General features: G+C 43.9%; 1 pseudogene; it reads right to left on the bottom strand.

Moving 5' to 3' along the window:
* Positions 1-27,302: 27,302 nt before the first annotated feature.
* On the bottom strand, positions 27,303-40,104 carry LOC148112444 (uncharacterized; annotated as a pseudogene).
* Between the last annotated feature and the right edge of the window lie 31,985 nt (positions 40,105-72,089).

The following is a 72,089-nucleotide window of genomic DNA, read 5'->3' as shown; positions in this document are numbered from 1 at the left end:
CTGTGTCAACAGATATTTTACAACCTATGGCGCCAAAGAATCCTGAGATCCCCTTTACCTGCAGGAATTTTATGATAGCCATGTGGGTTGTTTTAAAGGATAGTGGTGAGAATGCATGTTTGTTCGGGTTCTCAGAGAAACTACTAAAGAAAACATCTTCACACTTGTGTATTGGCTAAAATCTGCATTCTGACTTAAAGGGAGGGGTCTCTATCACTTTAATCCTACTGCCTTGCCCAAGGATATTCAGATCTTGCTTTACCTGGATGGCTGTCACTTCTACTTAATAAAAGAAATCCTTTTGAACAACCACGTTTCAAGAGTTCTCACTTTCATAAATTAGAAGGAGAGGCAATCCTTACAGAATATGATTAAATATGAAGAAGTTATTGAATATGTGGTTAATAATAATAAAAAGGAGGTTTTTAGAGGTTAAGATGATTATGCTGGGATTAACAGTGGAATGATAAAAGAAAAAGTTTGGAAAATATAGGAATAACAAAAAGGAGGTTTTTAGAGATTACACTGGGATTAACAGTGAAAAAGATGATTACACTTTGTTTAACAGTGGAATCATAAAAGAAAAGGTTGGAAAATACTAGGGAATATAGAGTAAAATAGAAGAGTCCAGGACTTTGATTTAATGTTTATATTGAGATTAATAATGGTAAAATGAGAGAAAGAGAAAAGAAAAGGGAAACAACGGGACAGATAGGGCAAAATAGGGGAGAGAGAAAGGAAGATAGAAATGAGAGAAGAATATGTCATAGATATCTAGAATTGAAATATGGATTGAAGTTAAAATATATGAACAATGGACATAATGAATTAATTTTTATTGAGATGTTCCATGGTACTATTTGAGAAAATTTTTACAGATTACACTGGGATTAACAGTGAAAAAAATAAAGATGATTACACTGACATTAACAGTGTAACATTTCATTAACAGTGAAAAAGATGATTACATTGGGAGTAACAGTGGGTAAAATAGGAGATAGAAAAAGGAAGATAGAAATGAGAAAAGAATAAGAGATTACACTGGGATTAACAGTGAGAAAAATAAAAATGATAACACTGGGATTAACAGTGAAAAAGATAATTACACTGGGATTAACAGTGAAAAAAATAAAAATGATAACACTGGGATTAACAGTGAAAAAGATAATTACACTGGGATTAACAGTGGGTAAAATAGGGGATAGAAAAAGGAAGATAGAAATGAGAGAAGAATATGCTATAGATACCTAGACTTGAAATACAGATTGAGAGTTACTAATATTTTTGATGGATCCTGCCTGGCATTTCATTTCCATTGAAATTTTTTCAGTGTGTCCTTTGATATCACTTTGGCAAATAAACAATGATGGGATAGAAAAAAAGACAAAAATTCAGCTTCTGCCCAACATAGAATGTCCCCTCACGTCTCTCTCTCCAGCATCAGGAGGGGACAGAGCATTGTTCCATTATTTGAGGGGCTGCCACAAAGAAGAGGGGTCAATTTATTTTTCAAGGCACCAGAAGGCAAGACAAGAAACAATGGGTGGAACTAATGAAGGAGAGAAGCAACCTAGAAACAAGGAAAAATATTCTGACAGTGAGAACAATTAATTAATGGAATGGCTTGCCTTCAGAAGTTGTGGGTATTCCATCACTGGAGACACCGGACAGCCATTTGTCTGCAACTGTATAAGATCTCTTACTTGAGGAGGGAATTGGATTAGAAGATCTCAAAGATCCCTTCCAACTCTTTTATTCTGTTCTAACTCTTTGGCATGCCTTCATTCATACCTTGTTTCTCAGAGACACACTTAAATTCATGGCTAAGTTTCCCCCTTCAACTGTGGAACACATTTAAGATAGCTTTAGACACATGGAGCTAGACTGAAACCCTTGGTAATCTAGGAGCTTTACTAGAAAACCCAACTTTGTGGGACCTTATTCTTGTAGATCTTTTGAGGCTGCAATCCTCAAATGATTGAATGAATCAAATGAATTACTTTTGATGCATTCCTTGGAGTGACCTAATCTGTCTTCTGCTCAATTTGGTGACTTCTAAATCCACAGGTTGGCACTACACTCTGTATTGTTTTTCAGGCAATTGCTGGCTCCTTCCTCTTCGTGGCAATATCCTAGCTGAGCTTATATCGAGTACCAAGGTGCTTCAGGTTGGTCAGTTCTGTGATTAATGACCTCTCATTCTTTTCCCAATTTTCCTGACTTTAAAAAAAAGGATCATTCATGCCTAAAAATAAACTGCCTCCTCGCTGGCCTTTGATCTTCATGAGAGAATCTTCATGAGAGAATCATTTTCAATTCAGAAAATTATGGTTTTCTTGGATCAGAACATTCTGATCCCAGAAAACCATAATACTTTCTGTAAAATTAGAATACTGAGAAGATATACTTCCCTTGGAGGAACTATTTTGGCTTGCCTTCAGCTATTCTTCCATCTAAGGGCCATACGGGATCTCTTTCCATACTGCAGCAATTTTCTTGGGCTGAGAGACAGACTGGCCCAAAATCCATAAGGGAGTTTTGTGGCCGAAGATGCGCTTGGCTCTCCACCCCATCCAGCATCTTCATCTCTATATAGAACATAGAATAATAGCATTGGATGGGACCTTGGAGACCTTCTAGTTCAACCCACTTCCCATGGCAGGAGATCCTATATCATTCTGGACAAATGGTTGCCCAATTTCTTCTTGAAAACGTCCAGTGGTGGAGCACCCACCTCTGGAGGTGAGCCATTCCACTGATGATGATGATGATGATGATGATGATGATGATGATGATGATAATAATAATAATAATAATAATAATAATAATAATAATAATAATAATAATAATAATAATAATTTTATTTCTATACCGCCCTTCTCCCGAAGGACTCAGGGTGGTGTACAGTCTATTTAAAAACAGAATAGACATCAATTTAAAATAATTTAAAAGTATTAAATAAATTTGGCTTAATTTAAAACCCCAAAAGTTTAAAACATCCAATATAAAATTGTTGTCACTGTCAGGACTTTTTCCTTAGTTCTAGGCTGGGTGTCTCTTTAATAAGCTTCTACCCATTACTTCTTCTCCTGCCTTTTTGGCTTTTTTGGCAGCTGAGGCACACTGCTAGCTCATACTTAAGTGGTGATAGTCATTAGGATCATTATATAGGATCATCATCATTATTGTTTTTATCTTGGTTCACCCTAACACTCTAATGATATGTTCTTTTGATAAAGTCTGCACACATTACAGAATAATGTCACTTCTCTTTTTAATATATTAGAGTATGTAAAATTTAAAATTACTATATGAATAAATACCACACGATCTATGTAAGGTCCAATCATTCATGTAGAATTTTAATCTTATAGTTTTCAATGTGGATTTTATTATTATTGTTTTTTATTTCTCTGCAAAAACTTCCTGTTTTTATAGTATTTTTAAATTATAGTTGAAAAGATAAAAATACAAATTAAAAATAAAAGAAAAATAGAAAAGAAAAAAGGAAATAGTAAAGGAAAAATAATACTGTATTATAATTCATCACAATTATAAATCTTCTCTTAGAACACAATAAGAAAACATTGGACTCTATCCAAAAGGTACAGTTCAGTGGTGAGAAAGGAAGGTCCTGCACTTGGGCAGGAATAACCAAATGCCCAAGTATAGCATAGGTGGTCCCTGGCTACACAGTGCTGCCTGTGAGAGGGATCTTGGTATTCTAGTGGACAACCATGTAAAAATGAACCAACAGTCTGCTGCAGCTGTGGAAAAAACCAACACAGTCCTAGGCTGCATCAAAAGAGGGATAGCATCAGACTTCCGGTTGATGTCGAGGCACTATCAGATGTGAAAAGCAGGGCTTAGCAAATTTGCGCTGAATCCCTTCATTGGAGGGACCCATAAGGGGCTAAAGTCACCCTGTAGAGGTGACAAAGAGTGGAGGGGTGCCCTGCAAGTCATGGAGAGTGGTGGCTCTCCTGTTTGATCCAGAGCTAATTCCCTCTCAGCTGACAATGAAGAGGAGTGGCTGCCATGAAATTAGGGCAGTTGAAGAAACAAAGACTGTGCTCGAGCGGTGTGTGAACAGTGACTGGAACTGGATGAGGTGACTTTATTTCTATTTAAAACCCACCCCAAAGAAAATTAACTCTGGAAAAGGATGTCAACTTGCAAAGTTTTCAAGTTGCCATGAGCAGGAGGGAGGGAGAACTGATAGAGCTAACTGATTTCCCTAACAGAAGCTACATTCCATACATGCTTTCTTCCGCAATCAAAAGAAGGGTGTTGGATTTCACAGCCAGCCAAAGTGGGTAATTGGAGAATGTGATTTATGACATGGCCAGGGAGGAGGGGAGAGACAGGGTCATAGGGGAACGTAAATCTACATGGGATTAGTTCTAACTGCATCCGAATATTGCCGAAATGGTGCTCCTAATAAATGACTGTATTTCTTTTGAAGTTTGGCTCATGGCTCATGAATTAATTAGGGCATCTTTCAGAAACTTCACAAAGGAATTCTGTGAAGTGTTTGTTTGAGCGGTGAACAATTACAGTGAGAAAAATCATAGACCTGAAGGGAAAGAAAAGAAAAGGATATTAAGAAGAAAGCATAAAATCTTTAAAAACACAGAAAGATTGGATCTCTAATTTTTATTGGTAATAAGGCATTTTAAAATGCTGGAATTACTTGTCAGAATTTTGATTATTTGTTTGAATAAATACAAATGGAACTTGTCAGAATTTATGCGGTGAAGAGGGGGTTGAGGGGTCTTTTATGTAAATTTTTGGTTAAATTTTTAAGGGGTCCCGGGGGGGGGAGGGTAAAATTGGAACTAGGGTCATGGGTTTGGGGGATAACCCACGAAGGGGAGGGTTGGGCCTGGCCACTATGCGCGGCGGGGGGGATCCGGAGGTAATGGGGGGGTCGAGCTTGTCCAGATTGTGTTTTTACCATCGGTACTGTGAGTGGGAGGGGTAGATATGGCGGGAGCAGGGGGCCATATCATGTTAAGGGAGTGCGCACTCGCTGTCTTCAAGCGGTAGCGTGCTCCGGCCCCCAAGGCTCCACTCGTTCTCCAGGTTGCACAGACCCTCAGGGCCCGGGCCTTCGACTGATGTTGTTCAATGCCAGGTCCGTAGTAAATAAAGCCCCCCTCATTTGTGATCTTGTTCAGGAGGGGGGAGCGGACCTGGCGGGTATTACGGAAACCTGGTTGGGCCCAGAGGGAGGGGTCCCTCTGGTAGAAATGTGCCCACCAGGCTTCCAGGCATTCCATCAGCTGAGGTCACAGGGGAGGGGTGGGGAAGTAGCGGTTATTATTACAGAAGGCCTTAGGCCGAGGGAGGCCACTGTTCCTCAGACAGCCGGCTGTGAGACCCTCCTTGTGAAGTGGGGTCAAGGGGTTCAGATGGGTTTGCTGATCATGTACCTGGCTCCCTGCCATGTGGCAGCAGCCCTGCCCAAGCTACTCAACGTTATCGCTGCGGTGGCGGTTAATACCCCCAGACTTATGGTCATGGGGGATTTTAACCTGCCATCCATGGGTGAGGCGTCTGAGGTGGCTCGGGAGTTCATGGCTTCCATGTTGGCTATGGACCTGACCCAGCTAATTCATGGCCCTACGCACATGGGGGAAAACACACTGGACTTGGTTTTTGTCTATGTACAGTGGCTGAGTGATCTCGAGATAGGGGATATAGTCATCGAGCCCTTGTCATGGTCAGATCACTCTCTCCTTTGCCTTGACCTTCGAACCGCTGCACCCCGCCACAGGGAGGCAGAACCGATAAGATGGTACTGCCCCAGGCGCCTGATGGAACCTGATAGGTTCCAGATGGAGCTTGGGCCAATCCCTGAGGTTCTGGCTCATGCCTCTACTGGAGACCTAGTGGCCGCCTGGGATAGGGCGGCCGCTGGAGCTCTGGATCGAGTTGTGCCTTTGCGGCCTCTGACCCGGTGCCAATCTCACCTGGCTCCTTGGTTTACCGAGGAGCTGAGGGAGATGAAGTGCCAGAAAAGACGCCTAGAGAGTAGTTGGAGGGCCAGTCGTGCTGAATCTGACCGGACACTGGTAAGATCTCATATTAAGAATTACCTAGTGGCGATAAAAGCAGCAAAATGCACCCATTTCGCTGCTCTTATTGCATCATCAGATAATCCTCCGGCCGCCCTGTTTAGGGTGACCAGCTCCCTGCTCCACCAGGAAGCGAGGGAGGACCCGTTGGAGGGAAGAGCTGAGGATTTTGTTCAGTATCTGTCTGACAAAATCACTCAGATTTGGGAAGATCTGGACTCCAACTGGGTAGATCCAGCAGGGATGACGGAGGCAGGTTCTGAGAATGTTATCTGGGATGAGTTTGATCCTGTGACCCCTGAGGACATGGACAGGATTCTGGGTAGACTGAACGCAACCACATGTTTGTTGGACCTGTGCCCCTCCTGGTTAGTGCTGGCTTCCCGGGAGGTGACGCGAGGCGGGCTCCAGGGGATTATAAATGCGTCATTGGGCGAGGGTGTCTTTCCCGCCACCTTGAAAGAGGAGGTGGTGAGACCTCTCCTCAAGAAGCCTTCCCTGGACCCGGCAGTATTGGCTAATTATCGTCCAGTCTCCAACCTTCGCTTTGTGGTGAAGGTTGTTGAGAGCGTGGTTGCACGACAGCTCCCCCAGTACGTATCGAGATCCGATGTATCTAGATCCATTCCAGTTGGGCTTCAGGCCTGGGTACGGCACGGAAACGGCATTGGTCGCGTTGGTGGATGATCTCTGGAGGGCTCGGGACAGGGGGTGCTCCTCTGTCCTGGTCCTGTTAGATCTCTCAGCGGCTTTTGATACCATCGACCATGGTATCATGCTGCACCAGTTAGAAGAGTTGGGAGTGGGAGGCACTGTACTACAGTGGTTCTTCTCCTTTCTCTCCGACCGGTCGCAGTCTGTGTTGACAGGGGGGCAGAGGTCGACCCCGAGGCCCCTTATATGTGGGGTGCCACAAGGATCAGTCCTCTTGCCCCTTTTGTTCAACATTTATGTAAAGCCACTGGGCGAGGTCATCTGTGGTTTCGGGGTGAAGTACCACCAGTACGCTGACGACACCCAGCTGTACATCTCCACCCCAGACCACCCCAACGATGCCCTTGAAGTGATGTCCCGGTGCCTGGAGGCACACAGATCTGGATGGGGAGAAACAGGCTCAGCTCAACCCATCCAAGACCGAGTGGCTGTGGTTTCCGACGTCCCGATATAGTCAGCTGGTGCCATCGCTGACTATTGGGGGTGAATCATTGGCCTCCACAGAAAGGGCTCACAACTTGGGTGTCCTCCTGGATTCACAGCTGTCTTTAGAAGAGCACTTGATGGCCGTGACCGGGAGGATTTTTCATCAGGTTTGCCTGATCCGCCAGTTGCGTCCCTTTCTAGATCGGGACTCCTTATGCATGGTCAGTCATGCCCTCGTCACCTCCCATCTGGACTATTGTAACGGTCTCTACATGGGGCTCCCCTTGAGGAGACCTCGGAGGCTCCAACTGGCACAGAGTGCAGCCACGCGGGTGATAACGGGAGTGATGTGGCGCTCCCATGTAACACCTCTCCTGCGCGAGCTGCACTGGCTCCCGGTGGTCTTCTGAGTGTGCTTCAAGGTCTTGGTTATCACCTTTAGAGCGCTCCATGGCTTAGGACCTGGTTATTTACGGGACCGCCTGCTACCACCAATAGCCTCCCACCGACTGGTACGCTCCCATAGAGAGGGGCTCCTCCGGGTGCTGTCGGCCAAACAATGTTGACTGGCGGCCCCCAGGGGGAGACCCTTCTCTGTGGGGGCACCTACAATCTGGAACGAGCTCCCCCCAGAGATACGGAGGATCCCGGATCTGCGTACCTTCCATCGCACGCTCAAGACGTTCTTATTTCATCAAGCTGGCCTGATCTAAGTCTTTCCCCTTTTTAAATGGAAATTTTAAATTTGGTTTTAAATTATTGGGGTTTTAAATTTGTCCAGCCAAATTATTTAATTCATTTTATTTTATTTTAAATTTTGTATTTATATGTTTTACTCTATGGTTGTTCACCGCCCTGAGTCCTTCGGGAGTAGGGCGGTATACAAATTCAATAAAATAAATAAATAAATAAATAAAATGTAACATTGAAGTAAAATGGAAGATGCCATCTACTAGTGAATGGAATACATTACATCTCTACAACCCTGAGAAAAATACTGATAAGACAGAGGAGAAAGTGGTAATAACATTTGGAGGACTGCTGTGCTATCTACTGCTTTATTTTTATCTATTCCATGACTACTGGAGCTCTAATGTTGAAAATACGGAAAACATCTAAGTAAAGTGACTTTTAAATATCAGGAGTTATGATTGAACTTATAGTGGGGACATAAGGAAACATCTGGGAATTTGCTTGGATTACCTAAAAAGAGCTAAATTGACTAACTGTGGGACATAAAGAACCATATTACTCTATTTCCAGAGGAGCAAAATCAGGACTGGAAACATCAGAATGGTTTCCAGATTGACTTTCTGAGGGCAAAAATAATTGAGACTCTGGGGCAGTGATAGGGGCAGTGATAGTTTTTGGCATCTTTATCCTGGTTTCTTTCTGAATGGCTGAGACTCCTTTTTCACTGCTGTGAGAGGGCAGTGGACTCCAGATGACCCATACCCAAGGGCTCTGTATTGTCTCTCCGGGACCATTTTACTGTCAATCATGATCAAATCCCCAGCCATATATCATCTTTATCCCAGGCTGTTTTCGGATGTATTCAGTGGCTGAACTTTTGGTGCTGCGAGATTCCCCCCTCTCACAGGTCTGGCCCTCCACACTATCGAGGGCCTATCTTGATGACGGGCTTTGGAACCCCGAGAGGTGGCATGCAGCGAAAAGGAGGCTGAGGAGTTTTCTCTCTAAATTTTTAACTAAATTTTTAAGGGGTTCTGCAGGGGGGAGGGTTGGATTGGAACTAGGGTCATGGGTTTGGGGGATAACCCACTGAGAGAGGAACTAGGCCCGGTTGGGGGGCATGGCACGGGAGGCGCAGGGTTCCGGGTTGATGAGGGGGTTAGAGCTTGTAACGAGGGCCAGTACATCAGTACTATGAGTGGGAGGGGCAGATATGGCGCGAGTGGGGGCCAAACCTGGTTCTGGGAGTGTGCGCCCACTGTCTTCAAGCGGTGGCGCGCTCCGGCCCCCAAGGCTCCTCTCGTTCCCCAGGTAGTCCAGATTCTCAGGGCCCAGATCTTCGGCTGAAGTTATGCAATGCCAGATCCATAGTAAATAAAGCCCCACTCATTTGTGATCTAGTTCAGGAGGGAACACTACCATCATGTTCTGGTCCTTCTCTTCACTAGACTAGCCATGCCCAGTTCCTGTAACCGTTCTTCATATATTTTAGTCTCCAGTCCCCTAATCATCCTGGTTGCTCTTCTCTGCACTTTTTCTAGAGTCTCAACATCTTTTTTATAGTGTGGTGACCAAAACTGGATGCAGTACTCTAGGTGTGGTCTTACTAAGGCTTTATAGAGTGGTATTAGTACCTCCCTTGATCTTGATTGTATCCCTCTGTTAATGCAATTTAGATTACATTGGCTTTCTGGGCTGCCGCCACACACTGCTGGCTCATATTTAACTGGTTGTCCACTAAGACTCCAAGTTCCCTCTCACAGTTGCTGCTAATACCCTATAAAACATCAAGACAACAGGTTGGAGAAGAGAATGGAAACACTGACCCAGAAGAGGGAGAGATAAGATGACTGTGGTCTATATTGCACTTTTGTCTTATATATGCACATGCACTTTTATAAAAAAGAAAACAAAGAATCAAAAGAATGGAGGAAGAAGAAGGTGGAAAACAGGTTTGTCAAGCAGCTGGCTTCCTGTATTCTTCAACTCCATCCTGTCATTTCCCAGAATGCTTTGCCAGCAACCATTTGGAACAGAGAGTCTTGATCTTGCAGAGTGTACTCCATGATCGATGAGGTCCCGCTGGCCTAGGTGCACTGGAGCCAGGGAACTAACAGTCAAATCTGTCAGTTAAGAACGTTTCCGTTGCTCTGATTTATAAATATATTGCTTCTCTTCCTTGCCTTCACTTCTTTCCAGCAAATACTGAGAATGATGGTGTCAGCCTCTGACTTTCTGGAGGAAGGGAATTCTCCTCTGCCACATTTTGCACCACTAAGCCTGCCACAACAAAAGGTTTCTGTCCTCGTGTTTGTCCCATGTGACAATGGTGCATTTTCACAGGCTGAAGTCATAAAGAGTTTTCCCTGCAGAAAGGAGGGGCTCATACTCCCCCTTACCACATGCCCTCCATGGGGGATGCTTCCTTGATCCCAAGAATGTGCTGCTGGCTGCACCTGCTACTTCAGCCGTCCAGCAGGCTTGATGGTCCCCAGTTCTGACTTGGGGTCCAGGGACAGTGAACTCCAAGAGGTTTTGTTACAAAGCTCCAAGGGTGAGCAGCTAGAAGGGCTCGCCATATAGAATCCAGCTAATAGCAGTAAAATCATATGATGAACAGTTGAGGGAACTATTATGTAGGTCTAGCTTAATGAAAAGAAGGGTTGGGTGCGACATGATAGCTATCTACCAGTATTTGAGGGGCTACCACAGAATAAGGACAAGAAGCAATGGGTAGAAGAGAAATCCAATCTGGAACTAAGGAGAAATTTCTTGGAAGTAAGAATAATAAAATCAATAAAACAGCTTTCTTCCCAGAGTTGTGGATGCTCCATCATTGGAGATCTTCAAGAAAAGATTGGGCAGCCATTTGTCTGGGATGAAATAAGTCTCCTGCCTTGGGCAAGGGGTTGGACTAGAAGACCTCCAAGATCCCTTCTAGCCCTATGAGTGTATGAACTTCTATGAGTTTCTATCCCTTCTTCCCACATCCCATTTGTTTATAATTTATCTATAAACAAATCCATAAACACTTCCTGATCAGTAAAATTCCATTAAAGGCTAACAAAGACAACAACCTATATTAACCTTGATCAAATAAGTCAATTTTATATTCCTTCCTTTTACTTTTTCCAATCTTGATTTTTAGTTCCTTCAAGTATTGTCCTAAAACTGTTTGCTATTACATCTTTTTCCATATCACTCTTCTAGCTTGTCTTTTTAAAATCTACTTTTAAAATTAGATAGAGGTAGACACTCTTAAAAATAGCTTCTGAGTCCATTGTTCAAAAATACCTTTCAGTATGTTTAATGTTTAAATATTTTGCTCCATTCTGTTTTAGTAAATCAGATTTAAGTATTTTTCTCCTTTAATTGTAACCTTTAGTTCCTTTTGGTTCCCTCTACTGTCTGACCTTCAAAGTATCATCCTGACATTTTTAAAATGCATAATTCAAAACAAAAACATTTTCCCTTGGAAAGGAATTTTATCATTAATTCAAAAATCTTATTTCAAATCTATTTGAAATTTATAACTTTCTAGGATCAAAGCTTTAGCCACTCTTTTGCTGTTTTCTATACTTTTATTTTTATAGTAACAGAGTTCCGTGCATCTTTGGCATTTAGTCATGCCAGCCACATGACCACGAAGACGTCTTTGGACAGCGCTGGCTCTTTGGCTTTGAAATGGAGCTGAGCATCGCCCCCTAGAGTCGGGAACGACTACACATATGAGCCAAGGTGGCGCAGTGGTTAGAATGCAGTACTGCAGCTACTTCAGCTGACTGCTAGTTCAGCAGATCAGCAGATCAAATCTCACCGGCTCAAGGTTGACTCAGCCTTCCATCCTTCCAAGGTGGGTAAAATGAGGACCCAGATTGTTGGGGGCAATATGTTATTTAGTATACTGTCTTTGGTGTAAGCCACCCAGAGTCCTCGGAGAGTGGGCAGCATAGAAATATGACTAATAAATAAATAAATAAATAAATGTGCAAGGGAACCTTTACCTTTACCTTATACTTTTATTTAAAACTTCTTTCACTAAGGATTGGAGAAAACTCACTCAGTGTTGCAAATCTTGTTGATCCAAAGGTTCCTAAAAGATGAAAACCAGTTAATGAGAAATTTCTGACAGCAATTAGAAAAGGAAATATGTGAACTCAGTATTCTTTTGAAGGTGCTGATTACCATATAAACAAAATGGCTATTCCCCAATCTCCTCCAGTGAGCAAATGTCTAGAGCACTTGTAGGCAATCTCAAGTCCTGTCCTTTTCCAGAGAGGAATTTCAAAGAGTCAGTCTATGGATTGACTATGCATTCTACTGTGGTTAATAGTTCCATTTTTATGGATCTGAGTTCACTCTGCCATTTCTTCCCTGGAAGTCCTCTGCTGAAATCTTCTCAAGTTCAACAAATACTGTGGTAAGGTTTGTTTGTTTGATTGACTGACTGACAATGCTATAGATTCAAATAGCATCATCTCTAGAGCGAGAGCTACATAATCAAGCATGTTACAGAAAAGATACAGCCTTTTGTGCAGTGAATGATGGAGGTCTGTTCTGCTCAGAAGAAATGGGTTTCTTGGCTTTCCTTCTCAGTGAGGAACAACACTCGGTGCAATTAGTTCACCCCAGTGCTGAGCCCTCTCATTGGAAAGAGTTCTGGGATGAAAGCCAGCTCAAATTATGAAATTCTAAGAAGAGATTTCTCTTTTAAAGGACAGAAATGCAATTAATTCAATATCCAATTTCTCTTCTTTTGTACAGGAAGCCCCGAAAGTCAGAGAATTAGAAGCACTCCAGTATGCAGCAGGACTTTAATGCAAAGTAGTAATTACTGCTTATTAAGAAAAAGGGCTGATTATGTGAATCTGGGGCAGTCAGACTGTTCTGAGAGGGATTACCCACAAGGGCTTTGAATCCAAGTGCCCAGTTTTCTAGACCAGCTTTCTCATTTCCTTTTGCAGAACTTTCTGACTCAAGCCTTCCTTGGATCTGTGATTTTGGTTCACACAACCTCATTTTATATCTTCTGTCCTGTGAATGTTTTATGTTTTTGGTTACAATTTTCTCCCTTTCTCTGCTGCTTTCATTTCCTTTCAAGCAAGACAGAGGAACTTGGTGTGGAGAGCAGAGCAGAGGAGAAGAAATCTCCTCCATGGGACTACTCTCTCTGCCTTCCTGGAAAGAAGGCCAATGTGGGGGGACCCCTGGCCCCTATGGAATTACTCTCTGGAGCTTGACGCAGGGTGGCTCAAGTGCAATGGGACCCTCTGTCTTCCGCTCTGGGGGGTCTGCAATGATGTATTTGGTGAGAGAAATAGTGAACACATTGTAAATAAGTCAGAAGCAAAACTATGACAATACAGAGTATTTACAAAGCTACTAATGAATGAATTCAATATATTTGTATTTATTTTATTTTTTATTTTATTATTTAGATTTATATACCACCCTACTCCCGAAGGACTCAGGGCAGTGAACAGCCAAGATAAAACACAAAGAGTTAAGCCAGCCCAGCTTGTTGAAATAAAAAAGTCTTGAGGGCGTGGCGGAAGATGCGTAAATCCGAGATCCTCCGTATCTCCGGGGGGAGTTCGTTCCAAAGGGCAGGTGCCCCCACAGAGAAGGCTCTCCCCTGGGGGCCGCCAGTCAACACTGTTTGGCTGATGGCACCCTGAGGAGCCCCTCTCTGTGGGAGCATACTGGCTGGTGAGAGGCTACCGGTGGCAGAAGGTGGTCTCATAGATATCCAGGTCCTGAGCCATGGAGCGCTCTAAAGGTGGTAACCAATACCTTGAAGCGCACCCAGAAGACCACCGGGAGCCAGTGCAGCTCGCGCAAGAGAGGTGTTACATGGGAACACCATGTTGCTCCCATAACCACCCACGCAGCTGCATTCTGGACCAGCTGGAGCCTCCGGGTGCTTCTCAAGTGGAGCCCCATGTAGAGAGCATTGCAGTAGTCCAGGCGGGAAGTGACGAGGGGGTGAGTGACCGTGCATAAGGAGTCCTGATCCAGAAAGGGATGCAACTGGCGAATCAGGCGAACCTGATAAAAAGTCCCCCTAGCCACAGCCATCAGATGTTCTTCTAAAGACAGCCATGTGTCCAGGAGGACACCCAAGTTGCGAGCCCTTTCCATGGGGGCCAACAATTCACCCCAAATAGTCAGTGATGGCACCAACTGGCTATATCGGGATGTCAGAAACCACAGCCACTCGGTCTTGGATGGGTTGAGCCTGAGTCTGTTTCTCCCCATACAGATCCGCACAGCCTCCAGGCACCGGGACATCACTTCAAGGGCATCATTGGGGTGGCCCGGGGTAGAGATGTACAGCTGAGTGTCATCAGCGTGGTACTTCACCCTGAAGCCACGGATGGTGGTACTTCACCCTGAAGCCACGGATGATCTCACCCAGTGGCTTCACATAAATGTTGAACAGGAGGGGCGAGAGGACCGGCCCTTGTGGACCCCACACACAAGGCACCTCGGGGTCGATCTCTGCCCCCCTGCCAACACAGACTGTGACTGGTCAGAGAGAAAGGAGGAGAACCACCACAACACAGTGCCCCCCACCCCCAACTCTTCCAACCGGCGCAGCATGATACCATGGTCGATGGTATCAAAAGCTGCTGAGACCCTGTCCCGAGCCCTCCAGAGATCATCAACCAATGTGACCAATGCCATTTCTGTGCTGTATCCAGGCCTGAAACTGACTGGAACAGATCTAGATAAACCATTTCATCCATGTACTGGGGAAGCTGTCGTGCCACCACACTCTCAATATAATAGGATGATTAAAACCTAAATGCATGGATCTTAGCAGTTCTTAGTCAGATGGCTGCCTTGGAGAGACCTTTACCGAGAAAGCATCTATACACACAAATGTAGCTCATGGGACAACTCCGCAGGTCAAGCAGCAGGTTCACTGGGAGCAAAAAGTTTCTTGTGGAGTGGAAAAATATTGGAAGGGGATACCAGTCTCCCAAACTATGAAGTATTATAAAGAGGTCAGGTGGTCTAGTTCTTTGCGAGTTGAACAGTGAGGTGAACAGCAGCCATATTCACACAGTTTACACCACTGTCCTGATCCAGGAAGGCTTGCCTCTGGAAATTGAGGGTGTTCCATCACTGATTTTAAGAAGAGATTGGACAGTCATCTTTCCAGAATGGTATAGGGTCACCTGCTTGAGCAGGGGGTTGCACTAGAACTGCAGTCCCCAACCACTTGGACCAGCAGGGGGGAGGGGAATGGTTCTGTGCAAGCGGCTGGCCTGTGTGTGAGGAATCAAGCACAAGCACCTGTGGGGGAGAAAAAAAGGGGGGAAAATTTGTATTTGAAAACTTTTTCAATAAAAAAAAAGCACAAGCACCTGCCACTCATGCACACGTGTGCACGCTCACCCACTGCTTGTGTGACCCGGTTCTGAATGAGCCGCAGCACAGGTGTTAGAGACCCCTGAACTATAAGATTTGCAAGATCCCTTCCAACTCTGTTATTCTGCATTCTGCATTCCAACTTCTCATCTCGCCCCCCCCCCCAAATCCTGGCACTCTTTCATTTGCTTCTCTCTACCGGGTCTGCCTTGAGGAGTTTCTCTGGTTGGAGGTCAGAAGGGCAAGGTGAGGTTGCACCTGGCCTGATGCAGAGCACATCGCTGAGGAAGACTCCTTGCCTTGCTTGCTGCTTCATCTACACTGCCACTCGGCATCCTCCATTATGTTTTGCTTTCTGCAGCAGAAAGAGGGTAATTTTCTCTCAGTACTAAAAGATGCCATTATGCCACTTGGACAAAAAAGCTTTTCTTGAGGAAAAGACTGTGGCCAGATTGCAAAAGAAGCATGTGAAAATGAGTCAGGATCCTTCAGCAAGACCCCGGCAGCATCTCTAATGGTTGCCTGGCACCCTCAAAACTAACTAGTAGTGCTTCATCCTCAGTGTAGCATCCCTTCTTGTCTGCTGACAATCAGAGTAACAGAGTTGGAAGGGACTTTGGAGGTCTTCTAGTCCAACCCCCTGCTCAAGCAGGAGATGCCGGCGCATGCATGCGCCCCAGAGCTGAGCTGGTGTGCCCACTAATATGGCTCCACATGCCACCTGTGGCACGCGTGCCATAGGTTCGCCATCACGGCCCTATACCATGCCAGACAAGTGGCTGTCCAGTCTCTTCTTAAAAGAGATTGGACAAAAATCTGAAATCCTGAAATGGGAGAAATGTTTGGGTAGGAAGAGCCCATGGAGGACACTGGCCAGCCCTGGGATGGTTAGGGCTGGCCAGTGTCGAGCCTTGGCAATCCTGGAACTACAGCCAAGCAGGGGTTGCCCTTTCCAGGCAGTTTTCCTTCAACCTCAAAGGAGCATTTTAATAGGAGAGCGAAAAGAAAGAGACAAGTTCTGTGTTGGAATCTAGAAATGGACATCTATTGTGACAAGAAGTACCTGATTTCTGAAGAAGTCTGTTCTTTAAAAGAATTGGTTGCAAAATATGTCATAATAAAGTATCACCTTTGGTCAAATTATTTCTACCCATCTGCAACAATCCTGATGACCTCCAGAAACCAGAGGAGTTGCCTGAATGTTTGAGGCCCAACCTCTACATTTCTTCCCCCTCCCAATTGCATATATTGGAGAGTTGAAGGGAGGCAAAGAAAAAAGACCAAATGAAGAACAGAAAAGAGACATGGCAAATACATTAAAAAATCTAGCAAGCAAAGTAGAGTCTAGCAAGACCTGGCAATGGCTAAGAGCAGAAAAATTGAAGAAAGAGGCAGAGGGACTAATTCTGGCTGCAGAAGACCAAGCCTTTAGAACAAATGCACACAAAGCCAGAATTGAGAAGACAGCAACAGACAGCAAGTACTGCCTCTGCAAAGAAGGTGAAGAAACAGTGGATCACCTGTTTAGCTGCTGCAAGAAGATCACACAGACTGTCTACAAACAACAGCACAACAAATTAACAACAATGATGCATTGGAAGAACTGCAAGAAATACAATTTGCCTGCAAGCAAGAGCTGGTAGGTCCATAGAATAGACAAAGTCATGGAAAACGAAGAGACTAAAATCCTCTGTAAGTAGAATTCAACAGACAAGCACGTACCGCAGATTTAACAATTGTCAATAAGAAAGAAAAAAACCTGGATAGTGGATGTGGCCAGTACACGGGGAGAAAAGAATAGAAGATAAAGAAGAATCGGTTAGAATGCAGTATTGCAGGTTACTTCTGCTGACTGCCAATTCCCTGCAATTTGGCAGTCTGAATCTCACCAGGCTTCAAGGTTGACTCAGCCTTCCATCCTTCCAAGGTCGGTAAAATGAGGACCCAGATTGTTGGGGGCAATATGCTGACTCTCTCTTAGAGAGAGCTGTAAAGCACTATGAAGTGGCATAAAAGTCTAAGTGTTATTGCTATTGCTAACTGGAGAAAAATCACAAAATACAAAGACCTGCAAATAGAAAGAAAACAGCAGTTGCAAAAGAAAGCCAAGACAGTACCAACAGTAATAGGTGCCTTGGGTGCAATTCCAAAACAATTGGAGCACCACTTAAACACCATCATCATTGACAAAATCCCCATCAGTCAATTGCAAAAGGCAGCTAACTCAGAACAGACTACATCCTGTGACGGTACCTTTAACACCATCAAACAACAACATCTGTCTATCCCTTGGGAAGGTCTTGATAGGTGGATAACAATGCCAAATCCACTTTAAACATCAAATATCAAGGAAATGAGAATTAGTGTAATACAGTGATTAAGAAGTTGGATTTGGACTGTGAGGACCTGGGTTCAAATCTGTTCTCAGCTATATTATGCCAAATGAATACATATCAGATTAAAAATATTTCTATTGCTATTAGAGATGTGAATCCCATGAATTAGACTAACTTCTCCTGTTCCTATGAATCAGGTGAGACACTAAATCTCTAAGAAAATTAGCTCAATGATGCCTACTGAGAAGAATCTTCTAAGATTCTTTTGGCCTTAACACTGGGAACATTTTATAAGTCCTTGAAGCTCTGGATGGGGCTGCAGGTTTGGTAAGTTTTTCAATGCGAGTTATTTCCTTAACAATGATTGTGATTGTATGGCTTGAGATAGCTTGTCCTCTGGTCTCATTAAGCTATCATTGTTGCTGTTCTTTATATTCATTCATGTTATTGTTGGCTTTAATCCTTGGTTTACCACCAAGAGTAGCAACTGAGAGATGGGTGGTTATATAAATCAACAAAATACATGCAGAACATGGATTTAATTTGATATATGCTGTTGCCATATGAAGTCCTCAAAAACTATTACCTGAACTGGCTAAGATCCTAACCATGGCAAAAACAGCTTGGTCCCATGTCTTTAAGATGCTCAGATCCAGATCTCTTTCAGTCTGAATGCCTTGCTTGATCATGCAGAACATCTCTTTGCCAAGTCCTTGGGACAGAACCATTTTTTTCATCTAACCCTTCCTTCAATGGGTTGGACCCTCAGGAAGTGGTCTCCTGCCTCTGGATCGCTCTGTCTCAGAGAGAATGAGCAGTTAACATCTTTCTGAACAGTTGACAACTGCAGTGAAACCATTCTTATTTTTTATTTATTTATTAAATTTATTTGTCACCCATCACCTAACAAAATGATGCTGGGCAGCTTACTTGTTGCACAAGAGCCTCCATTCATGTATGCAGAAAGGATCCATGAATATAAAGTCCAGGACATGCAAGGGCCTTTTCCCCACTCAGAGTCACTGCAGAATCTCCAGCCTTTCTTCTCTTGCATGGAGCTGCCACGCCAACTTTTCTCAGCAACCTCTGTGTTCCTCAGATGCTGCATTTATTTCATCCCTAACTCATCCCAAGGCATCAGGCTGAATTGTCCTTAGCAGTTTTCTGCTCAAATTTTCTCCATATTCATGGGAATGCAGATGATGCTGATTTAAGATGAGTGGGCCGGGCAATGTGACTGCAGAGGCCATTCATTTCTTATGCTACCAAATCTTTGCAGGCTTATGGCAGTTTACAACAAGAGACTAAATACCCAAGGTAAAGAGCAAATAGTTGTCAAGATGGGAAAACCAGGACCTCCAGGCAGTTCAAATGAATATAAAGGTTTATTGCAAGCTTATACTCTCTCTACAAAAATCTGACAGATTAGGGTCAAGGGAAATGCATGGGATAAGAAAGGTATTCAGGGTGGGCTGGACTTATCTCTTGTGGATGCAAAGAGACTCAAGACTGATTCTATACTTGACTCCTCCCTTGGGCTCAGCCTGGTCATCTCCTACAATAATGTAATACATTTGTTCATCAACAAAAAGAAAAAAAAAACTATTTTACCTGTTTATCATAAATAAGTAAACATCCAAATGTCAGCAGTGAGCATAATTCTGCAAAGCCCTTCCAGAAAAGTTTGGTCTTTAGGAACCTCTGAAAGAAAGTAACTACAGAGGCTAATTGCATTTTCAGAGAGAGGCTTCTAAAAAGTTGGTTCTATTTTATATATTTTTCCATTGTACCTTCTCTCCTTTCTTAATTGTTTCTTCTGCACTTTTTACTTTTTCTTTTTTATATTTTCTAAGTTTGTATTAATTTATTATCTTTGTATTCTTAAACTTCAATCAAAATTATTATATAAAAAAAGAAAATTGATTCTATGACAGAAGCAAAACTTTCTAGCCTTAGTTAAAAATATTAAACCCTGCATTAAATCCCCGATGTATTTCACTGGCAAAACTGTCCAGGGTTGCCCTGTAGCTGGGACCCAGTGAAATATAGTCTCTCCTGGAAGCTGATCACTTCCTTGTATTGGGTGAAGGTCGTGCCCTCGGTCAGGGTCCTGGTTTCATTTTGGTGATAATGCTTGCTTTCACCATTAACGACACCCTACAGGAAAATAAGTTTTGTAAAAAGGAAAAAAAAAAGAGTTTTTAACCAGCTGGTTATGCTGGTATTTGATGAAGAGGTTTTTATGTTGTTATTTTTGACCAGTTGTATGTGCTGGTTTTTGTGATTACAGTTGTATTATTGATTATTGTTGTTGATCTCATTGTCGTGATTATCATCCTGTGTGTGACGGATGCAACACTGGATGGGACATAGTGGTAGTAGATTTCCAGTAGATATCTATGTTTTGACTGCACATGTTGGTGTAACTATTGTTATTGTTATCACTGCCTATGCTTTCAATTATTCAGTGTATTCCCCCACCTTCTGCTTCAATGCTTTCTATTTTTGTTCTGTGTGTGGGTTAGTTCTGTTCCTATTCTTTGTGGACACCACCTTCCCTGTAAATAAGGGTCACCTTGTTTGCTGAGGTGGCCTGTCTTTTACTATTGTTGTTTGACAGGGAATGGGCTTTTCATGGTCTGTCTTGTTGTTGTTGACAGGGCTCATTATCCCTATTACCCCTTGGTGGTCATTCTCTGGTACATAACGGGAGCACACTGTTAGAAAGGTGTCTGCTTTTATTGGCGTTTGTGATAAAAGTAATAAAGTTTGCCTTCCACAACTTTGATTGCTTGAGTGATTGAGACATACTACCAGTACGGAGCAAGTGTGGGGTCCCTATCTGCGGTACTGTCCTCCTGGGAGGGAAACAGCCAAAGATGGACTAAGTGACTGGTTTGTAACATGCAGGACTGGTTGTGGGATGTTAATGTAAACACAAGCGTCTGAACCTGACCACTTTTTCTTTTTTTTTAATAAAGTTTTTTTTTTAAACACATAAACAAACAAACATACAATGTATCTTTTCTGAACAGAATATTGTCCTGGTTTTAGATTTATACAGATTTTTGTTCGTCTTTAACACAATTTTGACACAATTTTATATATAAATTTTCTCATATCATTTATTCTCTCTAATTCTAAAAAACCAATATTACCCTTCATCTTAACTTCTCATCCTAATATAGTTCATTTTTTCTTTTCCCTCCTTAAAATTTGAACCCCTAAATTTAAATTCATATAACATAATACCATCCCCCATTATTATCTTAAATTCTCTTATTCCAATCACCAATGACGCTTGTATCAATTATTCCAAATAATAGATTGCAACAACTAAACATATTCAATAAAAAATCAAATAAATATCAATCTTACTCCAATACCTCTACATTTACATTCATAAAGCATACTACAATTCCCAATTATTTTCTTAAATTTATAACATAATAACATTCCCAATTATTTTCTTAAATTCTTTAGTTCCAATCTCAAATATTTTTTCTTTGTCAACTGTTCCAACTAATAGGCTTCAACATTTTAATAACATTTTTATAACATTTTTATATCTATAAAGACCAGTTAAATATATCTAATTAATTCATAATCCAATATATAATTAAGGGCATTTCATTTATTACAATCCCCTTCATTAATTAAAAATATTCCAATTATTCATATACCCATATAGTTTTAAAATCACTTCATTAGGAATGCAATTTCATCTTTTATTCATTTTCTTTACCCCATATTCTCCTTCCATTTCTTTCTTCTTTTCTATCTTTATATTTTACTTTCTTTTTCTTGCCCCTTCTTCTTTTTTGTATTTTAAAATCCTGATCTCTCTTTTCCCTAATCCCAATATAGTCATTTTGTTTTTTAAGATCATAAACTCTTCTATTTTGCTGTATCTTTCCCATTATTTTCCATCCCTTTTCCCTTTTTCTTATTTTCTCACTGATAACCCCAATGTAATCATTTAAGTTTTTTATATTCTTTCTATTTCATCCTCTTTTCTTTTTTTTCTTTCCCCCTTTTCCATTTTTCCATTGTTGAACCCAATGTAATAATTATTTAATTTTCCATAATCAATCTCCTAGTCTTTGTCTTCTGCTTTATTTTCAGTCTCTTTTCCTTGCTTCTCGTTAGTTGTTTCTTTGTCGGCTTGAATGTATCCTAAATCAATTTTTTTGTCATCAAATTTCAGTTTTCCATGCAATATTGTAGTCATTTCCCTTATTTCCATTTTCAGTAATAGGTACATCGTTATCATCATTTCCTTCAGTTCCTGCGCTATTTTATTCTTTTTTTAAAAGTTCAGGGCTATAATGATTTTTTTCCCTCCTGAAGATGGCTCTCTACAGTCCATGTTTACAATTGACAAGCTTAAATGGCATCCATTTTAGTTGCAGTCCGTTTTAACAGTTTTTACTTACACCAAGTCAATTTAAAATTCAGTCCAGATTTATATCGTCCAAATTCCACGTTACAATCCAATTAGGTTCCAATTTAGAGTCATTAACCAGTCCTCTCTATTAGAGGCTTTTCTTCATTTTTTTTTAAACTCCCTTTAAAGTTTCCAAATTGAAAAAGAATCTTTTCGGGTTCTTGGTTTTTCTTTTTCTTTTTTTATAGGTTCTCCAAGTATTTTAAATCCAAAACAAACAAATTTCTAGTTAGGTTCTGTTACTTTGTAACTTCCGCCTTACTCTTCTTCTTCCGTCCTTTCCCACGCCTATTAGTCGCTATTATGACGCTGGACATTTGCAATTGTTTTATAAATCCTTCCTATTTTCCCCCCTTTCTGCCTATGAGTTAAATATCACTCACCCGGCAGCAATATTCCGTTCAATTCTCTGTTCCTGCACATTGCTTAATCCAGTTGTCCCAGTTTACTGGCGGTTGTAATGACCACTGCCCCCTGCTGCAGAATCAGAGAGAATTTCCTCTGACGTCCGAGGAATTTGCCTGTTCCTCTTGGTCTTCCGAGGTGCCTCTCTTTCTTCTCTGTCCCTACAGGAGAGATCTGGTCCGAAGACCCCTCTGCAGCGGTTCATCAGCCCGGGATTTCGCAGGGCTCATCAGAGCCCACTAATCCCCGACTGTCTCGCCATGATGCTTCTGGTCAAATCCCAGCCTGACCACTTTTTCGTAGATAAGGAAGGCCCTTTTCCTTTGGCCTTTGGTCCAGAATTACAAACATTATTCATATTGTTAATGTGTGTTTCCTTTCTCCCATCTCCCTTCCTCTGCTCATTTACTGTTGGATGTTCTTGCTTTGTGATGGGGGGCTCCTGGTCCAGGATTGGTTATGTCTATGATTTGGTAAAGACATTCTAGATGCCACCATGCAAACTTTTGCCAAACCTGTGGAATTTTCAGTGCAAAATTTGTAGACACTGAAGATTTAACTGCTTTTTAATTTTTTGCAAGCTGCGAGCCCACAATCTTTGTCAGGAAACTTATTCCATTGTGAACTCTACAAATAGACTTTGAAATATGATTCATTCAAAGAGGAAGTCTTGTGTGTGTGTGTGTGTAGGGGGTATTTGGATAACGTTAGTCAAGCCACCTAATCATGGGTTCAATGAAGACTTTATGCATAAAGAAATTATGCGGACTTTTTTGCCCATTGGGATTATAGAATTCATTAGGCTTGTTCAGTGATGAGGAATAGATGGGAGAAACAATTTAGCAATGTAATCATTACTCTGATTTCTTTCCCTCCCCCAGTTATAACTTTACCTTGGCTTTTCACTTCACAACAACAAAATAGTTGTCTCTATTTCTCTCATCAGTAAAACACTGCATTTTCACACTCTCACACATCTTCCATGGAACCTTTCTCATTTCTTTTCCTTGAAAAACACTTGCTATTGCCTTTCCACTGATTGTATTAAACATATTACATCTTTGCCTTGGGGATTTGGGCAGAAATGATTAGAACCATTTTAAGTAGTGTTAAGGAGGACCTAAACCAAATAATATCAGTGCCCTTTGTTCCAGATACTATTATGCTTCTGTTACATGAGAACATTGTGCATTTTAATCAGAGGATAATAGAATATGGTATACATAAAATGCAGTTGATGAAAAAAAATGCATAGCAAATGTTTGCAAATGTGGGACCTGGATGAAAATTAAAGCAAGGTCTCCCAATAAGAGCACACCAGCCTGAACCATTGCATCCCTACAAAAGTGTTCCAATGGAAAAATTACCTGACTCTTCGTTGGAAGGGTCTGTTCCAGATCTTCCTGACCACCAATGCAGCTGTGAAGTATCAGGATTTGGCTTTCTGGGTGCATGTTTCACACTGTAAGAAAATACCAACTCCAGACAAGGAAGTTGCTCAGCCTCAGTCATCTGGCTGCATCAAGGCAAAGATTGAAGCTTTGCCCAACAAGGAAGCAAGTGCTAGTAACCTCTGCTTCCCCTCCCTCCATGCAATCTTTGACCAAGACAACAGTTAGTGTCAAATCAACTCATCTCTGCTTGCAATTGCAAGTGATAAAAGAACTGCTTTATGGAAGCCCAGCAATGACTGCAAGAAACAGCCTGCATTAGGATGCCTGCAGCCTGGACCAGCACTGCATTGCTCCTCTTTGGTTCCATGCTGTTTGTAGGGTTGCATGTCCCACCATTCAAATGGTTCGGCCTGTCTGTCCCCTTTTATGTATTTGCTTTGCTGAAATGCCTTTTTATCAAAGTAGCTGTCCTCCTTCATCTTAAATGAATGATGTTTTGGTTTATTAATTAATTGATACTCAAAATTTAAACAGCTGATGTGCTGGGTACTATATGATCACTTGTTTGTGTTGTCCTCAAGGACAAAGAGGTGGAACTGTGAGAAATGGACAAATAGCACATTGGACTATTTGACCAGAGTCTATAGGTCTCAGAAGGATAGCAGGCCCTAAAAAAGCTACATGAACCAAAGTTTAGATAGAAAGATTTCAAAGTGTATCAGAACTATTTGTAATCCTGCTGAGCTGTTGCTCTGAAATGTGATTTTGCAAAGTATGTAGTTTTGAAATATATTTGGAATCAGAATGTTGAAACTGTGAAAAATAAGGAACTGAAAATAGCCGATGGATAGAGGTTTCAGATGTACATGATATATTTTATTTATTTATTTTATTTATTTGTCAAGAACATATTAGGTAATATATATAAGTATAAGCATGAATTGAATACATAAAATAGATACAAATAGAGGAAACATTAGGACAGGGACGTTAGGCACACTAGTCCTCTTATGCACACCCCTTACAGACCTCTTAGGAATGGGGTGAGGTCAACAGTAGACAGTCTTAGGTTAAAATTTTGGGGGTTTTGGGATGAAACCACAGAGTCAGGTAGTGGATTCCAGGCATTGACCACTCTGTGGCTGAAGTCATATTTTCTGCAATCGAGTTTGGATCAGTTCACTTTACATTTGTATCCCTTGTGTGCTCATGTATTGTTGTGGTTGAAGTTGAGGTAGTCATTGACAGGTACAACATTGTAGCAGATAATTTTATGAGCTACGTTTAGGTCATACAGAAGACGGCATAGTTCTAAGTTTTCTAGGCCCAGAATTTCAAGTCTGGTGGCATAAGGTATTTTATTGCGAGCAGAGGAGTGGAGGACTCTTCTTGTGAAATATTTCTGGACATGTTCGATTGTATTAATGTCCAATATGCAGTGAGGGTTCCAGACAGATGAGCTGTATTCAAGAATTGGTCTAGCAAATGTTTTGTATGCTCTGGTTAGTAGTGTGATATTACCGGAGAAGAAGCTACATAAGATTAGGTTTACAACTCTTAATGCCTTTTTGGCTATGTTTTTACAGTGGGCTTTGGCACTTAGATCATTAGATATGAGTACTCCAAGGTCCTTGACAGAGTGAGGGTCATCTACAAGGTCGTGTCCACTCAGCTTGTATTTTGTGTTCTGATTCTTTTTACCAATATGTAAGACAGAGCATTTGTTGGTTGAGATTTGGAGTTGCCAATTTATTTATTGGTTCATTTTATATGCCGCCCTTTTTCAGAGATTCAGGGCGGCTTACAATGCATTAAGCAATAGCCTTCATACTTTTTGCATATACCTGCTTAGTAGGGCTTTCGCCCCCCCCCAAGCGGTGTTCTTTTTTTAAATACAAAGTCAGCTTATTGCCCCCACAAACTGGGTTCCCATTTTACCTACCTCGAAAGGATGGAAGGCTGAGTCAACCTTGAGCCTGGTGAGATTTGAACTTGCAGTAACTGCAGGCAGCTGGTGTTACTTAACAGTGCTTTAGTCTGCTGCGCCACCAAAGTTCTTTGTTTGACCATTCTGACACAAAGTCAAGGTCTTTTTGAAGGGTAGCAACATTGTCTGTGGTGTTAAATATTTTTACATCATCGGCAAAGAGAACGCAGTTGCTTTTAATATGATTGCAAAGGTCATATAGTATAGGTATGGTATGAAGAGTGTTGATCCTAGAACACTGCCTTGGGGGACATCACTATTAACAGGTGCAGGATTTGATAGGGTGCTCCCTATTTTGACTTGTTGTCTGTTTAACAGGAACGCAGCTATCAAATTATGTAGGAGATGCCATAGGATTTTAGTTTTAGAAGTAGTTTGTCATGTCCCACTGAATCAAATGCTTTATAGAAGTCTATGTAAATTGCGTCTATTGCTTTGCCCTGATCGAGATTTGTAGTCCATATGTTTTTGCAGTGTAGAAGTTGTAGATTACAAGATAATTTTTTTCTGAAACCAAATTGTTTATTAGAGAGTAGGTTGTTTGTTTCTAGGTGGAGTAATGGATTGGTTAACGATTGATCCCATGACTTTGCAGGTGATGCAGCATAAAGAGATTGGTCTGTAATTTTCAACTAGGCTGGGGTCTCCTTTTTTGAAGATAGGGATGACCGTGGCTAGTGACCATAGAATGGGTAGGGAGCTGGTTCTGAAGGATTTTTCAAATATTATGCTTAGGGGCTCTGCTATGGCAGTGGAAAGCTTTTTTAGGAAGTATGCACATAGATATATTTTTTTTTCAGAATGCTGTGACAATTTGGGGATGGGTAGAAGCTTCTGTATTCAAAGTCCTGGTCAGTGGATGATGTCTCCATCACAGCTAGAAGAATTCTGTTTCTGTACTTCACTGCATCCATGATTCTGCAGCTGAGGCTGCTGGGGTCCCAAGGGTCCCTTCATCAGCCCCTACAGAGGTCAAAGGCAGGACTCTCTATTTTTTTTTTTACCAACTAGCTTTTTAAAGAAGTATGCACATAGTCCATCAGGTCCAATAGATAGAGGTGGTTTTAGTCTGTGTAGTGCCTTTTCTACATTATCTTCTGTGGAATCTATTTGTGTTAGATCGTTGTAGTTATTTGTGGTACGACTAGGGAATGTTGGACATGAACCATTGCTGTTTACAAAGACTGAGCCAAAGAATCTGTTGAACAGGTTTGCGTTAACTGCTTCATCATTGCATTCTTTACCGTTAGGTCCTTTTAGGGGTGGGACAGATCTCGAGTCTTTAAGTTTGTTGTTTACAAAATTATAGAAGGAGCTGTTGGATCTCGTGCACAGGAGGTTCTCTTCTTGTTTGGTGTGGTAATTGGTGCTTTCAGTCTTTATTTGGTGGCATATATTTTTGTAGCAGCTTTTAAAGTTAGCTACATAGCCAGCTTTTTTTTTTCACCAGAGGGATTTTTGGGGGGGGGATTGGAGCTTTCTTATTGATATGGCTAATTTGTTTTTCCTGGTTTTGCTGGTGATTAGTGGTACATATAGTTTAATAACTCTATTGATTTCGAGCAAGAAAATGTTATAATGGTCTTCAGCAGTGTTACAGCCAGAGAATAAAATTTGCCAATCAAGAGATGAGAGGTTGGAGTCTATGAGATCATAGTTGGCTTTTTTGAAGTTATAGTTGGGTATCCCATTATTTTGGTGATTTTTGCAAGGGCATATATTGAGACAAAAGTCAATCATGCTGTGGTCACTGTTGGAAAAGGGTTCTTTTATTTGTAGTCCATAAATTGAATTCAAGCTGTTGTAGAAGATGAGATTGAGGCAGTTGTTGAGTCTAGTGTTGTTAATTACTAGTTGATGTAGATCTAGATTTGTAACAGCATTGTATAGGGTTGTATGGATGGGTTCAGTTGTACATTTGTTTATTATTCAATTAATAAGAGGTAAGTTGAGGTCACCAAGAAAGGAGAGGATATGGGCAGGCGGCTGCCCACGTTAGTAGTGAAGTTAGCTTGTTTGCATATGCGATATCATAGTCAGGGACTCTGTAACATAGTAAGAAGCGAAGAGTGGTGTTTAAGGACAGTTCACAGACAATAGTTTCTGGAAGAGTGAGTTCATTTGCAATTTAAATATTTGTTTAGGTTTAATGACTTTTTGTAGAAGATAGCTACTCCACCCCCTCTGCGGATTTCACGGTCAGACCGGTAAATGTGATAGTCTCTTACTGTGATAATGGAGTCAGGAAGGGATGCGTTTAGCCATGTTTTACAGACAAATATAATGTCAAATGTAGCAGTATTTTTTTTAAAAAAAGTTTTTTATTTTAAACACATTAAAACAAACACAAAACAAACAACACATATATACATATCATTTTTCTGTTGTTAACAGCTCATTTAAACTGATCCTTTCTTATTATTTACATATATTCTAACTTTATCTATTTAAATAATCTAATTTCCTTTATGTCAACTTCTCTTTACTTTGATCTTCAGCACATTCAAGCAATATTATCACAAAAATAAACAATAAAGTATTATTTCAGTTCCCCCTTTTTTCCTTTATTCCTTTTTTTCATTTTTCCTTTTCTCCCACCAATCATACCATCTGTACCATCTCTATAGTAATCTGTGCCCTCTCTTTCCTTAAGTTCCTTTGTAAGCTTGTCCATCTCTGCGCATTCGAGGATTTTTTTAATTAAATCCTCTTCTGTTGGTGGACATTCCTTCTTCCAGTTTTGCGCATATATTATGTGAGCTGCTGTTAATATATGTAGTGTTAAATATTGTATTTCTTTTGTATAATTTTCTAGAATTCCAGAAATTGCTCTGGCTCTCCCTTTACTGGTTTCTGTATTATCTCCTCTAAAAGTTTTTTAACTTTGGCCCAAAATTGTTTTGCCACTGGACAAGTCCACCAGAGGTGATAGTATGTTCCATAGTTATTCTTGCATTTCCAACATTTTGGTGACTTACCAGGGAACATCTTTGCTTTGCTGGCGGAAGATGCCATCTATGAAACATTTTCCTCTGGTTTTCCTTGTATGCCGTTGATACTGTCAATTTCATGTTTATTTTCCACATCCTTTCCCACTTTTCTAATTCTATCGTGTGATTAAAATTTCTTTCTTCTTGACTTCCGGTTTGCTGGCCTCTGGTGAAGATGGTCTCTTCTTAAGGACCGCCAGCCCCGCCGTCTGTAGAGCCGCTTCGATATCGAGAAGCGGCTTGAAAACTCTGAAATCCGTAGGATCGTAGGAGGAGAGTAGGCAAGGTACAGGTTGAGCCCCTGTGAGCCCCCAGAAAATTGCTACTGGGGAGGAAACAGGTGCGGCTCCCTTTCAACTTGCTAGACTCCGGACGGCGTGGGACGATTCTGCTTCCTGCAGAACAAGCCGGCTGCAGCAAACGTTTAAATCGAATGAAACCAACCTTAACAAACAGCAGAAATATCAACTTGAACCCTCAAACTTGGAAATCGCAAGTATTAATGCTTTGGTGACTTTTTGATTAAAGAGAAAGTATGAGCGAGTGAAAGTGATTTGAAAAAAAAATGGCGCCCAGCAGCAGAGTTAACGAGCTAGCGAGAGTGGATTTGTGAAGCTACTTTGATCTGCTACAAAATTGCGCTGCCTGTAATAAAGAGGAACAGGAGAAGAGGAAAAAATTCTTTCTTTAAAATCTGAGTCTGCTTCAGTCTAGTTTCTATTTGATTAAACCTGGGGGACTTTTTCAGAGGTCTCTGTGGAGGTGGCAAAGGAAAAAGGATTTCCCTTTTCAGAAAATCTAATTTACGTGGCAGGATGGCTTCAAAGAAGCAGGAAGGAAAGGCAGCGGGGGGGGGGATCCCCCACACACAAACATGAACAGCAGCTTCCTTCCTCTCAACAGACTCAGAAAAAAGATTTTGATTTTGAAAATTTAAAAGAATTTATCTCTCAGGCTTTGGATGATAAATTTCAAAAATCTCAACAGGAAATAGATGATAAACTTCAAAAATCTCAACAGGAAATTATGCAGGAAATTAATGAAATTAAAAATATGGTGAAACAGGATTATGGCAAGGTGTCTAAAAAAATATTGGATGTGGCGTCTGGCCTCTCAGAATTTATTATTAAAGTGGATTCCAAAGTGGAAGAATTTAAATCAGAAGTCAATGTTAAGATTAAGGATACTGATTATAAAATTTCTGATGTTGATGATAAAATTCAGAGAGTTGAAAATGAAATTACAATGATGCAATTCAGGGCCATGGAATTCGCTATAAGGCTCAGAGGAATCAGAGAGAATGACAGACAGGATTTGAGACAGATTTGTGCTGATGCCCTGGCTGTGTTACTAAAAATTAATCCTGAAGTGGTTTTTTATAAAATAGACAAAATTTACAGAGTGAACTCCTGGATGGCCAGACAAAGACAATTGCCTAGAGATGTGGTGATATATTTTACAGACAGAACAATAAGAAATGATATCCTGCAAAAATCTTTTCTTTCCTCTGTGCAAGTGGAGGGGGCTCAAATTGGAGTTTATAAAGAATTGCCACCCAAAATGTTGAAAGATAGAAAAGATTTTGGTTTTCTAGTGAATGAATTGAAAAAACAACAGATACCATTCCGGTGGGCTGCCCCAACTGGTATAATTTTGAAATACAATGGAGAAAGATATCGATTGAACACTGTTGAGAAGGCGGAACATTTTTATTCTACTATTCTTAAAGAGAGAACACCATCTCCACGTACATCCACAGTGTTGGAGATTAAGGAGAGTAATAAGAAGCAATTCCAGCAAGAGGTGCAAGAACAGTCTAAGCAGGCGGAGCTAGAGGAAATGCAGGGTGCTGCAGGAGGTTTTCTGGAGGAGCACCTGTTAGAATCTTCTCCAATCTTGGACCCGGCTCGGATGGTTGAAGTCAAAGACCAGCGTATAACTCGTGCAAAATCTAAGCAACTTAAAGAAAAGCAACAACAGGAAAGACAATACAAAAAGGGAGCTAAGAGTACTACACAAGAGATTGAAGCCATGGGGGGAGCAAAACCGAAGATTTCAGAAGATCTTCGGCTATTCTGCTTGTCGCTTCAAAAAGATAAAGATGATAATTAAGTGCTTATCTTGGAATGTGAATGGGTTGAATTCATTACAGAAAAGGAAGAAGTTATTTACATATTTGAGACAATTTAATAATGATATAATTTGTTTACAAGAAACTCATATTAGAACTCAAGATCAAAAATACTTGATAAACTCTAAATTAGGAACACATTTTATAGCTTCAACATTGCAAAAAAAGAATGGTGTGGTTATTTATGTAAACAAAAGATTGACAGCTAAAATTATAGAAGCAGATGAAGATGGTAGGTTTATAGCAATTGAATTGCTTACAGTAAACGGCCAAATTCTTTTGATTGGAATTTATGCTCCCAATCAACAACAGGATCACTTCTATAAAATGTTACACACTAAAATACGGCAATGGGATTATAGAACTATTCTAATTATGGGAGATTGGAATGGAGTAATTGATTCTAAATTAGATAAAAAGAGTTTGGCGAAATCAAGGATCAGACTACCACAGACTTTTTTTTGATATGAAAGAAGATTTGGAATTAAAAGATATTTGGAGAATACATAACCCAAAAGAATTGGACTATACTTTTTTTTCCGATAGACATAGATCCTTCTCTAGGATTGATTTTATCTTGTTGTCAGATGATCTACTTGTTAAGACAAAAAGAACAAAGATTTTTCCAAGAACTTTGACCGACCATAGCCCAGTATGGATAGAAATTGAGATGGGTAAAATTGAGAGACGATCATGGAGATTAAATGAAAACCTGTTCAGATATGAAAAAAATATAACAGAACTTAAAAAGCAGCTGAAAGAATTTTTTGAAATGAACTTGAATAAGGGTACCCCAATTGAAATTGTGTGGGATGCGAGCAAAGCTTACATGAGAGGGGTACTCATTAATATGAATTCTAAACATAGACTGAATCGACAAAAGAAAAGATCTGAACTGGAAGCAGAAATAAAGAATAAAGAACAGCTACTTACTAAAAATCCAACAGATGAAAGAATACGTGGGGCTATAAAACTTTTGAAAGATCAATTCCAAATGCTTATGGCGGAACAAGTTGCAACAAATCTACAATATGCGAGGCACAATACATTTTGTAACGCCAATAAACCGGGCAGATGGTTGGCCTATACATTAAGGAAGAAGCAGAGTATATGGACTATTGATAGTGTTGATATTGGAGGGAAAGAAATTTTTCAACAAAAATTAATTAAAGAAGCTTTTGTAGACTATTATACTAAACTATATGCTAAAGATGATATGCAGAATGGACTTATAGAAAAATATTTAGATAATAAAAGAGTCACAAAAATTACTAATCAACAAAAGGAAAGAATGAATTATCCTATAACAGAGGAGGAGATAATAGTAGCAATTAAACAATTAAAAACAGCTAAAGCTCCTGGAACGGATGGTTTGACTGCAGTGTATTATAAAACTTTGCAAGCAGAAATGGTGGAACAATTTAGAGATTTATTTTGCAATATTCAACAAGGGGGTAAAATACCCCCATCATGGACAACAGCTTATATTTCTTTGAAAGCAAAAGAGCAAGTAGGTCCTAAAAAACCGGAGAATTATCGACCAATATCTCTTTTGAATAATGATTATAAAATTTATGCAAAAGTACTAGCCAACAGGTTGATGCCAGTAATCCAAGAGGTGATTCATGATGATCAAGCGGGATTTATCGAGGGCAGATACATGAAGGATAATGTAAGGCAAGTAATAGACTTATTGGAATATCTTGAGAGGAATAAACAGGTACCTGCAGTGCTGGTCTTTTTGGATGCAGAAAAGGCCTTTGATAGAGTGGATTGGAATTTTCTATTAAAGACTTTTAAAAAGATGGAATTTGGGGACCAATTTATACAGGCGGTTTCAGCAATTTACCAAGAGCAAAAGGCACAGATTATTATTAATGGAAGTTTGACAACAGATTTTAAAATTGAAAAAGGAACAAGACAGGGATGTCCATTATCCCCATTGCTTTATTTTAACACTAGAAGTCTTGTTAAATACAATACGGGACGCTAATATCTTGAAAGGTACAATGATAAGGCAAGAGGACTATAGAATAAAGGCATTTGCAGATGATCTGGTTGTTACCCTAACACAGCCAATGGAATCAATAATCCAGATGAAAGACATTATACAAGACTATGGTAAAGTTTCAGGTTTTCGATTGAACCAGAAAAAAACTAAGATGATAGTTAAAAATATGACACAAGATCGTAAACACGAGCTTGAAAGGAGGGCAGGTTTTGAGATTGTACCAAAGGTAAAATATCTAGGAGTTCAGGTTGCAGAATCAAATATGAAACTGTTTCAAAATAATTATGAGGTGTTGTGGCGAGATGTGCAGAAAGATATGGTGACTTGGAAAAAACTGCAGCTGTCTCTACTTGGAAGAATAGCAGCAGTTAAGATGAATATTTTGCCAAGATTTCTTTTTTTGTTTCAAATGATTCCGGTGCTTAAAAGTGATAAACAATTGAAAGAGTGGCAAAGTGGAGTGAATAAGTTTGTTTGGAACGAGAAAAAACCGAGAGTGAAATTAAAAATTATGCAAGATGTTCCAGAACGGGGAGGTCTTAAACTTCCAAACCTACAGTTATATTATGAAGCAGCAACTTTATCTCAAGCAAGTGATTGGTTTGGAAGGAAAAAGACTGGAATATTGAATATAGAAAGTTTTGATCTTGAATTTGGATGGCATGCTTACTTATTTTATGAAAATAAAGTGGATAAAGTATTTAAAAGTCATATACTTAGAGACTCCCTGATGAGAGTTTGGAAGAAGCACCGACTCAAATGGGATTATAAAATACCACTATGGCTGGATCTTGGTCATATTATTTGGAATACAAATATAATGTCACTCGGAGGGTTTTTATACAAAGAGGTTCTTTTTACAGATGCGGGCAGATGGCAGTTGAAGACATTAGAGACACTGTTGGATGAAGGGATTAACTTAACTTGGTTACAGTACAATCAACTTCAACTGAGATGGAAAGAGGACCAAAAAACTGGTATTATGTTGCATGAGGAAGAATTGGTTAGACATATAAAAGAGAAAGGTCCAATGCATATTAAAAGGCTTTACAATGTTTTGTTAGAAAGGGATTCAGAAACTGAATTGGTTAAAGATTGTATGATTAAGTGGGCACAAAATTTTGAAGAACCAGTGATGTTGGAAACATGGGAAAAAATTTGGGTTCAGAATGTTAAATTTACACAGTCACAGAATTTGAGGGAAAATTTCTATAAAATGTTTTATAGATGGCATTTAGATCCTAAGAAATTGTCATGCATGTACCCTAATGTTCAGCCAAAATGTTGGAGATGTGATTGTTTAGATGCTACATATTATCATGTCTGGTGGACTTGCAAGGAAGTTAAAGCTTTTTGGATAAAAATTTGGTGGGTTATGCAGAATGTTTTGAAGAAAAAAATTCAATTTTCTCCACAATTGTTCTTACTGGGTTTTACCAGTAAGTTACTATAAAGTAACCAGTAAGGTTACTATAAAGTAACCCTTTATAGTTAAGGGTTTTACATTGGGTGAAACAAAGTTGATATTGTACATGATAACAGCAGCGAGATTATTGATAGGTAAATATTGGAAAAATGAAGCTTTGCCCACTATCGAGGAATGGACTTTGAAAATGGCCAGTTTTGCAGAGATGGCGAAGATTTCAGCATACCTAAAAGATTGTTCACAAGAGACTTATGAATGGGAATGGAAAAAGTGGATAGATTATGTGCAGAACAAATATCAAACTAGGAAGTATCAAATAGCTTTTATTTGAAAATGTTATATTAAGATAGAAATATTTTAATTTAGTGAAGATGAAAAATTATAAGGGGGATGGAGGGGTTCAAGTGTTATATAAAGGGTTTTTTTTTCTGATGTGAGTATATTGTGGGGAAGTCCGGGGGGAGGGGAGGGTTAGGGAGGGTTAGGGAGGATGAGGTTGGGAAGTTTGGGGTGGGTTGAGGGGGGGGAAAGGGGGTGAAAATGTAGTTGTAAAACTTTTGCAATAAAAAAAAATTCTTTCTTCTTTAATCATAGTGTCTTTCACAATTTCCTCTTCCATTTTATACTGCAATAAAAATTTATATATTTACTAATTAATTTTTGGTCTTTTCCAAATTTTGTCTAGTTCATTTTGTTCCAATTGTATCTGATTAGTCTTTGTATCCTCTGTATATTTTGATCTGATTTGCAAATACGTCCACCATTCTACTTCCCTATTCAAATCATGCTCTAATTCTTATTTCATTTTTAGATTTTCCAATTCATTTAATATATCCCTATACCTAATTATTTTAGTCCAATCTAATAAATTTGGGTAGGTTAATATTTCATTGGGCGAAATCCAATTTGGCATTCTCGTATAATGTTGCTTTTTAATTTTGTTCCAAATTATTAATAGTGAGTTCCTAATTATATGTCTTTTGAAATATCCATGTGATTTATATTTTTCGCCCCTTAAAAATGTATGCCATCCAACCTGTAAGTTGTGACCCTCGATTATTAAAGTTCTTTTATTTCCCAACTCAATTCATTCTTTTATCCAGGTCAGGCATGCAGCTTGATAATAAATCTCCCAATCCAGAAGGGCTACTACTCCTCTATCTCTAGTATCTTGTAGAATTTTTAATCTAATTCTGGGTTTTCTCCCTTGCCAAATGAACTTTTCAATCAATCTGTTTAATAGGTCAAAGAAACTTTTTTCTATTTTTATCGGTATAACCTGGAAGAGGAACAGTATTTTGGGCAAGATATTTATTTTTATTGCCGCCACTCTTCCCATCCATGAAATTTAAAGGTTCCTCCAATTTTCTAAATCTTTCCCAATTTGCAGCATTAATTTATCATAATTATCTTTTTTGATTGAGGAACCTCTTGCTGTTAACCAAATCCCTAAGTACTTTATTCTCCTTGTTATCTGAATATCTGTAGTGTTCTCCAGTTCTATCTCTTGTTTTTTTAGTAAGGTTTTTTGTTAGCAATTTACATTTTTTTTTGTTAATTTTTAGACCTGCCACTACACCAAATTCCTCTATTTTTTTAATCAATTTGGTTGATTAAAAAAATCAACCAAATTGTACAACCTGATTGTAGAGGTTCCTCGATTACAAAACCAAATCATCTGCAAAGGCTTGCAATTTATACTTCACTTTTTATCTTCAATCCCTTAATCTCTCAATCTTCCCTAATTTTTGTTAAGAGTGGCTCCAATGATAGAATAAAGAGAAGTGGGGAAAGTGGGCAGCCTTGTCTCATGCCTTTAGTAATCTCAAATTTATCCATTATATCCTGATTAATAATTACCCTTGCAGTTTGTTTTGAGTAAATTTTTTCAATCATTTTTTCAAATTTTAATCCAAATTCCATCTTTTTAATTTGTTGTATCATAAAAGTCCAATTCAAATTGTCAAAGGCCTTTGGGGCATCAAGGAAAACCAGTGAAACCTGTTTCTCTGGGTGGACTTTATAGAATTCTAAATTATCAATTATAATCCATAAATTATTTTTAATTTGTTGGCCAGTCAAAAAACCATTTTGGTCTGGGTGTATAAACTTATCTAGAATTGTCTTTAACCTTGCAGCAATGAGTGACATATATATTTTGTAATCGGAGTTTAGTAGTGAAATAGGCCTATAATTTTGTACCAATTGTTGGTCTGAATCTTCCTTGTGTATAAGTGTTATTAAAGCTTCTGTCCATGTTTGGGGAATATTGGATTGCTGTAATGCTTGATTAAATATTTCCATCATTAATCCTCCTGTCTGTTTTTGTGTTATCCTGTATAGTTCTGCTGGTATTCCATCTGGTCCAGGTGTTTTATTGCTTTTTTGCCTTTTTATTGCAAATCCAAGTTCTATTTCAGAGATTGGTCGATTTATTGCATCTTTCTGTTCCTCCGTAAACTTACATACATTTAGTTCCTCTAAATATGTTTTAATGTCTGATTCTATTGTTTTTTTCCTGTGTGTATAGTTTGGAGAAAAAAGTATGAATTATTCTTTTCTTGTCTTCTTTTTTGTATTTATAGGCTAACCATCTACTTATTTTGTTTGCATGTTCAAAATAATTTTGTTTTGCCATCTTTATTTTCATAGCAATTTCTTCTTGGGTTATCAAATTTAGTTTGTGTTTAACCATTCTCCAGTCCTCTTTTACTTTTTTATTTTGAGGGTCTTTCTGTAGAATGCCTTCTAATTTTCTAAGTTCTTCCTGTATTTTATTTTGTTGGGACTTTTTCACTTTTCTTTTCTTTGCCATATATGCAGTTGTCAACCCTCTAATATATGCTTTTAATGTGTCCCATAAATTTTGGGTCGACGTATCTTCTTTCTTATTTACTCTTAGGAAGATCTCTAATTCTTTTTCTAAGAACTGCTTATATTCTTTCTGTTTACATATGGTTTGATTCAAGGTCCATCTCTTATATCTTTTCTGTCCTTTCCAATGAATAATTATCGGGTTATGGTCAGCCCATTCATTTGTTCCTATATCTATTTTTTCTAACTCTAACTGTAATTGTGCTGTCATCCAGGCCATATCTATCCTGGACCAGGATTGATGCAGTTGAGAATAATATGTATATTGTCTTTCTTCTTTGTTGATTTCTCTCCATGTATCCCTTAAGCTTAGTTCTGATACCATGTTAAAAAATTCCTTAGGAAGTGTTTCCTTTTTCCTTTTTTTTATTGCTGTAATAATCTCTTTTACTGTCAACTATAGCGTTATAGTCTCCTATCATACACACATTTTCTATCTCTTGTTCCAATATTCTATTATGTAATTTTTTGTAATATTCCTGTTGATTTTTGTTTGGGGCATATACTACTGCCAATAGAATTTGTTTGTGTTCTGTATTTAGTTTTATCATCAAAATTCTACCCTCCTCATCTGCATAAACTAGTTCTGAATTTATTCTTTCTTTTACATAAACTGCAATTCCTCTTTTTTCTGTTGTGATAATGATACATGTAGTCTTCCTAATTTCTTATTTTCTAGTAATTTTTGAAATCCTGTTTTTATATGAACCTCCTGCAAACAAATCACATCAGTTTTTATTTTTTTTAATTTTGTGAATATTTGTGTCCTCTTTTTCTTTGCGTTTAAACCATTGATGTTCATGGAAAATAGAGATATTGCCTCTTCCATCTCCTACTGTGCCTGTTTCTTGGTGTTTCTGGTCTCGCTTCTTCCTCTTCCTCTTGCTCCTTCTTTTTCTTCTCATTCTCTTTCTTAGGTTTTCTTAAATTCTTTTTCTCTTTCTATCTCTTCTTGTTGATTCTCTTCTTGACTTTTACTTTCTGATTCGTCCTTACTTTCTTGCTCTTCTTCCAGGAAGTTTTTATAAAATTCTTGAGCTTTTTCTATCAAATCAACTTTATATTTCTTGTCCTGCCATGTAATAGGTATTCCTTCGGGGATGATCTATCTAAACATTATTTTGTATTTAATAAGGTGTGATGTTAAGAAATGATACTGTTGTCTTTGTTCTCGAATTCTTCGTGGGATTTGTTTTAGAATTATGATTTCCTTCCCTTTGTATGTAACCATCTCTTCCCTTGATTTTTTGTAAATTTAGTCTCTCATTGTTTTTTTCATAAATCTTATATGTACTTCATGTGCTAGACGGTGCCTTCTTATGTAATTGTTGTGAACTCGGTAAATTTCATCTATGGTGTCTCGTATTTCTAATTTGTCTCTCTGTATTAATTCTGCTATTATTTCAATCATTTTCTCCCCCAAATCTTCCTCTTTCTCCTCCACAACATTCTGGAAGCGCAAGAAAAAAGAGGCTTTCTCCATTTCCAGGAGGATGATCGAATCTGATAGTTCTTTGTTCAATTGCAGTGTCTTCTGCTCCGCCATTTCTAATTTATAATCTAGTTGGTCTACTTTGGTTTCTATTTTTTTAACTTTCCGCTCATTTTCTGCAATTGTTTGTTGTATATTTTCCATTTTTTCCTTCATATTTTTAAAATCTTCCTTCACTTCTCCTATTTCACTTTTAATTTCTTGATGGTGTTTTCTAGCCTCTTCTTGATTTTCTGCCATTCTTTCTTGCGACTTCATTAACGTCTCTTGAATCGTTTGGAGCATAATTTGGATGCTATTCATTGTCCGCTCTGTTTTATCTTTTTCCTTTCCTAACATGTTTTCAATTGACCGTTGAGTAACTGGGGAAGCCATAGAAGTTAAATTAGAGGCTGGTTTTTTTTCCAGTTTTTGTCACTGTTGTTGTGGTTGACATTGTTAAGCTTCTTGTAAAGTTTTTCCACAAAATCATATACGTGTGTTCTTCTATTTGACTCGAGACACTCTTCTAATTTATTTTAATTAATTCTATTTCTCAGTATATCTATGTAGCTCTATTTATAAAATATTTTATTGTATGGATTGTAGCTTTATTTTTTGTTTATATCAATATTCTATGTTCTGAATTAACCTTCTTTATCTTTTACTAGTAATTCTTATATATCAAATCCTTCAATCTATTCACCACCACTCAAGTAAAATTTTACCGTTCAAATACTCTTTAACAACCTTTTCCACACACCCCTTCCCCCCCCAAAAAACCAAATTGTTAATTAATTGATCAGACATTATAATCTTTTTTCAAGTGATTTCACTATAATTATTATATAATATCAATAATATCAACAACACAGATAGACAAGATATTTCTTCCCCTTTACTTCTTATTAGGATCTATTTTTTTAAAATTAAGTCAGAATGATCTTAATAGTATCTTTGTCAGCCTCCGCTCCCGGGTGGGAAACAGTTAGGGGGGCGAAGGGGGGGAAGGGCGCAGGAGGAGTCTTTCCAAGAAACGAAATCGATTCTCCAAAGGAGCCGTCAGACCAACCGTCATTACATTCCTGATGGATGACGTTGCCAGACGTGATTCCACCTGACCTTTGGGAGACCTTTGGATTGGATGACGGACAATGGATGGGGGGGAGATGCTTTCTAGATGCAATTTTGCGCGTTTTGCTTAGTTCCAGCTTTACCTGGGTTGCGATCGCTTCATTTTCAGTAAAAGTACTAATCTCTATAAAAAATGGACTTTGGGTCATTCTTTCCTGGATTTTGAAGGAAGCATACCTGACAATAAGCTGGAACTCACTCCAGTCATCCCGGACAAAAACCAAGGGGACTGAAATCCAAATTATGTCAGACCAAGAGAGTGAAGAAGACCAGATGGGGGCAGCGAGTTCCACGGCAGCCGCCCTCCAAGTGGAGAAAGAGAATGCGGAATGGTTGGAAAAACTCCGGCTGGATTCTGAAGAAGCTAGATGGTTGAAAGGAGTAGGGAGATTGCCGGACTGGGGGGGGACCCCCCGGGGAGTAACCAGCTCCCGACCTCATAAGAAAGAGGCAGTCTGGCTGCAGGAACAAAAGGAAAGCTTCATGCTGGCACAAGCCTTGCAACTTCTCTGTGATGTGGAAGAGAGCAGGAAAAGCTGGGAGAGCCGTGAGTCTTTTGGGTTCCCTGTGGAGAAGGGAGGAGAAGGCCCCAGGGGGGAGCCAGAAGAGACAGCCTGTGGGGGAGAGGAAGAAGCTGAGGAAGGAACATCCCAGGCTTCTGCAGCTCAATGGAGGGATGCAGCCAGCCAGGGACCCCCAGCTTTGCAGCCCCCCCCCACAGCCGTAAAAAGCCAAAAATTCCCCCTCTACCTGGGAAATATGATGGAAATCCGAAGACCTTGGGGTTTTTCCTGACCCAAGTGTGGAACCACATGCAGGACTGGGGGGAAGACTACATATCAGATGCCGCCCGAGTGAGATGTGTCACGAACTCCTTAGAGGGATTAGCAGCTGAATGGATGGTGGTCCTCCACAATAATAACTTCCCCTTACTGAGAAATTACAACCAGTTCATGGGGGCCCTTAGGAGGCGGTTTGAAGACCACTTAGCTGAACGAAAGGCGAGACTCAGGATGAAGGGCATCCAGCAGGGCTGGAGACCTGTGGCAGAGTATATCCAAGAGTTTTGCGAGCTGGCACCCTATATGACAGGGTGGTCAGAAATGGCTCTGTTGGAGAGCTTCAAAGATGGGCTGAATGAAGAGATATACTGAGATTGTAGAAGTATGGGGGTCCCCGAAGACTTGCAGAGTTGGTACATAGTAGCTGAGGATGTGGAGATCGAATTGGCCCAAAGCCGACTCCGAGGAGGGCGTACAGGGGACCAGTCATCTTCCTTCCACCATAAAGGAGCACCAAAGATGGCTGTGGGGAGAGCAGAATTCAAACCCAAATCAAAGCCCTTCACCTGTTTCAAATGTGGGAAGGAAGGATACCGGGCTGCCGAATGCTTCTCCAAACCAGTGCCAAAAGCTGCCGGCTCCAGGCCCAAGAAGGGCGACAAAATACCCGCCAAGACTCGCGGCACTGCCCTGAAAGGAGAAGTCATTGAGTTCACTCCCTGAAGCCAGGGTGAGCTGGGAACTCTGACCAACGGCGATGACAGCGAGACAGACTCTGATTCCGACACCGACGATCGGGTGAGTCACACGGAAGACCCCCTGCTCATCCCCGTAGAAATAAGGGTGCCATCCACAGGGACCCATGCCCAAATGTTAGCCCTGTTAGACTCGGGGTGCACCAGGTGCATAATTAGCCCCAAGGTGGTGGAGGAAATGGGACTGAGACTAAAAAGACCCATTGCATTCTGTCAGTTAGACGGATCGATTGCAGGAGGGGGCCCAGCCAGTTTTATGACTGAACCCCTTGAATTGCAGTTGGGAGATCATGTAGAGAATCTCAGATTTATTGTGGCCCCTGGCATGGAGAGGCCCCTCATACTTGGACTGCCCTGGCTTCGTAAATGGAACCCACGGGTAAATTGGAAGACGGGGGTCCTGCGCATCCGCACTGCAAAACCAAATCCAGAGAAGGAAAGCTCACCCCTGAAGGATGATATAAAACCGGAAAGAGCGGAAGTAGCAATAGACCATATTGAGGGGCAGGAGAAGATTCCAAAGGAGTATTGGGATCTCCGTGAAGTTTTTAGCGAAAAGGCCTCAGACGCACTGCCTCCCCACCGGGCTACCGACTGCACCATTGAAATACTCCCCGGGGTGAAGCTTCCCAAACCAAAAATCTACCCCATGACCCCTTGAGAATTAGGGGAATTGTGAAATTTTATTGACAAAAATCTAGAACGGGGATTCATCGAACGAGCCAAGCTTAAGGTGGCGGCGCCAGTGATGTTCCGCGAAAAGAAAGATGGCTCCTTCCGCTTGGTGGTCGATTATAGAAATATCAACGCCATTTGCGTGGAAAATGTTTACCCCCTCCCACTCACGAAGGACATGTTAGCCCACTTAGGGAAGGGAAAAGTCTTCACCAAACTCGATTTAAGAGAGGCATACTACCGAGTGAGAATTAAAGAGGGGGATGAATGGAAAACAGCATTTAATTGCCCACTGGGATGTTTCCAGTTCAGAGTGCTCCCTTTTGGCTTACAGGGAGCCCCTGCTGTATTCATGCAATTGATCAACGAAGTATTGCATGAAAACCTGTATAAGGGGGTGCTGGTCTACTTGGATGACATTCTTATCTACTCTGAGAACATGGCCGACCGTGTGAAATTGGTGCGAACTGTCCTGAAAAAACTCAAGGCTGCTGAACTATATGCCAAACTTTCTAAATGTGAGTTCCACCAAGACTATATTTTCCCTTTTTCAAATATTATCCACCAAACAATATTTTACTCCTCTTCAATTACTGTTTTTATCAGTACATTAAGTATAATAGATTCCAACCAGTCTTTCCTTTGAGATTCTTGTTTCCACTCCTTATTGCATTAGATCATTTCTGTCCCCCATTTCTGCTTAGTCACTCCACTTCTCTACATCCTTCCAGCTCCTTCTTCTTTATCCTATGTCCTTTTTATTATTATTATTATTTTTCCTTTAGTTCACTCTGTCCACTCTTTCTTCTTTTTATAGTTTATAAATCCCCAATTGTCCACAGATCCGTCTATAAGATTCTTTCCAGAATACCCCCTCCTCAATCCACCAGGTCTGTCAAATCCACCAATTGAAATAAACTGGAAAAGAAAAGAAACTTTTAAAACTTTAGTTCCACAATTTGTAATTTTGATTTTCCTCACGATCAAATTGTAGTCCCTTTTATCCTCCTTTCTCCACAGTGAGTTCAAGTCCAAATGTTACTTTGTATCTTCTCTGATTACTCCTTCCGCTGCTTGTTATTTTGTTGCCTCCGTTCGATCATCTCAAACTAAGCACTCTCTTTCCTAATCGCCACTCTCTTTGCTCTCTGCGTCTCTCTCACTCGCGATTTCCTTTATTAGTGTTCTCACTTTCTCGAATCCAAATCCTTTGTGACCACCAATGCTGATAACACTCTTTGCTTCCTCACTATGCAGCCGCCATCACTATTGATCTGCCCTGAAGACAGATTTTTTCCTGCCGGATTTAAGAGGTCCAGCTTTTATTCTCCTGGGTGCTAGCATCTCACCTGGATCTCAAAGCCTTCCCCTTTAGTTTTCCAAACCCTCTGGGTCTGGAAATGCCCTTAAAGGGCTCCTTTCCAGGAATTAATTGAGTTTTCGGGAGCTATAACTCGCACCCTCACCCACTCTGCTCAGACGTCACCGCTGGAAGTCGTCAAATGTAGCAGTATTTAATAAGAGGATGAGTTCGGGCATTTTGTTTATGATGCTTCTTGTGTTTATTAGTTTGCATTTGAGGTCAGTAGTGGTTGGTATTGAGGAAGTAAGGATCATGCGTACCTAGTTTTGGGTGATGGATGGATGTTTGGGGGATGGAGGGTTGGATGTTGGGGGGTTGATTGTGGGTCTTATTTTTTATGCAATCAGCATGGTAGTCAATGTATAGATTTGTGTTGCCTTGGTCTTAGCATCTTTTGAGTTCTGCATGGAGTTCACAGGAGCAGATCCATTGTAGTAAGGATAGGTCAGGCCATGATTAAAGTTTGCTGTGGTTGTGGTTGGATCTGGCAATTGAATTGATAGTGTAAATGAACTTTTGTTTGATGGCCTCATTTTTACAGATGACTCTACAGAATCATGGGCAAAAATGAGACCATTAAAGGAAAGTTCATTTACACTATCAATTCAATTGCCAGATCCAACCATAGCCACAGCAAACTTTGATCATGGCCTGACCTATCCTTACTACAATGGATCTGCTATCTGTCAGTAAGACAGAACAAGGAAGTAAGTTGTGAAATGTGTGCAGAAAAGTATAAAAAGAATGTCTTAGGATGAATTCAGTGCCACTGGCCGTAGCTATTCCTTGCTGGACTTAGCTATTGTCTCTGGACCCCATTACAATGGTTTAATAATAAGTTTTGTTGTGAAATTGCATTGCTATGATGATTGTTCATGTTCCAAATTGCTCATGAAATAAATCTCTGAATCTTAAAATAAGAATTATTTATTCTTACTGCGCCGAGGTGGCGCAGTGGTTAGAGTGCAGTACTGCAGCTACTTCAGCTGACTGCTAGTTCAGCAGATCAGCAGATCAAATCTCACGAGCTCAAGGTTGACTCAGCCTTCCATCCTTCTGAGGTGGGTAAGATGAGGACCCAGATCGTTAGGAGGCAATATGCTATTTAGTATACTGTCTTTGTTGTAAGCCGCCCAGAGTCCTCGGAGAGTGGGCAGCATAGAAATATGACTAATTTAATTTAATTTAATTAATTTAATTTAATTTAATTTAATTTAATTTAATTTAATTTAATTTAATTTAATTTAATTTAATTTAATTTAATTTAATTTAATTTAATTTAATTTAATTTAATTTAATTTAATTTAATTTAATTTAATTTAATTTAATTTAATTTAATTTAATTTAATTTAAATGCCGCCCCTCTCTGAAGACTCAGGGGGGCTCACAATATATTTAAAAAATCATTATAAAAAGACATTGAAAAATTAAAAACATTAAAAACATTAAAAACTCATTCACACCATTCATGGCCGGATCTCACCAGATCACAAGAGCGAGATTAATGGCCCCAGGCCTGCCGGAAAAGCCAGGTCTTCACTGCTTTTCAGAAGGCCAATAGGGTGGGGATGGTCCGGACCTCAGGAGGTAACTGGTTCCAGAGAGCTGGGGCAGCCACAGAGAAGGCCATCCCCCTTGGGCCCGCTGATGGGACCCAGAGGAGACCAACTCTGTGGGATTTTACCGGTCATTGGGAGCTATGCGGCATTAATTATTAATTAATTATTAAGAAATAAAATAAATAAATATTGTATTACTGTTTCCTGTTTCTTTTATTGGAATATTTTTATGACATACTGTATAGCAATGTCATTCTTTTTTCCTTTTATATTGACCCATATGGATTCTAGGATCCATATGGATCCTTTGTTTTGTGGATTTCTGTAGAGATGTAGTAATCTTTTATATACAATGCAATGCCACCTCCTCTTTTGTTAGGTCCGTTTCTTTTGAATAGTTTGTATCCTTCCATTAGTACATTCCAGTCATGAGTTTCATCCCACCACTTTTCAGTGATGGCAACTACATCATATCTACTTCATGTACTAGTACTTCATGTTTGTTCCATAAATTTTGAGCATTTGTGTATGGGCATTTAAGATATTTGTGCATCTTGGGTATACTTCTTATATTTTTGGGTATATTTGTTATATCTCCTATTTTGTAAATGGATTTTCCATCCTTTCCAACACTCTCTACTTCATTATGTTTTTCCTCTTCTTCTTCTTCTTCTTCTTCTTCTTCTTCTTCTTCTTCTTCTTCTTCTTCTTCTTCTTCTTCTTCTTCTTCTTCTTCTTCTTCTTCTTCTTCTTTCTCTTTATTCCCTATCTCCTTATATGATTGGTTACAGTATCTAGTGTTTTTTGCTTGGAATTAGGTTTTATAGGTCATGAAGATTGGCCCTCCTCCCCACTCAATTTTAGTTTAAAGCCCTTCTGACAAGAAGAGCCAGTCGTTTTCCGAATATATTCTTTCTAGTTCTTGTGAGGTTCATTCCATCCCTTGCCAGTAGCCCTTCATCTAGGTAATGCAGACCATGGTCTAGGAAACCAAAGTTCTCCTGACAACACCAATTTTTAAGCCAGTGATTTGTTTCTAAACTCCCTTGCTCCCTCATTAGATATTGGCTTTTGTTGGAAGTATAAATGAAAACACCACCGGTGCTCCTAATTCTTTAATTTTCTTTCCTAGCTGTTCGTGATCTTGTTATTGTTTTTAGATTCATTGTTATGTCATTGGTCCACACAGGTAGAAGAAGAAAGGGGTAGTAAGCCCGTGGGGTTGATTATTTTAGTAAGGTTCTCAGTAACATCTTTGATTTTTGCACCAGGGAAATAACATACTTCCCTAGATTGACTGTTTGGTCTATAAACTGTAGTTTCTGTTCCCCAAAGAATTGAATTTTCTATCACCAATATTCGCCTTTTTTTCCCTAGGGAAGTCTGAGATACTATTCTTCTTGTCACAGGAATGCTGGGTTGAGAGGGGATGATCTTCCCTTTACTGGATGTGTGCAGGTAGTGATCAGCTGTCCGATCTCTGTTCTGTTGTGGGTGCTTCAGTTTGATTTTCTGATTGGAGCAGGAGGCTGATTGGAGGCTGACTTGGCAGCCCAAGTTGCTCCTTCTAATCCCGCTATTGGCTAGACAGTTGGAATGCACCTTTTTTAAACTTCTGGTTCTATGATTTATGAGGCAGTCCATACTAGAAGACAAGACTGAATATTAACTTTATCTTTATTATAAGGTTACATTAACAGAATTTTGCAAGTTTGAAGAAACTGTTATTGGTCTCACTTTACAGTCTTGAAAACTAAGGGGAAGATGAGATGCTTTCTCCACCCTCCTCTGCAGGTTCAAATGTCATTCATTCAATCATTGTCTTGGCTGTAGCTGTTTCATCCTGTCTCCCAAGGCCATTCCCATTATGCAAGGCTACTTCTGGTCATGTTTCGATTATTAGCATTTAGAAGTGACAGAGATCTGAGCTTGGATAAATAGTTCCCTTTCTTCTCTGAAGAAATCTCTAAATGCTGAAACTATTTTAAAACAATGTGTAAACACAGTGGCAGAAAGCAGTGCAATTGTTAAGAGACTTCCATATAATTAATCCTTAAAATTGTGCTGGAAAAATTAAACACTGCAATTACTTTTGATAGCTGAAAACATGCATTTAGGTTCCTCCTGGTTTCACTACTACCAAGTGCTTATTAAAGAAGACAAAGAAAGCTGTAATGCTAATTGGTGCCATGGCTGTTTTTACAGCCTCAAAAGGCTTTGAAGTTTAGCCCAAAAAAGAATAAAATGCTGATAGAGTAATAAAAAAAAAAATAGGAACCATACTAATTTTAGCCAAAATCATTTCACATTGTGGAGAAATGCTGGACTAAATATAAAACAAGTATTAAGGAGAGAATATCCTCCATTCAATACAAAGTGCATCCTGATGATCTCATTCTTCTTTTTTTTTTGCAATGTTGGTATTAAATTGTCTCCACCACAGCAGTTCTAAATTTCACACAATAGTGGACTTTAATGTTTATTTTTCCTTGATTTATTGCAAACTCATACTATTTAATTATGCTAAAAAATAAATTATATCCTTCCTTCCTTCCTTCCTTCCTTCCTTCCTTCCTTCCTTCCTTCCTTCCTTCCTTCCTTCCTTTCTTCCTTCCTTCCCAGGGACCCATGGAATAACAGAGTCATTATAATTTGTTTCAGGAGCACTGAAACACACTGGTTGTTTCACAAGTGTTCTTCTCTGACAATTGTCACAATTACTTTTCCTGCCCCAAGTCTTCTTTTCACAGCTGTTTCGCTTGTTCCCATTCCAGAGCAGCTGCCAGCTCCTTTCCCCTGTGGTCTACTTTGATTAGGAACAAAACAGTTTGCCCCTCTTCCTGCATCAAAGGCTATCCTCCTGTCCTGGGGCAGCACCATCTCCAATGCCAGGAATCTGGCTGTCCCAGAAGTTGACTGACAGGCAAGTCAAGTCAAGGAGCAACAGGTCCAGCTTTCTGCAGAAGCTGACTATTTTTATTTTCAATTTATATACCGCCCCTCTCCCTAAGGACTCAGGGCGGTGCACAGCCAGAATTAAGAACATGAAATACAATGTGTTTCATGTTCATACATGTGGACTTGAGTGGAAATTTTCAGACTTCCTGTACCAGGAACCCACACCTACCACCATTCCAGGGTAGGTTGAAACTGCTCCTCTCCTTATATCTCATAGAATCATAGAATAATAGGGTTGGAAGAAGCCTTGGAGGTCTTCAAGTCCAACCCCCTGCTAAACCAAGAGCTCCTACACCATTCTGGACAAACAGTTGTCCAATCTCTTTTTAAAAACAAGTGAGAGGGTACCCACAACTTCTGGAGGGAAGCTGTTCTACTGATTAATTGTTCTCACTATTAGGAAATTTCTCCTTAGTTCTAGATTGCTTCTCTCCTTGCTTAGCTTCCATCCATTGCTTCTTGTCTTGCCTTCTGGTGCTTTGGAAAATAGGTTGACCCCCTCTTCTCTGTGGCAGGCTCTGAAATATTGGAAGACTGCTATTCCCTAATCTTTCTCTTCCAGGGGTATAAGACATACCCAATTTCTCCTTGCCTAATGACCTTGCCTAATGGCTAATTGTATATGAGAACTGAAAAGTACAACCTTATTTGTCTCCTTCCTTTCCCAGTCCCCTGTGCTACATGCTGACCTATCAACCTGTCATGTGGGGGGGCAGCATTGGTTGAGACAGGACACTCTTTCCTTCAGCCCAGCCTGCCCTCTGCATTCAGGAAGTCAGCAGTCATGCTTGAAAAACATGCCCAGCCTGCTTGCTTAGGTACCACTCACTGCAGGAGAGATCTTGTCCTGTGTGCCAGAAGGGGATGATATGGCCAACTGAAGTGGGAAGAAAGTCATCCACACAGTTGTCCATGTGCCACATGCAGAATCTGGTATTAAAGGAGAGGAAGTTTGTCCTTAAAGGGACCTCCCCTCTTCTTTTCTTGGTTGCTCCCACTTTGGGCAAGCCACTGGAATGTGGGGAGCACCCACTTCAGCCCAGGGCAGCCGAGAGATGCTGGTCAACTCCTTCCTCAGCAGATCCAGCTCCAAGCTGAGGCCAAGTAGCCTCTGGCATAGGGAGCACCATATATGAGGGGGTGCTGTTACATAAAGACCCAGCTCTCTAGAAAAACTTTGATGCTGGGAAACATGGAAGGAAAAGAGAACAACCAGCAATCAGGTGGAGAAGCTCTTTTATGGAGGGGGGGGGAGTCACCCATGAGAGAACTTGAAAGAAGAGGTTAGAGATAGGTCATCACAGAAAAAAGCTATCTATGCTGCCAAAAACAACTTGATGGCCATTACCATTTACCATTACCATTAAAAAAACTCAAAGCAGTAATGGTGCATTCTGTGAGCCAACACAGGGATTAAATATAATTTCACTGTGTAAATAGAGTAAAAATGTTCATGAAAAGGAAACAAAAATGTCCAAGCAGGCTGAAAATGGCATAAAATCTCAAAGAAAGAAATTCCTAAATTTCAAAACTGGAAGAGGAGCCTAACCAGGGGTGGCACCAGAATGCCTCCAGCACGGCTTGGCCCTGAGCTCAATTTAGCCTCTGCTAAAGGGCCGACCGGAAAGGGTGCAAAGAACCAGGATGGTTATAGGAGAGGGAGGGTCTCACCTGGCTGCCTGGTGTGTGTGTGTGTGTGTGTGTGTCTAACTCATTTCTGCTACCATATGCACAGACACCCACCCCCCACCCCACTTTTCAGGATCACCCTATTCCTTATCTACATGGCTGCTTTCTCTTTTCTTCCCCCACCTTTGCAGGCTCTTGAAGAGACAAGAGAGGTGACCTTTTGCTAGGAGTCTTGAGAAATTGGATGGAGGCAGTGGAGAATTAAATTGGACGTATGGGGTAAGGAAATTGTGGGAAGCAGCCAGCTCCTGCCTCTTTGCTGTCAGTGGGAAAGGAAGGGTGGTGTGAGAGGGGAAGGGAAGATGGCTGCTGCTGTCATTAGCAAAGAGGCCATTCAGACTCAATTAGCGAGGCTGGTAGGGAACGACCGCTGTCATCACCACTAGCAATTTGCTACACAGCAGCTGCTAAATATCAGAGCCCTGAGAAGAAATTGGGGGTGGTGTGAAGGTTGTAGTACCTATTAGGTGTGATGTCTGTTGGAAGTCCTTGTATCCCTCCAGGAAATTTCCTACAAAGAAAAAACACTCCTCTGTGTGTGAGAAGACTGATTCCACCCTGAAGAAAATTGGCAGCTGATCTTTGAAAGGAAAACTGGAGAGGGCTTCCTGCATTGTAAGGAAGGTGCTGGCAGAATTCTGCCTGGGAACCAGGGTTCTTTTATTCTGGTTTGTTGGTTAGCCAACCCAAAGGTGCCTTTTCAGGAGGTAACTGGACTTTCTTGTTTTTTCTTTGAAGATGTTTCGCTTCTCATCCAAGAAGCTTCTTCAGCTCTGACAGGATACTGGGGAATGGAAGAGCTGAAGAAACTTCTTGGATGAGAAGCGAAACATCTTCAAAGAAAAAACAAGAAAGTCTAGTTGCCTCCTGAAAAAGCACCTTTGGAACAACCATGACCTGGATGTCTGAGAATCTCTACAGACTTGGTTAGCCAGTGTATCATCAGCTGCATGACTTGTAACAATTGAGGGTATTCCAAGTGGTTGGATTGGACTGTTCGCCAGATTGCCAGCCCACCTCACCTGTGTGGGGAGCAGAGGCTAGTTGAAGGAAAGTGATAGGACTAAGGGAACAAGATGTAAGTCTGTTGTCATGAAGAGAGGCTCCAGAAAGGTCTGGAGAAGGGTACCAGGGATATAATGGTGCTGGTGTGCAGAGGAAGATGTGAGGGGAAGCACCACTCTGGTGGATGACTCATGGAAAATGATAAGAGAAATCTGATACTGGTCACTACTTCTAGCCCAGGTGCCTCAATCCAGTTTTGTGTGCCCGGAATTCCAATGGCTTTGGTCTCAAAGATTTGTGGCTAAATGTCAAGTCCATTTTAAGACCATGTTTCTCCATGATCTGCTCACAAGTGAGCACACATGAATCTTGTATGTATTACTGAATCTGGGCAGGAGAGAGCAGTGATTCTGCCCTCTTAAAAAATTGCCCTCCTGGTTTGGGGTCTGGCATCAGTCATATCAACATGGCAGTCAAGAAGAGTAATGATAAACATCACAATCAGGTTGAAGGTGAAGCAGAGCCCTTGCTGGAGTATGTGTGCCTTTATGCAAAGTAGAATTGGACAGACAAGTTAGAATTTCTGCTTGTTTGACTCATAGACCCCTTCAGGGCCTTCTGCTTGCCCATCTGAAGCAGGGATGTGTTATGTCCTTATAAGGACATCCGCCCGGATTGGCTGCGAGCCATCGGGCGGGAGATTTGAATCCCTGTCAAGGGGCGGTGCGTCTGCCGGGAGCGAATATAAGGAGAGCCCCAGCAGCGCGCCAGCAGTCTTGTCTTGTTACTTTTGTAGCTAATAAAGTTACTTAATGTATCGAGCTGGTCACGTCTTCATTTCCTGCGCCTGATCTAACACTGGCGACGAAGGACTAGAGAGGAGAACCTGAACAAGACTCGTGGCACGATCGCCACCCAGCTGAAGACCCGAAACCACAGCGACCCTCAGAATGGCAACTCCGCAAGCTCCGATTGCCGCACTGAACCCATTCGACCCATCCCGAGAGAAGTGGAGGTCGTACATGGTCCGATTTCGGCAGTTCCTGCGAGGCAATGGCTACCAGAACCTCGATGATGAGCGGAAAAGAGCCCTCTTCCTGGCTCACTGCGGATCGGACGTTTTGGAGATGGCGATTGACCTCGTGGCACCCAGGGACATTGAGGAGATGTCCTGGAATGACCTGCAAGAAGCCCTGCAGGAGCATTACGCACCCACAGGCACCCCAATCGCAAACAGGTTCACCTTCCAGCAGAGAAACCAGCGGGAAGGTGAATCCATCAAAGAATTTGTGGCAGCGCTTCGCCAGATCGCTGCCAACTGCGAGTTCGATAATGTGGACAACGCCATCCGAGACCGCGTTGTTTTTGGAATGAGAGATGTGGGTCTGCAAAAGAAGTTCCTCAGCCGGAAGTGGATACCACTCAAAGACGTCCTCGACGAAGCAACAGCGGCTGAAACATCCGAGAAGGCAGCCGCCGCGATGGTAAAAGCTAGAGGGATCCATAAGATCCACAAGTCGGCTCTGACCTCATCAGACGACTCAACAACGCAATCCGAGTCTGATGAGGAAAGGGCCGTCCACAAGGTTTCCCGTCCCCCCAGGCGGGAAAACCCACAGCAGGGCGACCGGGGAGAACGATGCGGCAGCTGCAAAGGCGACCACCCCAGGGCAACCTGCAGATGGAGGGACGTGACCTGCCGCCGATGCCTGAAGAGGGGGCACATCGCCGAGGCCTGCAGAGCAGCAGACCCAGCCCCGGAACCGCCCAGACCACGATTCCGCGAGAATCGCAAAGATAACCAGAGGACATCCAAACGGTCCTCGAACCAGTCCCGGCGCGGGGAGGACGACTATCCCCGCAGCAGAACGGTGCACCAGACAACCATCGCTCACACAAGTGATGAGGGGACCACCAAGTTCCACGTGACGCTGATGGCGGAAGGGTCACCGTGCAAGATGGAGGTAGACTCCGGGTCCGCCTACTCCATCATGGACTGGCAGCACCTACAGCAGCTGAAACCATCCTGCAAGAAGACCCAGCTGAAAACCCCTAAGTCGAGGCTTGTGGACTTCAACGGAAATCCCATCGGAATCCTGGGCAGAACCACCATCCACATCAAATACAAGGACTTTAACGGAGAGCTGCCCATAACCATCATGGAGAACAGCCGACCGAACCTGTTGGGAGTGGAGTGGTTTAAGCCGCTGGGGCTTTCCATTGAGGGAATCCACGAAATCCATAGGGACGAACTCGACACCATCCTCGAAGAGTTCAAAGAAGTCTTCGATGGTAAGCTGGGGAAATTTGTGGGGAGGCCAATTTCCTTCAATCTGGACAAGGGAATCACCCCAATCAGGCTCAAGCCCCGCCGAGTTCCGTTTGCCCTGCGGCCTAAAGTAGACGAGCAGCTGGATAAGCTGATCGCCCAGGGCGTCCTGGAACCGATCGATCATGCCTCATGGGAGACCCCCATTGTGACCCCACTGAAGCATGATGGGTCTGTGCACATCTGCGCCGACTACCGTTGTACCATCAACAAGGCGTTGGCACAGAGTGCATACCCAGTCCCAGTGGTGCAACACCTGCTGCATTCTTAGGCTTAGGGCCGGGGTACTTACTTAGGGCCGGGGTACATGGCTTAGGGCCGGGGTACTTACGAGACCACCTTCTGCCGCCAATAGTCTCCCACCGGCCAGTACGCTCCCACAGAGTGGGCCTCCTCAGGGTGCCGTCCGCCAGACAATGTCGGCTGGCGACCCCCAGGGGGAGAGCCTTCTCTGTGGCGGCGCCCGCCCTCTGGAACAACCTCCCCCCAGAGCTACGTACAATAACAGACCTCCGGATTTTTCGTCGGGCCCTAAAAACCCATTTATTTCAACTAGCTGGGCTGGCTTGAGTCAAATTTTAAACGGATTTTAAATTGGAATGTTTTAATTACGGCCAAAATTATTTAATTATTTTAAACAGATTTTAGATTTTGTATGTTTTGTATGTATGTCTGGTTTTTACTTTGGCTGTTCACCGCCCTGAGTCCTACATTGGAGAAGGACGGTATAGAAATTTAAACAAATAAATAAATAAATTCCCTGGGATCTGGCTCAATTTTCACGAAACTGGACCTGGCCCAGGCTTACCAGCAACTGCCAGTGGATGAAAAAACGGCGGAGGCACAAACAATTGTCACGCACAGGGGGGCATTCAAATGTAACCGCCTCCAATTTGGAGTCAGCGCTGCCCCAGGCATTTTCCAATCTATGATGGAACGCCTTCTCCAAGGCGTTCCAGGGGTGGTTCCTTACTTCGACGATGTGCTCGTCTCAGGTGACTCGAGAGCTCAACTCCTTGAACGGCTCAGGCTTGTCCTGCAGCGGTTCAAGGCCAAGGGCTTGAGAGTCAGGCGGAACAAGTGCACCATAGGAGTACAGGAAGTCGAGTTCCTGGGCTATCTCATTGATAGCACTGGCATCCACCCCACCAAATCAAAAGTGGAAGCAATCCATGAAGCTCCAAGCCCAAAAAACAAAACGGAGCTTCAGGCGTTCCTTGGGTTGCTCAACTTCTACGCCATTTTCTTAAAACAGAAAGCCACAGTTGCTGAGCCACTCCACCGCCTGCTGGGGAAAGCGGCTTCCTGAAAGTGGGGCCAGGAAGAGGAAGCAGCATTCCGGGCCATCAAAGGACTATTGACGCCCAAGAGCGTTCTCATCCAATACAGCGAGACGCTCCCCATCAAGCTGACCTGTGATGCGTCACCTTACGGGGTGGGGGCAGTCCTCAGCCACGAACTGCCCAACGGCTCGGAAGCCCCGATTGCTTACTTCTCGAAGACCATGTCCGGCGCAGAACGGAACTACAGTCAGCTGGACAAAGAAGCCCTGGCCATCGTGGCAGGAATGAAGCGCTTCCACGAATACCTCTACGGAAGACGCTTCACCATAGTCACCGACCACAAGCCACTCCTGGGACTCCTCGCAGGCGACCAACCCACCCCGACCTTCATGTTCCCGCGGATGACGAGATGGGCCATCTTCCTAGCTGGCTACTCCTATAGGCTCGTGCACCAGCCAGGCACAGCCATAGGAAATGCCGACGCACTCAGCAGATGCCCATCGAAGAATCCAGTCGAAGACCCAGCCCCCACGCTCCACCTATTCCATATAGATGACGACGCCAGCTGTCTGGTGTCGTCCGCAGATGTGGCCGTCCACACCCAAAAGGACCCCACACTCCGCCAAGTGAAGTCCTGGATCCTCAGAGGGTGGCCATCGGAAAAGACAGAGGAAAGGTTCAGCCCGTTCACCAGGAAACAGAAGGAGCTGTCCACCATAAAAGGCTGCCTGCTATGGGGAGACAGGGTGCTGATTCCAAGCACTCTGCAACGGCGGACGTTAGAGACTCTGCACAAAGGGCATCCGGGCATCGTCCGCATGAAGGCTCTGGCACGGAGTTACGTCTGGTGGCCCGCCATGGACAGAGACATTGAGCAATGGGTGTCGAGTCCTACCGGAGCTCGCCATCAATGGGACTCGACAATGGATCTCCAGATGTGATCCGTGCCAAGAAGTTCGCCCAGCGCCGCCACAATCTGAAGTCGCGAAGTGGGAGACCCCCAGCAACCCCTGGTCGAGGATCCACATCGACTTTGCCGGTCCGATGCAGGGGCGACACCTCCTCATCGTGGTAGATGCCTTCTCCAAATGGCTCGAGGTGGTGCCCATGGCATCTACCACAACAGAAGCGACGACCCGAGCCCTGCGCCGTCTGTTCGCCACACATGGACTACTGGACATGCTGGTCTTGGACAACGGCCCCCAGCTCACATCCCTGGCCATGGAGTCCTTCCTGGCAGGACTGGGCATCCGCCACGCCCTGTCCGCCCCGTACAGTCCGGCTGGAAACGGACAAGCTGAACGCATGGTCAGACTCACCAAAGAAGCCCTCACCAAGATGGGCCCGGGAGACTGGCAAGAACGCATAGACATCTTCCTCCTCACCCAGCACATCACGCCACATGCCACCACCCACAAGAGCCCGGCCGAACTACTAATGGGCAGAAGGTTGAGGTCACCCCTGGACCGGCTGCACCCCCAATACAGCCCGGAAGTGACCGCAACCGCCAGCCGCCCGCTTCGCGCCTTCAACAAGGGAGATTCAGTTTTCGCGCTGAATTTCAACGGCTCTCCTAAGTGGCTGAAGGGGAAGATTGCCAGCACAACCGGCCCCAAATCCTACACCGTCGAGTTGGAAGATGGACAGGTCTGTAGACGGCACATCGACCAACTCCGGAAAAGGTGGGGGGGAGCCCACGAAAACCAGCCTGACGAGGGAGGCCTACAACACCTAGACGAGGTAGGCCTCCAACACCCCGGCGAGGTAGGCCTACCACACCCCTGCGAGGCAGAGCAACGCCATCCCGACGAGGTCGGCCCGGCTCACTACCAGGTACTGTCATGTCGGCAGTCCAGCGAGGTAGACCGGGGCCAACCGCACGGGAGATGGCAACACCAACCCAGCCAGGTGGGCACCTGGCACAGCAGGGCCAGGGACCACCAACCCAGCCCGCAAGTAGACTGGGACCTGCCCAGAGGAGGAGCAGCGCACCCCACCAGTGATGGCAGCCTACACCAGCCCAGCCAGGGAGACCGCAGTTCCAGGCGAGTAGACCGGGACCCAGCCAAGACGGGCACCCCGCTACCCATGGGCGAGGGTGGCACATGACTCCCCGGCGAGAGGGACCCCCGCCCATCTCAGAGAACAGCCAGCGGACAACAACCCGACCCAGATGACCCCAGGCACCACCCGACGGTAGACCAGGGACTAGGGGGAAGGGAAAGCCAACAACAACCTGGCCAGGGAGACCTACACCACCCAGGCAGGGGAGACCGCCGCCGCCCCGCAGAGGTAGTCCCGCAACAACATCCCGACCGGGTCGACCACCACCAACCAGATGGGGTAGACCAACGCCAGCCCAACCGAGGGGACCAACGCCACCCCTGCGAAGTCGGACAGCACAATGCAAGCCAGCACCACCCGCGACCAGCGGACCGGACCCGAGGGCACCAAGCGGAACCACCACCCAACCGGCCGCAGGCCAAACCGCGACCGAACCGCAGCACCCGGGAGACCAGGGAAGAGCAAGCGACAGACTTACCGAGACTCAGACGCTCTTCCCGGGTCGGAACCGAGCAATCGAGACGAGGCGATAGATCCACAGGCCAGGAGGAAGACCAACAGAACCAGCCACCCAAGGTCTGCGGTCCGGCTGGAGGCGCTGGGGGTGACCCCGCTCACTCGACAGCCGAACCGAGCCCGGTTCCGGAGAGGGAACCAGGAGACGAAGGAGCCCCGTCCATCCAGGCCGGAGACGGAGAAGAAGTGAGACTGCGCAGGTCAGCTAGGGTGCTGAGGCGTCCTACGTACCTGCGCGATTACGTGACTTTTGTGAACGAGATTGACAGTTCGGACTAAGGGGGGAGGAGTGTTATGTCCTTATAAGGACATCCGCCCGGATTGGCTGCAAGCCATCGGGCGGGAGATTTGAATCCCTGTCAAGGGGCGGTGCGTCTGCCGGGAGCGAATATAAGGAGAGCCCCGGCAGCGCGCCAGCAGTCTTGTCTTGTTACTTTTGTAGCTAATAAAGTTACTTAATGTATCGAGCTGGTCACGTCTTCATTTCCTGCGCCTGATCTAACAGGATGCTTTTCCCTCTTCAAGAGAATAAGAAGAGAAGCCAAAAGCCTATGCTTCTCTGTTATGCCTGTTCCTCTGGAACTGCCTTTGCCCAGATATCTGTATAGCATGATGATGATGTTATCCATTCATTTGTGTTCAACTCTTGGGGATTCTATGAGCCAGTCTCTCCACATCTTCTGATCTTTCATTTCTTCTTTCAGTTGTTCTATGTTCTAGCTGATATCAGCTTTGATGGTGTTGTATAGCATATTCCCCTCAATAGGAAGGCGGTGATATTGGAGTGTTCACTTTTAGGGTTAGAGCTCATTATGTTAGTATAATTTAAAATATAACTGTCTTCCTGCTTGAGGAAGATTCCAGCTATTTTGTAGACCAAGTGCAAATGTAAAAATGGAGGGCCTGGAGGTGCATCTGGCCACACTGAGTAAAATGAGGATTATCTGGACAAGGCAGAAGGATGTTTACAAAATGAATAAAGGAAGGGACTGTTACTAGTGATGGGATTCATTTTTTTTTACTATCTGTGGGTGTGGCTTGGTGGGGGGGTCATGTGACTGAGTGGGCATGGCCAACTTGACATCACTCACGACATCACCCCATCAAGCCACACCCACAGAACCGGCAGAAAAGGCAGCTCCTGTGGCTGTTCCTTTATGGTCCCCCCCTCCCCCTGCGTCGAAGTACCTTAAAGGGACACCACAGTCTAGCTGCCTTCTGAGCAGCTCTGCTGCAATGCCATCCCTCCAGCACAGCAGGCTGTTCTCCTGGCCGGGACTGGCAATGGGGTGCAGCCGCACAGACGCACCGGCAGGCAATGGGGTGCGTGTGCGTGGCCGGCGTGAAAAACAGGGCAGCAACGGTGGCTATAGGACTTCAGACCTTTCTGGTAGTTTTTGGTGCAAGAAGCCTGCAGCCACTGCCTCTTTTTCTGCACAAGAAACCTCCAGCTGATGCCTCTTTGCCAGCTGGAACTGAGCCAGCAACGGCGGCTGGAAGCTTCTCACTCTGAATAAGAGGTGGCAGCTGCAGGCTTCTTGAACCAAAAACTACCAAAAACTACAGGCTGAAAAAAGAGGCCTGGAGAAGTCCCATTGCCGCCATCGCCGGCTGCCCTGTTCTTGGCGACAGCCGCACATGCGCACCCCATTGCCTGCCGATTCCACTCACAGCCAGACCCAGCCAGGAGAACGTCCTGCTCCACCGGAGGGACAACATCACAGCAGAGCCATTTGGAAGGCATCTGAAAACTACTGGCGGCTGGAGGTTTGCTGGCCGAGCCTCACTGGAGATCCCTACCAAGGTGCATGTGAGGGATCTCACGAAGAATGATGGTTCGTTGAGGGCGCTTCCAAGAAAAGGTCAGCACACAAGGATGCAATCAAATTAAGTCTTTATTTAGAAGTAAAAGTGGAGTAAAATAAGGTCCCAGGCATGGAGGCATCCATGCCTGGATTGAGCTCATGGGTCAGTCCCATAGGCGACTAGAACAAGAGCAGGCAAAAGGGAAAGGGTAAAAAGGGCAAAAAAGGGGAAGAAGGGAAGAGCAGCCCCTGTGCAGGGGTTCTTATAGGGGCCTCTTGGCCCCTCCCTTACAAGGTTTGTGAGGGGGCCGGAGGGCCATTAACTTTCCCCAATGGGGCTGCAGGGGCTGGAGCCCCTTGACCCACCAGTGGGATCAAAGGTGTCTCTTTGCCCCCATCTGGTGGCCTTTGAAGAGACTGCCATGGCTGGCACAAAACACCTAACAATTCCCCTTCTTGCTAGCCAATGACAGGGGACGGTGAATGTGTGTGAGAGGGCGAGCAGGTGTCATGGACATACAGATGCATCGTTTACAGGACCAAACACAAATGCTTACACAGAAGGTTGTGTCGGTCAATGGACACAGGTTTTGTAAACAGGTCAGCTAACTGGTCGGTAGTGTTACAATGTTTGATTTGTACAAACCCCATTCTGGCAAGCTGCCTGACATTCTTGTAGCGGATGTCTATGTGGCGAGACCTAGAGCCCACCGCGTATGCCCCGGAGATCCCAATTGCGGCCGTGTTATCTTCCTGAATTTGGATGGGCAGAGTAGGAGGTGCCCAGATGCTCGTTACCAGAGCATTGAACAAAATTAAGTCATTTGCAGTGTCCGATATGCTGGCATATTCTGCCTCAGCCATGGAGCAAGAAACTGCCTAACATGCCAATGGATAGGACAGCCATTTAGCAGTATGAGGAAACCAGAGGTGCTCCGTCTACTCTTGGTGTCACCAGCCCAGTCTGCGTCCGAGTAAGCGGAGAGCTGGGCTGGCTTCCCCTTCTCTGGCTCCAGCATAAGGAGGGCATCAGCCGTGCCCCTGAGGTACCTAAGTACCCTCTTGACAGCATTCCAGTGGAATTCCTTTGGGTTTTCCACGTGCCTGGACAATAGATTTACAGCTAAAGCTATGTCAGGCCTGCTCCAATTGCTAATGTATAGCAAGGAGCCAATCACAGATCTGTATAATTTGTTGTCTGTGAAGTCAGGGCTGTCTTTGTGATTGTGGCCATAGTAATCACTTTGCATGGGGCTACGCGTTGGGTTAGACTCCGCCATTTTACATTTGGCCAACAATTCCTCAATTTTTTCTTTCTGGGATAATGCAAAGCCCTTTTTAGTGGCCAAGATATGTACACCCAGGTACCTGTCAACCTGCCCCAAGGACTTCAGGGTAAACTTTTCCCCCAGGGCCTTGGCAAATTCGTCACACCTTTCCTTGCCAGGCCCTACGTATAGGAGGTCATCCACGTAAACCAACACCCGTTCTATGTCACTGTTGGTGTCATGTGTAAAAACGCACTCATCAGCATGGGATGCCCTGAAGCCAATTCGCTCTAAACCCTTTTTGAGGCAGTCGTACCAGAGTTTCCCCAACTGCTTGAGGCCATATAATCCTTTTTGGAGTAGCCATGTGTTTCCCCCCTCCTGCTGGTAACCAGGAGGGGCCCTCACATAAATCTGCCGGTCCAAGTTGGCGTGGAGGTAGGCCGTCTGGATGTTGAATTGGTAGACTTCCTTCCCCAGAGTGGCTGCAGTTACGAGGGCGGCCTTGACACTTTCTGCCCGGACAGTTGGAGAGTAGGTCTCAATGTAGTCCTCCATGTAGTGTTGGGCGAACCCCTGTGCTACCAAGCAGGCCTTGTACAGGTAGCGGCCATTGGCAAGTGGTTTGGCCTTGAAAACCCACCTTGTGCCAATGACCTTCTTCTCCTTGGGTGGTTGCCCGGGGGTGAAGACCTTGAGTTTTCTCAGGCTCTCCATCTCCTGTTCCATCGCGAGCTGCCACTTCTCCTGTTCTTCGACGGGCAGCTCCTGGATGTCAGAGAAAGTCTTTGGGGTGACCACGACACTGTTGATGGATGCGACGTGCCCAATGTCAATTCTCTTAGGTGGGACCCCCTTGTTGGACCGCTTTAACCTTCTGACCTCCTGCCACTCACCACCCTTTTCCTCTGCGGGTTCCTCGCCAACTGGCTGTTCACGACCGGGATGTGGAGGCCCTCGGTCCCAAGCGTTGGGCATCATGGGCCTCTGGAGCGTCGCTGGAGGCGAAGAGTCAGGTGAAGATGGCGTGTCTTCCCCCTCAGGGCTGGATGGCTCATCCTCCTCATCTGGACCAGGTAGGCTGACCTCTTCGTCCTGTTCCTTGCTCTCGTCGGTGGCAGGGTCTGTGGTTGCCTCAGGTGGTGTCATGGTTGGTGCAGCTTTGCTGGGCCGGTTAATGTATGGACCCAGATAATTTGAGTGGATCTGGGTCCAATTGGAGTCCTCTTCGAAGGAGGCAGATTGGGAGGTCACAATCCTGCCCCCTTCTCCCAGGAATCGGTAGGCCTTGGAGCCAGGGGCATAGCCCAAGAACCTCAGTCTCTGGGAGACGGATCTCCCCTTCTTCCGCAGCTGCTTGGGGATGTGCACCCAAGCGTAGGAGCCAAACACACGCAAGTGTCCCAAATTTGGCTTCCTACCGTGGACCAGAAAATATGGAGTCTGGTTCACAACGCTGCTCCAGGTGCAGTTCAGGGTGTAGTTGGCATAGTGTACCGCCTCCGCCCAGTACGATTCCGCAACCCCAGCATCCGCAATCAGGCTGCGCACCATGGTCTGCAGAATGCCGCTGTGTTTTTTTTGATACACCGTTCTGCGCAGGTGTAAAAGGCGCTGTACGAAAATGGTGTATGCCCTTGTGCCTTATCCAGTCCTGGAATTTTCGGGACATGAACTCAGCCCCACGGTCGCTCTGCAGCTGCGCGATCTTTGTCTTGTACTGAGTTTCCACGTAGTTGTACAATGATTTTATGGCATCAAAGGCTTCAGACTTTTCTGTGAGGGTATACACATGGCCATACCTCGAGAAATCATCGACGGCAGTGAGGAAATACTGCCTTTTTCCTAGGGACATGTAAATGGCCCAACCAAATCAACATGTATTAATTGATATGGGTATTGAGTTTTACACAGTGACACCTTAGGTATTGGGGCGGCCTTCCTCTTTGCCCTCTTACAGATGGCACAGTCCAGAAACACTCAATGAATTCCCCCATCTTTTTAACCACTGGGAAGCTCGCATGGCCTAACCTCCGATGTAAGAGGTGGGCACATTTAGTATGCAGCGGCTTTCCCACTGACACTCCCTTGGCTCTGGTTGCCTTGGGCGGTGCTGGCACCTTAGGCCCTTCTTTGGGCTTACCTGCCTTAGGTGCCAGCTGAGGCTCGGGTTTCTTGCCCGCATTGGCCTTGGAAGGCCGTGGTACTGGTTGAGGCGGCGTGGGCACAACTGCCTCAGTCTTGTGCATCATTGACAGCCTGGGAGCTGGCTGTGGAGCCTTTCTCTCTCTCTGCGTGCAGGCCCCTTCTGGGGTGGCATCCTGTGAGCTGTCTCCTGTGGCTGGGTACTCGGGGAGAAATATGGCAAACCATTTATAATGGTAACATTCCCAATGACCCTTTTGTCTCGAGTGACATGACCTCCCCCTTTGCGAAACAATACCTCCACCCTGTCATCATCACATAGCTTGGTTATGCTTAACAGGTTATTGGCTATAGAGGGAGCGTGTAATACACCTTTGACATTGCCCAGCCCTGGTACAGAGACAGTGCCCTCCCCAACAACCAAAGCATTGTTACCATTTGCAACCTTAACAGAGGAGTTAATTCTCCTTAACCTCTTAAAGCCTTGCTTCAAGTTAGCAATGTGAGATGAAGCCCCAGAGTCCAGTAACCAGAGGCCAGTAGGGCCATCAGCCTTTGTGGCGGGGGTGAAATAGCTAGTATTCACAAAATTGCCCTTAGCACCACCTTTGCCGCACCAGGCCCCCTTCTCTGCCCCCTGCCCCTACCTTGATTGGAACCACGCTTAGGTCCTTGCTGGTAATGGGGGCAGTCCTTCTTCAGATGCTCCTCAGAGCCACAAATGAAACACTTGGGTAGAGCATTAACCTGCTCTGAACTCTGGTGCCTTCTGTTGATGTGATGAGTTGTGGCCCTGGTGTACTCTCCCGCATCTCTACGCCTCCTGTCTTCCTCATTGAGCCTCCCTGTGAGGTAGGACAGAGTCATGGCTTCCTTTCTGGTTCCCTCTAGTGAGACAATAAAATTGCCCCAACTTTTGTCCAGGGATGCCAGAATGACAGCGATCATGTTGGCCTCAGTCACGGAGTAGTCCCTGAGCACCAGCTCTGCCCTGAGTGCCTTCAACTTTCCCAGGTGCTCAGCCATGCTAGCCCCAAATTTTAGCTTGGTGTTATAGAACTCTGTTGTTTGTTTTTGTTTTGTTTTTTGTTTTTATTAAATTTGTATACTGCCCTACTCCCGAAGGACTCAGGGCGGTGAACAGCCATAAAATAAAACATATAAATACAAAATTTAAAATAGAGATAAAACAGATTAAATAAGTTTGGCTGTACAATATTTAAAACCCCAATAATTTAAAACCAAATTTAAAATTCCCATTTAAAAGAGGAAAAGTTTAGGTCAGGCCGGCTTGCTGGAATAGGAACGTCTTAAGCATGCGACGGAAGGTACGCAGATCCGGAATCCTCCGTATCTCAGGGGGGAGCTCGTTCCAGATAGTAGATGCCCCCACAGAGAAGGCTCCCCCCTGGGGGCCGCCAGTCGACATTGTTTGGCCGACGGCACCTGGAGGAGCCCCTCTTTATGGGAGCGTACTGGTCGGTGGGAGGCTATTGGTGGTAGCAGGCGGTCCCGTAAATAACCAGGTCCTAAGCCATGGAGCGCTCTAAAGGTGATGACCAAAACCTTGAAGCGCACTCGGAAGACCACCGGGAGCCAGTGCAGCTCGTGCAGGAGAGGCGTTACATGGGAGCGCCACGTCGCTCCCATCACCACCCGCGCGGCCGCACTCTGCCCTAGTTGGAGCCTCCGAGTGCTCCTCAAGGGGAGCCCCATGTAGAGAGCGTTACAGTAGTCCAGACGGGAGGTGACGAGGGCATGAGTGACCGTGTGTAACGAGTCCCGATTCAGAAAGGGACGCAACTGGCGGATCAGGCGAACCTGATGAAAAATCCTCCCGGTCACGGCCGTCAAGTGCTCTTCTAAAGACAGCCGTGAATCCAGGAGGACACCCAAGTTGTGAGCCCTCTCCGTGGGGGCCAATGCTTCGCCCCCAATAGTCAGCGATGGCACCAGCTGACTATATCGGGGCGTCAGAAACCACAGCCACTTGGTCTTGGATGGGTTGAGTCTGAGCCTGTTTCTCCCCATCCAGATCCGTATGGCCTCCAGGCACCGGGACATTACTTCAAGGGCATCGTTGGGGTGGTCTGGGGTGGAGATGTACAGCTGGGTGTCATCAGCGTACTGATGGTACTCCACCCCGAAACCACGGATGATGTCGCCCAACGGCTTCACATAATTGTTGAACAAAAGGGGCGAGAGGACCGATCCTTGTGGCACCCCACATATAAGGGGCCTCGGGGTCGACCTCTGCCCCCCTGTCAACACAGACTGCGACCGGTCGGAGAGAAAGGAGGAGAACCACCGTAATACGGTGCCTCCCACCCCCAACCCTTCCAACCAGTGCAGCATGATACCATGGTCGATGGTATCAAAAGCCGCTGAGAGATCTAATAGGACCAGGATAGAGGAACAACCTCTGTCCTGAGCCCTCCAGAGATCATCCACCAACGCGACCAATGCCGTTTCCGTGCTGTACCCAGGCCTGAAGCCCGACTGGAACGGATCTAGATACGTCGTTTCATCCAGGTACCGGGGAAACTGTCGTGCCACCACACTCTCAACAACCTTCGCCACAAAGCGAAGGTTGAAGACTGGACGATAATTAGCCAATATTGCCGGGTCCAGGGAAGGCTTCTTGAGGAGAGGTCTCACCACCGCCTCTTTCAAGGTGGCGGGAAAGACATCCTCACTCAATGAAGCATTTATAATCCCCTGGAGCCAGCCTCGCGTCACCTCCTGGGAAGCCAGCACTAACCAGGAGGGGCACGGGTCCAACAAACATGTGGTCGCATTCAGTCTACCCAGAATCCTGTCCACGTCCTCAGGGGTCACAGAGTCAAACTCATCCCAGATAACATTCTCAGGACCTGCCTCCGTCATCCCCACTGGATCTACCCAGTCGGAGTCCAGATCTTCCCGAATCTGAGTGATTTTGTCATACAGATACTGAACAAAGTCCTCGGCTCTTCCCTCCAAGGGGTCCTCCCTCGCTTCCTGGTGGAGCAGGGAGCGGGTCACCCTAAACAGGGCAGCCGGGCGGTTATCTGATGACGCAATAAGAGCAGCAAGATGAGTACATTTTGCTGCTTTTATCGCCACTAGGTAATTCTTAATATGAGATCTTACCAGTGTCCGGTCAGATTCAGTGCGACTGGCCCTCCAACTACTCTCTAGGCGTCTTTTCCGGCGCTTCATCTCCCTCAGCTTCTCAGTAAACCAAGGAGCCAGGTGATATCGGCACCGGGTCAGAGGCCGCAAAGGCACGACTCGATCCAGAGCTCCAGCGGCCGCCCTATCCCAGGTGGCCACTAAGTCTCCAGTCGAGGCATGAGCCAGGACCTCAGGCATTGGCCCAAGCTCCGTCTGGAACCTATCAGGTTCCATCAGGTGCCTGGGGCGGTACCATCTTATCGGTTCCGCCTCCCTGCGGCGGGGAGCAGCGGTTCGAAGATCAAGGCGAAGGAGAGAGTGATCTGACCATGACAAGTGCTCGGTAACTATATCCCCTATCTCGAGATCACTCAGCCACTGTCCAGAGACAAAAATCAAGTCCAGTGTGTTTCCCCCCATGTGCGTAGGGCCATGAATTAGCTGGGTCAGATCCATAGCCGTCATGGAAGCCATGAATTCCTGAGCCACCTCAGACGTCTCACCCACGGACGGCAGGTTGAAATCCCCCATGACCATAAGTCTGGGGGTATCAACCGCCACCGCGGTTGACTCACCGTTATGAGTCTTGTGGTGGAGCCCAAGCTATCACTATTAAATAAGCTATATAACAACCCCCAAATTTCTCCAGCTGTGAGCCCATCTGGAATGCTAGAGTACAATTTAGCATCCAGTGAGCTCAGTAGAGTGGTATAGGCTCAGTAGAGTGGTACCACTCTTCTTGAGGTCCCCAAGGGAAAGGTGGGGGGTCTAAAACCATTTCTAGGGTCCCCTCTTTTAAGAGACATACCTGAGTCTCTTTGTTCCATATATTATAATTTTCCCCTGACAGATGTAATTTCTGGAAATTATTTGGGAGAACAGACACAGCTGGGGCAGAAAATGCTGATATATTTTGCTGTCCAAGGTATCTTTGCTTTGGTTCCATTGAAGTAAATGGGAGAGGGATCCCTCTGCTGGCCGGTGTAAGTATTTTTCTCTGATTATTCTTTTCTTTTTCAGGTGGAGCCAACTGAGCATGTGCGAACTGTTGAGCATGCTCACATCTCATTCCAGCCCAGGAGCCGATGGGGGTGGACCTCTCCCTCTGTGCTTCAGAGCCAGGCCTGGGCCCAGGCCTGTGGGGCTCTGAAGATTTTTCTGGAAGCCCCCCTGGTACTGGAACACTTACCAGGGGGCGAAGGCTGCAGAATGGGGCCGGAAAAGCCCGAAAATGCTGAGGATCGCCTGGAGGGGACCACTGCTGGTCCTGAAGACTCCGGAGGAGGCATCCATCTTGGGAGGTGGGAGGCTCGGCTGGAGGCCCCCTGAAGTCATCCAGGTGAGTCCTCCGTTGCCTTGGTGGGGGTGTTGGGAAGGCTGGAGCCCCCAGGGTTTTTCTGGGGTTCTCTGGAGGCCTGGGCCCTGGCTGGGGGGCTCTGGACTGGATGCCCCCCCCTTGCTGGTCCCCTGGGGGTGTTGAGGGAGGCTGGCTGCCCCCGAGGTTGAGGCCACGGTCATTGTGGCCTCCAGGGCTGCGACCAGGACTTGGATTGCAGCCCTGATGCCCGCTGCAGCAGGAGCAGCTGGGCAGACTTGGAGGCTTGCCTGTGGGGGGGGGGGCGAGCAGTTTGCATGCTGCTTTGGCTGGCTGCCATCCGTTGCTGGGCCTCGTGGCCTAGCTGAGGCCTACCAAGCCTCGCTGGAGTAGGTGGTCTGGGGGTCGCCATGTTGCTTCCGGTTGGCCCCGGAAGCTGCAGGTCACGATTTGGCGGGAATTTTCCCACCAAAAGCTCCAGGGCCCCGGGGTCCCCCAGGGTGGCCAGCGCCATGTTGGGGACCCTCCTGGGCACTGGGGAAGGACTTACCCGGTGTCCAGAGGCCCCCTGCGCTGGTGTCCCACGTGGCTGGGCTCCTGGCGTCCCTCGGGTTGCTAGGAGCGATCTTAGCAGCTCTCTGCATTCCTCACCACGCTGGTCCCTGGCTGCATCCCCAGTGTCCTGGCAGTCCTGGGTGGACTGCTGGCCTTCCATGCCGTCCTCTGTGGCTTGCAGCTGCAAGGAAGCATGCGAAGGGGTCCCTTGCATTCCGCTGGGTCCTCTGGGGGCATAGAGATCATCTGTACCCTCCTCTGGATCGAAGCTCGCATCAGGGACTGGATGCAGGGCTGCCAACCTTGCTTGGAGACTCCTGGTCATGACCGGGGAAGTCCTGCCATCCATCTCTTGGGGGTTCTTGCTGGAACCTCCCGGCATCTTGCTTCTGCTGGCTTGGAAGTGTTGCCTCAAACCATCCTCGGCTACCACTTTGTGAGGGATCTCACGAAGAATGATGGTTCGTTGAGGGCACTTCCAAGAAAAGGTCAGCACACAAGGATGCAATCAAATTAAGTCTTTATTTAGAAGTAAAAGTAGAGTAAAATAAGGTCCCAGGCATGGAGGCATCCATGCCTGGATTGAGCCCATGGGTCAGTCCCATAGGAGACTAGAACAAGAGCAGGCAAAAGGGAAAGGGTAAAAAGGGCAAAAAAGGGGAAGAAGGGAAGAGCAGCCCCTGCGCAGGGGTTCTTATAGGGGCCTCCTGACCCCTCCCTTACAAGGTGTGTGAGGGGGCCGGAGGGCCATTAACTTTCCCCAATGGGGCTGCAGGGACTGGAGCCCCTTGACCCACCAGTGGGATCAAAGGTGTCTCTTTGCCCCCATCTGGTGGCCTTTGAAGAGACTGCCATGGCTGGCACAAAACACCTAACAGTGCAGACAAAGGTGAGTGAGGCAGAGGGTGAGTGGGCGGTATGTGAGTGGATGCCCCAGGGAAGGCTGGAGCCAACCTGGCCAAGGTGAACAGCAAGTGGGTGGAGGCTCCAGGGCCTCAGGGAATGGCACGTCCCTGGGCCCCAAGTCCGACCCGAGGTGAAGGGTGAGCTCTGCTTATGTTTGGTGAGCAGAGTGAGTGAGACATGGAGGCGAGGCGATTAGATGGGTCATGTGGTGAAGGCAACATATATAGGGCAGGGTGGGGCGAGGATGGGTGGGGTGGGTGGAGTGGGCAAACAGGGCGAGCAGTGACCAGGCGACTGGGAGGGCGGAGGTGGGGCCAGCCAGAGGTGGTATTTGCTGGTTTGGCGAATCAGTTAAAATTTCCACTACCAGTTTGCCCAAACCAGTCTGAACTGGCTGATACCACCTCTGACTGTTACACAAAAAATGGAAGAGAAGGGATGGCAGCATTAAGTAGAGAGCTAAGAGGCTGCCCTGTCATTTTGCAATCAATTGCAGGTTCTCCCTATGAAGGGTAACTCACATATAACTAGAGAATGGTCCTTGTCCAAGGTTCCAAGGATGGAAGGGAGAGAAACCCAGGCTTCCGTGGAGGTGAGGAATACAATGACTTTCCCAAAGTGGGGAAAGCATATGGCGATGACCCACTATTGAGAAGAATGAAATGAAGTAATATCAAAGGAAATATGTTGTCTTCCAGGTTCAAAGATCTGGGAGAGGATAGAGAGGTGACAGAGAATAATATGACCACTCTCCCTTTCTTTTGTTGGAACAAATGACACTGCCAGAAAGACTCTGGAAAAAACATTAAAGGTGTCACTGTCTATGATGCTTGCTTGCTATAGGCTGCCATGGTAACGGGGTGTGTGTATGTGGCATTTGGGTGGGGAATGTGAGCTGGAGAGAGATTGCCCTGTGTGAACAAGTAGGGAGGAATGCTACTATGTTCTATTGTGCAACTGTATGGACTTGTTTATGCCCAATCAAGGTCAACTGTCTGAGAATGCCAGATGGATGAAAACACCTGAAGATGCTGCCCACATGACACCAATTGGGATGGGGATTGGACATTTACCTGGGTCTTTGGGGGGGAGGGATTTGCAGATACTTTCAATATGTAACTTTTACGCCTTTTGCTTCAGATCTTGCTTTTCTTTCATTGCTATCAGTTCAAATTCAGTAAAAGTACCTTTCCCTACAAACATGGAGTTGGGTTTTCCTTTCTTGAGTTTTGAACAGAGGCATGCCTGACAAAAGGACCTCAAGGAGATAGGCAGGAGGGCAAAACAACTTGGAGCACAAATGATGTGAAGGTCATGGACAAAGGAAGGAACAGCAATTCTGGAAGTAAGGTGTGGCTCAATGGGTTGTTGTACAGGTAATTCTGGATTCCTGGACCATGATTTATACAGGTAGTTCCCAACTTATGATCACAATGGAGCCCAACATTTTTGTTGTTAAGTGAGACATTTTATGACCTTTCTTGCCACAGTTCTTAAGTGAATCATTGTAGTTGATAAGTTAATAACCCAGTTGTTAAGTGAATCTGGCTTCCCCATTGACTTTGCTTGTCGCAAAGTCCTTGAGTCATAAATATGAACCAGTTGGCAAGCATCTGAATTTTGATCATGTGACTACAGGGTTGCTGCAAAAATTGTAACTGTGAAAAATGGTCATAAATCATTTTTTTCAGTGCCGTTGTAACTTTGAACTGTCACTAAATGAACTGCTGCAAGTTAAGATAAGAAGGGCTTTTGGTGAGAGATGAACTGCACCTCAGAAAGACATGAATATCTGGAAAAAAGCCTAGAAAAAACATTTAAAAAGAAAGATTTATTTATTTTATTTATTATTAGTTCAATTTATATGCCGCCTTTCTCCGGAGACTCACGCCGGCTTATGATTAGAAGAAGCCAGCATGCATGAGTTTGCTAAAAATGGGGGATGCCAGGCACATTTTATTGCTTTTTTTGACAAAGTGACTAGCTTACTAGATGAATAGAATGCTGTAGATATAATGAACATATACCAGTACTTCAATAACAATATTTGATAAGGTGGAGTTTCCTTCCTTCTTGACAAATTGGAATGATTAGGATGGATAATTCCAATACAAAATGGAGTCACAGTTTGGTAAACAACCATTTGAATCAACCATTTCTGCTCTGTACTGGATCAGTCAGAGTGTACCTGGGATGCTTTGTCCTGATCTGGTTGCCACAACTCAAGAAAGTTGCTGAGTATATGGAAAGATGCAGAGAAAATGATATGATGAGTGACTTAGAAGCTAAATCCTATGAGGAACAGTTACATGAACTGGGTATGTATTTTTCTTAAAGATGAAAAAGCTGAGACATGATAACAGTCTTCTCATGGGGACTTGTTTTCCATAGTGTCTGAAGGTTCTTAGGACAAAAACCAGTGAGGGAAAGTTTTATAGATGGAGACTCAAACTCTAATCAAGGAGGGATTTACTAATCATGAGGGCTATGAAGCAGTCAAACTGCCTATCTCTTGGAATCATACCTTCCCATCACATCATACCTTCCAAACAAGGGTTGGACATCATTAATCTGAAGGCTCTCATTCCTGAGCAGAAGATAGACTAGAAGATCTCCAAGTTGTTTTCAATCCTATGGCTCTAATTTTCAAACCAAAACAATGGATAGCATTCCTCTGGCACTAGAACAGAAGCACAGTCTCCTTAAATAACAAAGGACCATTGAACTTCAACAAGAAATTGAGGTTTCCCCATCCACGCAAATGTGGTTCTTCCAGTTTAATGAAACAGTTCTCACCTAGGCAATTCACAAAGAAAGATGCATAGCAGAAAATTTGATCTGCCATTCTACTTGGGTGGGAAGGTAACAGCATTCTGTGCACCTCGACATATAGTCATGCTGGCCACATGACCACCGAAGTGTCTTTGGACGATGCTGGCTCCCTCGGCTAAGAAACGGAGATGAGCACCAGCCCGCTAGAGTTGGACACAACTGGACAGGGGAACCCTTTCCTTTTCCCTTTTCTACTGAAATATTCCACAGGAAAAAAAGGCAGAAATTTCTCTTTGGATCCACCCCCCTCATTTTATAGCTGTTGTTGTAGGAAAGCTTTAAATTGTCTCTCTTATTACCCTTCTTTCTAGAGGGAAACAATTCCTGCTTGGCCTCTCTTCCAGTGGGAATCCTCTAGGCTCCCTACCAGCACCTTCCCAAGGGGAGAGTCGGCTGACAGTCCCATCCCCCGCCAGCTTCCCCCCATGTGTACCAAGTGCTAAATTTCCTTTACTAAGAAGCGAGCTATTTACAAATCCTCTACAACTCTGTGATATATCTGACACTGAGAGTAGAGAGTGCTGGTCTCTTGTTAAAGCATGTCAAGAGAAAAGGGAGACTTTGGGGAGCACCATCAGCCAATGGTTGGAGGCTGATAATGAGAGATGTGGCAATGTATTTTTGTACTTCTCTCTTCATAAAAAGAGAGCATGAAAAAAGAAAGTGCATGCAAAATGAATTGGCCTCCAGCTGTCGCTGTGGATCTGTCAGATGCAGATGTCTCACTTTGAAATGAAAGGTTATGGGTGTCAAAGCCTGACAGAGAAATAGGTTGCCTCATTTCTAATGGAATGCTTGCCAACCTCAAAATCAAAGAAGGCAATCTAGGCTTGCTTCCCCCTGTCTCTCTCAACTATCATGTAACTATTCTCTCTCCCTCCCTCCCTCCCTCCCACCCTCCCTCCCTCCCTCCCTCCCACCCTCCCTCCCTCCCTCCCTCCCTCTCTCTCTCTCTCTCTCTCTCTCTCTCTCTCTCTCTCTGGCAGCGTGGAAGCTTCTGGTGCTAATATGGCTTCCAAAGCCTATTATTCCAAACGTTAATAAATGGAACTTTGAGAAATGCTTGCCTTGGAGTTTTTAATTGGAGTGTGGTTTTCTGGAATGCTGACATTATCTATCATCTATCTATCTATCATCTATCTATCTATCTATCTATCTATCTATCTATCTATCTATCTATATCTATCTATCACATTTTTTGAACCACTGATCTCCCTCAGAGAGGGACTCTGT

The sequence above is a fragment of the Pantherophis guttatus genome, chromosome 10 (genome assembly GCF_059756535.1).
Source record: "Pantherophis guttatus breed Tessera chromosome 10, ASM5975653v1, whole genome shotgun sequence".
Classification (NCBI taxonomy): Eukaryota; Metazoa; Chordata; class Lepidosauria; order Squamata; family Colubridae; genus Pantherophis; species Pantherophis guttatus.
This window is presented reverse-complemented; position numbering and strand designations above follow the sequence as displayed.